The sequence below is a fragment of the Streptopelia decaocto genome (genome assembly GCF_964273445.1).
Source record: "Streptopelia decaocto genome assembly, chromosome: Z".
In the NCBI taxonomy this organism is placed as follows: domain Eukaryota; kingdom Metazoa; phylum Chordata; class Aves; order Columbiformes; family Columbidae; genus Streptopelia; species Streptopelia decaocto.
The window spans coordinates 51,744,180-51,816,268 of record NC_138657.1 but is presented as its reverse complement, the minus strand read 5'-3'; positions in this window follow the sequence as shown (position 1 = coordinate 51,816,268).

Sequence of the window (72,089 nt, the reverse complement as noted above, 5' to 3'; positions counted from 1 at the left end):
TTATTTAAATAACTGGTTTTCACTGAATTCAAGCAGTCAGGATTATCTCATCAGTGGCACTAGCCTAAGCATATGTCATGATTGCATGTGCTCATATTTTCTAGGGATGAAACAAGAGATCTTGTGAGAGAGGCTGACACGGAGGGGGCATTGCCATGAGATTTAAGCAGCCCCTAGGAAGCGCAGCTGACCAGGAGTGCAATGAACAGGGCCAGCAAACAGAGGTGAGGCAGTTAGCTCTGCAGTTCGTGCAGAAGGGTGAGGGGCAAGGAAGGTCTGCCAGCTCAAGAGATTAGTGCAGTTAGTGGTTACCACCCTTGCAGAAGGTGCCTTAACTCTGGTAGCCACTTGGAAAAATGTCCCCTGCATTTGCCATGAAGGAGGCAGCAACACAGACAGAACTGCTGAGGAAACATGCAGCCATCCAAACCTCAGGGTGCAGGGAATGTCATAGTCTCTCACTGGCATGGAATGGTAAAAGAGAGAAAGCTGTGTGAGGTGTGAGCAGATGGATGACCTGCACAGCCTGGTGGTGGAGTTAAGAGAAGAGGTAGAAAGGTTGCAAAGTATCAGGGAGTCAGAGAAAGAAACAGGCTGGTGTGATCAATCTCTGGCTCCCAGGAGGCACAGAAGGCCACCACCAAGTAACCAAGACCAAGAGAGCCCATTACCCTCCCCCAGACTGACTGAAGACAGTAGGTCAAGGAAAAGAGGTGAATGGAAACAAGTCCACACCTGAGGTAGCAAGTGAAATATCTCTTTGACCACCCCACCCTCCCAGGTGTTTCTGTACAACAGGTATGAGGCTCTGGAAGTGGAAGGCCAGTCAATGGCTCATGAAAATGAAGGACCACCTATACCATCTACACCACAAGTGCTCACATAATCTGAAAGGCCTACTCCCCCTATTACGACCACCTCCACAAGAAAGAAAAGAAGGGTTATAGTTGTAGATGACTCCCTTATGGGGTGTACAGAGGGTCTGATATGCCGGATGGACTCTTTTCTTAGGGAGGTCTGCTCTCTTCCTAGGGCCCAGGTTAAGGATGTCGCCAGGAAAATTCCTAGGCTGGTATGGCCATAAGACTACTACCCATTACTGTTTTTTCATGTGGGTTGTGATGAGGCTGTGATCCATAACCCAAAGGCAACTAAAAGGGACTTCAGGGCCTTGGGATTGTTGTTGAGAGAATCCGGTGCACAAGTTATTTTCTCCTCTCTTCTTTCAGTCATGGGCAATGATATTCGAAGAAACAGATGGGTGCACTCCATTAACACATGGCTCCATGCTTCATGTCATGGCCACAGTTTTGGCTTTTTTGATAATGGGATGACCTACATGGCACAGGGTTTCCTGGCATTGGATGGAGTTCATGTTACACATAAGGGGAAGAGTGTGTTTGAACACAAGCTAGCAGGGCTCATTGATAGGGCTTTAAACTAGATATGATGGGGGAGAGGGATGTAATCAGGCTCACCTGTGACATGCTGTGGGGTGAGACAGCAAGCATAGAGGGCTGAGGTGAAACGGGCTCTAGACTGATGAGCTTGGGGGTGAGCCCAAAGTGGTGATGCTCATGCAATCACGTCCAGCTGGGGAACACGCCAGAACAACCAGAGCAGTGACAGATATTCCTTAGCTGCCTCCCAAGATGAGAACCGAAAGGCCAACCACCTCAAGGATACACGCGGCTGTGGTAAATCTTTCTGCACCTCTCATGAGAAACCTGCATGCTTGAGTAATTCCCTGGAATGTCTGAACACCAACGCTCATAGCATGGGGAATAAACAGGAAGAATAAGAGATCTGTGTGCTTACACAGGGCCAAGATTTCATTGCTGTTATGGCAACATGGTGGGACAGCTCAGATGACTGGAATGTTGTGATGGAGGGCTATGTACTTTTTAGGAGAGATGAGCCAGCAAGGCGTGGTGGAGGAGTTGCATTTTATGTGAGAGAGCAACTTGAATGTCTTGACCTCTGCTTAGGGGGAAAGACAAGAGAGTTGAGTCCTTATGAGTAAAAATTATGGGACAAGCTAACAAGGGGGACACTGTTGTGGGTGTTTACTATGGGCCACCTGACCATGAGGAGGAAATTGATGAGGCTTTCTACAGACATAACCTGGAAATAACCTCACGATCACATGCCCTGGTTCTCATGGGAGACATTATTCACCCTGATATCTCTTGTGTGGGCGACACAGCTAAGCATACACAGTCCAGGAGGTTCCTACAGATCACTGATGACAACTTTTTGACACAGATGGTGGAGACACCAACAAGGAGAGGCATGCTGCTGGACCTTATCCTAACAAACCAAGAAGAACTGTTTGGAAATATCATGGTTGGGGGCAGCCTCAGCTGCCTGCAACCATGATATGGTATAGTTCAGGATCCTGTATGGAGGAAGCAGGACAACAAGTAGGACTAAAACCATGGAGTTGAACAGGGCAAACTTTGGCCTCTTCAAGGACCTGCTTGGAAGAATCAAGGAAGGATAGGGGTCTAGAAGGTAGGGGTCTCCAAAGCCAATGGGGTGGATCAAGAAGAGTGTGACCAGCAGGTTGAGGGAGGTTATCCTTCCCCTTTACTCTGCCCTGGTGAGGCCGCATCTGGAGTCCTGTGTCCAGTTCTGGGCTCCCCCATTTAAGAAGTACAAGGGGTTACTAGAGGAAGCCCAGTGGAGGGCTACAAAGATGATGAGGGGCCTGGAGCATTTTACTTACGAGCAGAGACTGAGAGAGCTGGATTTGTTCAGCCTGGAGAAGAGAAGGCTGAGAGGGGATCTTATCAACGTTTATGAATATCTCAAAAGTGGATGTCAAGAGGATGGGACCAGACATCCTTTCAGTTGTGCCCAGCTATAGAATGAGAGGCAACAGGCACAGATTGAAGCATAATAGGTTTCATCTGAATATGCAGAGAAACTTCTTTACTTTGAGGATGCCAGAGCACTGGAACAGGCTGCACAGGGAGGTTGTGGAGTCTCCTTCTCTGGAGACATTCAAAATCCATCTGGACACGTTCCTGTGTGATCTCCTCTGGGTGTACCTGCTTTAGCAGGTGGGTTGGCCTAAATGATCTCCAGAGGTCCCTTCCAACCCCAACCATCCTGTGATTCTGTGAAATTGTATGTAGATGAGAATGCCATTCACGCATGGCCCTCAGGCTCTTGGCAGGAGGCCAATGTGACCACTGATGGTGAAAAATCTGAGTATTCCTCCTGTGGGGGCTGTGAAAAAATTTGGCCTGAGAGGCTTCAGGTTGCTCACTGGTTACAGCACTAATCCTGATTCAGCAAAGGGATGATGAAAAGATAAGGCATTAAATGATAGTGAAAAGACCTTTTAGGTTACATATCTAGCTTCTGCTTTTGGTCTTTATGACGTGTCTGTGATCACATCATTTGACCTTCTTTGTACTGGTGGTCTTACACGTCCTTCAGGTATTTCCTAATAAGGCTTATTTTACAATAGGTTTTTTTTACAGGAAAAGTATAGTTTCTGCATACTTTAGGAAGTAATTGCTAACAATTATTTGACAAGTAGTACAGTTTTATTACAGCCTGCATTTACACGTTTCCTACAAATGTTCAGATGAGCAAATTTTTGTTTACATAATATGAGTGGAAAGAAAGTGTCACAAATACTGGTGTGGATATAGCAGCCTAGCTCATATGAATCGTTCATACTGAAACTTCTTCGTAAAAGTGTCCTCAAAAACTTTCTGTGTGGTCAACCAGCTTGGAATAGGAAAGAATATCATCTTGTTAGGGTAACATCTGCTAAGACAAATGTTTGAGGACATGTGACCACAGAAGATCGTATTTTAGCAGGAGACTTGAAAACATTTGCACAATGTCATCTATAGGCATCGTTCAGAAAAGAAATTGTCAAAACTGGTAATTGACTTTATTTAATATTAAAGTGGTTTGGAGATCCTTTTAATCTGTTTTCAATTAGACTGATATTTAATCAAAACCAATAGTTTCCTTCAATTCTAATTAGTTTCTTTTCCTGATTACCTGTAAAAAAGAAATGAAAGCTGTTGAAGAATTCAATAGTTCTTAAATTTGATTTTGTTATTTGGATTAGTGCTTTTTGATACTTAACCAGTACTATGCAGGTACTTGTCAAAATATGAGAAATAACTATCTAAATGTACAAGGCCTTTACCACCAAATATTTGCAAACTGGTCTAAATGCACAAATAATAAGAATTGAAAGATGGGAAAAGAAAACCAATTACTGTCTTTTATAGAAAATTTTCCCTAGAGATCTGAAAAATAAGACCAGTTATTATAGAAAAGAACTTAAAAAAAAGTATAGCTTTATATGAGATGTACCTTTAAAACCTATTATGTGGCAAGAAAAACAAAAAGTCATGTCAGAAAAGCTTTTAAAGGTTGTAGCACATATTTATTTTTCAGGAAAATTTCCAAAGAATACAGGAAATAGAAATCTTGCTCAGAGTATTTTAATGTATTGAGTTCTCTCTGCCTTGAAAAATCATAGTAGGAATCTCCAGGGACTCCTATAAAGAGGTATTACATCATAAAGCAAACTAAGGATAGTAACCCATGTTATTAAACTGTCAGCATACATTATACTACAATTTATCCACAATCCAACTCAACTTAAAGCCTCACTGTTGGCAGAAAGTTTAAAACATAAGACTACTCTCTAAACATCTAAACCCTAAGGTACTTTGGAAAAAATGTTGTAATAATCGCTCCACTACTCCGTTGCAGTATGTGTGAATTTCATTGGTTTAGTACTGCAAATGCTCAACCATTACAAGGAAGGATTATGAAGGATTACCACTTAAAAGGTTTTATTAGTGATGTTGTAGATTTCTCATTTCACAGCATATTAATAAAGATTTCTTGTAACAGACGTAATGAAAAATAAATCTTAAAACCCAATGCTTAAACCTTATTTAATTTCCACATTAATATTTAACAACAAACCTGGTAAAATGACATTATAAAGTCTACCTTCCCCACTAGAGAAAATAGGCCTATTGCTTTGAATGTTGAAATACTGGAAACTGGTGCTATCGGACAGGAATTATGATAAGTAAGAATTTCAGATCTGCTGATAATGTGGTGAGAGAAGAAATTCCAGCCATATATATTTATCTAAAGCATCATTGTTAGTTTCAATTACAGCAGTAACAACAAATCTTGAGGTTTATTATAGATATTATTCACCTAACATTTATAGTGAGGGTCATGGCATATAAGAGGCAAGTGATACAGAATAGAATCTAATCAAGAAACCACCAAGGAGACATCAGCATAGAAGTTTTGGTATCAAATCTTCTATTCTTCTACCAGACAGGAGTGGTTGGTAATACCAGTGGCAGCAACAGGTTTCATAGAGGCCTTTTTTTTTCTTCGCTGGTGGCCTAGGAGAGAAGACACAGAAAAAGAAACAGGACGGGAACAGATACTAGATTGACTGACTGGGAGTCTTAAGTGGCAACCACTTGACAAACTGTAGGTCTCAGAGGTCTTGAGTTGATGGTGATAGATATTCATGGTGAAGATTTGTAGTAAGGCTATGCTGATACATTAATTATGGTTATTTTTGTCGCTGCATAATCAATACACTGGGAAAACTGTTGCAGAAAAGAGGTCATACAACACCCTACTATGATCAAGAAAAATTAGAAAGTCAACCCTATTGAAATAATTCCTCAGAACTATTTTATTTAGCTTAAATGCATCTTTCCAATAAAAGTTGAAATATCAGAGTCTATAGCAATTAAAAGTCACTAGTGTGAGGTTAGAAGTGGCCAAAAGCATGACTTATGACAGGAATGTGGGAAATTGTAGGAATTAAAACTCTATCTCTATTTCTCCAATGCATTCATAATGCCCAAGTGTCTAAATTCTTCTGGTAAAAAATCAGCAATGAAATAAATAACAACATGGATGTTAACAGTTACCAACATTATTTGTCACTATCAATACTGGTCTTTAAAAATCTAAAGTTTAAACCTCATTCAACTGTCAAAGAGTACATTTTTCTCACTCATAATTACCAACTGTTATTCAAATTATATTACCTAATATTCATTCTAAACCACTATGGTTGCCATTAGATATGTGGTGGGATTTTTTTTGTGGGTGTTGTTGGTTTTGTTGGGTTTTTGTTTGTTTGTTTGTTTTTGGTTTGGTTTGGTTTGGTTTGGTTTTGTGGAAAATAAGCTCAGAGTACATTCTCTTTTCTTGGACATACTCCTTTCCAGCAGTCCTCACAGTAGGAAACTTCGTTAGGAACATGTGAAGATAATTGAGAAACAAAATGTCTACTTTAAAATTTATTTACAGTTTTCTTGAGCTAAACTGTAGTTGAGGAGTTTTTTACTAATGAGAAATTACAGCATGCAAAACACCGCTGCCAAAGAAGGCATCTGTACAGACCCTGTAGTGTGCATCTGAAGACTAGTGTTTCCTGAATTTATAAATATTTGGAGCGGAATGCAGTTCGGCACACTCTTTTCTGGGATCCTTCAGACTTCTGCCCAGGAAGTGATGACTATTTTTTCCTCCATAACTTGTGCTGTAATGAAAGAAACAACTAGCCAGCCCACAAGAGAAGCGGTAAAAGTCAGTAACACCCTTCAACCTCCCTCCTTTCCTGCGTCCAAGGGCCCTTAATAATTTGAAGATCTGATGAGCATCCTTACAGAACACCTCTTCAGTGCTTTAACACCTCATTAGAGTTTTAATGATTAACACCTAAAACTGAATCAAAATAGGATAGCAATATATTGTGAAACTTGGTACTTCTCTGTGCTTGTTTATTTTAATTTTCAGCGGAGAGACTACTTCGTCTCCTCATGTTGTGTCTGTGGGGGAATCTTATTACATGCGGAAATGCAGATGTACGTAGTTCGGGTTTTGAAACAGAAGTCTAAAAGTTAACTGAGCAACAGGGACTCTATAGTCCATGCACCAGGCCCTTGCAATGCTGACTGACTCATCTGGAGGGCAGATGATGGTGTATGCCTTAATACCTTGGTGGAATGTATTGCAGTCTTTCAGGGAAAGTTCCTCAGATCTGGTATTTGGGGCAGTGTTGTGTATTTCATGCAATAACTCTACAATGGACTGAGGAGCATATGGTGGCCAGGAGTCCTGCGTTAAGGATTGCACAGAAACCAGCATTCCTTCTTTCTGCTGTTCAGGACTTGCAGTTAGATGTGAAGCAATGATTCTCCCAAGAAAAGAATGTCACTCTAGCAAAATGTAAAACAAAAAACAAAGCAAAATCCTGTAATGCAAAACACACTGCTTTACAACTCTGCACCAATTTACATGTCTCAGAACATTGCTTAAATGTTAATCAATTATGTTTTATACACCTCAGAGAGGTGAGTGGCTGTCTCTGCTCCTGGCTGCAGTGACAACCCCAACATGCACATCATGGGCTTGCCTGCTTTTCTATATTCTGGATGGAAAGCAGGTTTGCAGAGAAACTCTCCATGGGGAAGAAGACTTTATTGCATGCAGATGCCCTCATTGTACTGTGTGTCTTCCTCTGGAGCTGAGGAAAATTCATCTAATTATCTTCATGCAGGTGTGCAGAAGTTCACCAAAGAGATGTTCTAATGCATGATGACCCTCCTTTTCTACAGGCATTTGGCTAAAAATTTAAGATTGCTCTTCACCTGAAAAAAAAAAAAAAAAAAAAAAAGCTTAAAAGAGCGGAAACTGCTGAATTTGAAATAAGGAAATGAAAGAAGTCTTAAATCATTTGCTCACAGTCACGACTTAGACTTTCGTTTGCCGCTCCTGTGTTTAGAGCTGATGTTCTGTGGCTACTGGAGACAGAAAGACTCACCATGGTGTTCTTGGTTCCCTGTCTCTAGGTTATTGTTGCATCTCAGACAAAGAAATACTAAACAATGCTTGGCATGCTTTGACAATACTTGATTAAAAAATATCACGGTAAATAGCCAAGTGCTTTTGAGAAGCTAAAGAAAAGGAGCATTTCAGGTTTCAGGTTAGTTTTTTACAGTAGTCAGACTACTTTCAGGTAGATTCCTATGTTCCTTTGTAATAGAGGAGGTGTACGCAATTTTCATCATAACTTTGTTTTCTATATTCAAATGCAAAAGCAAAGTTTCACTTTGAAAAAATGTGAAAGGGTATTCTTAATGCCCTGATTTTGTTTCCTCTGTACTGTGGAGAACATTTATCTCAGACATACTTCTGGAGATGCTGCTGTAACTAGCTGTACAGCAACAATACTGAAAACTGCATTAATGGGCTGGAATTATTTCTAATGGCTGGGCTGCAAATACACATTTCTGCTGAAATAAACAGTCATTCAAAGGACCCTGAGATGCTCTTTCTTCACTTTATTCCAAGATGTTTGTGAGTTACTCCTTTATAAGTTACCAACTGTGGTGAGCCTCTAAAAGTTGTGTAGTTAATTTGTCAAGAGAAACTATCTCCCAGCTCCCCTATTTCTATGCTCCATTCACAAGGGGAAGACAGGTCATTTCAATACATTCGTAAAACACTTAGTAGGAATCTAATCCTAGAAGTGATACTCTAATGTGAATATTAAATAATGATGTCAGAAGCATTACTGTAAACAATAATACATACAGTAGCAGATTTGTAAGCATGAGCATTTACAGGCTCTGTAGGAGTCAGGACGATATAGGTAACACCTGGCTATTTTATTTTTTTTTTTTTAACTAAGTGCAATACTTCGCAGAATGAACTTTTGAGCTTTTAACATTTAATCAGTTGTCAAAAAATCAATTCAGGCAAAATGTCATGCCCATCATGAACAAATAATCCCACAGAATTTGTACTGTTCTTTGCCAGCTAATTAAACCAAAAGCCATCTGGGGTACATAACTTGGTATTGTTCAGTTCTGTGGGAGACTAGCACTCAGACATAAAATTAGTGTGGGAGGCATTTCCCACACCCACCTGCTCAACTCGTCAAGGACAAAAAAACCCTTGCAGCTGTGGACATGCTATTTTATATTTCTAAGCTAATATTTCCAAGACTGCATTAACAGTGGCATGTTTCTTTACCCACAGGAAATCAGATGTAGTAGTTGTCTGGACATTTCTATTTGGAACTCCGTTTCTCAATTTCCTTCCATACACAGCTTCTCAGTGGGCTGACTGTATCCATTTGTTAGTAAAGCATCATGGCTGTTCACAAGTTGGTCATAACTTTTAATTAGGTCATAGGTGCCAAATAAGCAATGATTTAAATGCCCAGCCTCAGGCATGACAAAAGCGCTGACTTTCTTCCAGGAAGACCTTGCTATGGTCATAATTCTGCCCTCATTTCTCTTCCCTGTGTATCCACTTACCACTGTCTCATGTGTTCCCCTTCCCTCCTGTCCTATGAATTTCAGAGAACCTATGCAGGCATCTGCATCTGCCATTAGAATTGGCTGCTTGGCAGTTGTGGGAGTACTCTAGGTCTGCATTTTATTTTTCAATGAGCTGTTCAGGCATTTTGAAAAAGATGGAGCTCAGTGATGTCTTATTTACTGGAAAATAGCTCCCTGTGCTTCACAGCAAAGCCTGGGAGAGCTTCAGAAGTGTAAGGTGGCTTGCAGAAATGCCAAGTAGTGAGGAAGAAGCAATGCTGGCAGCATCTACATTGGAGATATCCCTCACTGGCCTAAACCTCTTTTTTTTTTTTGGCAAGCACTTTTCTCTCTTCACTGCTGCTTCTCATTTACTCTGTGGACTCATTACTCTTATAAGCACAAAACAAAAGCTTACTTAATAGAATAAACTGAAAGCTATTTTTGTTATAAAAATTTTTGAAAATTAAAAAAATCAGCAGCTGTTCACATACGGTCTGTGACTGGAACAAAGAACAAGAGCAAGCAGTTAATTCACTGGCATTCAGTATGGATATCCTCAGATCAAATATGCTTTGCTTAAGCTGAATATTTTCAAATATGTTTCCATCATTGTGTAGTAGCAGGACCAACTATGCTGTTAGGCCTTACACAGACAAAAGAAGTCTTCTTTTGCTCCATCAGCTCAGGTGCAAATTAATTCTTCCCAGTGGCATGAGCAGGTCAGTTTCTGCCACTGCTTGTGTAGGTGTTGCTGCTGAGCTGTCTAACAGTCTGGAGAACTTCTGCACTTCTGGCACTACATTTAAGCCTTGCAAAGTCTGGGTTCCCGAGTTAAAGCCATTGAGTCAAAGATAAGGGCTATGCAAGTTAATAATGAAAATATTTGAATATGGGGTAATATGATCCTTAACGGGCTTGTCAAGATCTGGCTCAGTGGAGCAGCATTGAATGAAAAAGCTTTTGCTACTGAAGGCACACCATTTTTTCTCCAGGTTTGAACTCCCTGGGTAGTAACTCAGTACGATATCAGTCAAATGGAAACTTTGATTACTTGCTGATGATTGATGAAGCCAACTGTGGATTTGGGTGAGTTTGAAGTTTATCGATGAAGCCTGTAAAACAGAAAAAAAAAAAGAAAATAGTATGACATGGCAGCAAACAACCAGCAGCAAAAGTGAGAAGAGGCTGCTTGTTTTACAGGAGAAACTGTGCTAGTGGAAGAGAAAGGATGCTGAATCCCTTCAAGATCTTGGACCTAGAGGATACATGAGATTAAACAGGAAAATGAAGCAGAGAAACAGAAAACTTCTGTTTTATGCATCTTTCTTGTTTCATCAAGAGTATTTGTTTTTGAAGTATTGCATAATTTGTGTTTTATTTGCTTTTGCTACGACACATCCTGTGCATCAGAGTGCCCTGTAATGCAGGGCTTTGGGAAGCACAATTTGTTCATGCCACTTGTCATTCTCAGTTTGCCCCATCTTTACCCTGCATTTTGCATCTATGTTTTCTGTCCTTCTGTTGTTTTTCATTCTGAACATTCTAAACCTTACTTCTTCCACTTTAAGTTTTCCTGTGTGCCACTATGTTCAAATTGTGGTTTTAGACTTTCTACCTGGACACAGTCTCAATAATATTACAGTGTTTCTGCTTCTTTAGGTACAATATTAAAGTTCCAATAAGTTTCAGTGGTGCTGGATCAAACCTTGTGGTACTAACATTTAAGATAATGAATGCATTATAATGTGCAGTTGTATTTGTAAAGTGTAACACATGATACTTACACTTCAGACATTTTCAATAGCAATGAAATTACATTTTAAGAAGGCATCTTTGGATCTGTGGTTAGATGATTGTTACAAAAAAATATTATTTTATGAGTAATTAATTCAGCTGAAAAGCTATAAAGAATCTTAGAAACATTTGCTTTCATGTTTTATGCATCTCTCTCTCTCTTTTTTTTTTTAAGCTCATGTCTTCAGTGTAAATGCCAAATAGTTTAGAGGTAGAAAAAGTCAAAATTTAGGACCCAAAATTAACATTTGTTAAATTAGTTACAACTTGCCAGAGACTATTCTAGGAATGTTCTGTATCTCTTCCATTAATTAATTGCCATTTTCTTGTTGAGGGTGAAAACAAAAACAAAATCAAAAATCAGCAACAAAAAAAACAAACCAAACCAAACCAAAACCAAAAAGCTACAGAAAAAAAAAAAAAAAAAAAAGAAAAAAACACCACACCAAAACAAATCAAAACAAAAAATCCCAAACCAAACCCAAACCAAACAAAAACAAAGAAACCCCTAAAAACCAAAAATTGGTTCCCTATAATGACAAGACTCATTTTAGAGCAACTATTCTTCTTTTTAGTTTCCAGGTTCTTCAGCATCAGCTAACTATCAAGCACTATTCCCCAAGCTGTTCATACCACAGTTGAAATAATCAAGAATTCTGGCACATGAACAAGAACACAGTGTTAGTTTTTGCAGCATTTAAAACAAAAGACAAAATCATTGCCAAATAGACAGGGACAAGAGTGTTAGGGAGAGATATGTTATTTCAGACTGAAATATTTTATGACAAGTAATGAAGTAACAACTATACTAAAGAAGTATATAACCTCCCCAAAAATTTGAAACAATTTCCTAAAAATGTGAACATAGACTAAAACATAATAACAGATGGTTATAAGAGCACTGTGATGTTTTTCACAGAACACACCATTAATCAGAGTAGTGCAATGTTAATATATACAATATTAATATTTTCCCCTTTATCATCTTTGTTTACTGACGATCTGGGTGTTAGGTATTATGTTATTCAAAGGTAACACAAGTCAAAATTTTATCTCAAAGTTGTATATTTCAAGATTGGCATCTGACAGTTGTTTAAGAGAAGATTGATTTCTCATATCTGATGTTTTGAGGGATGGACATTAGGTGGTGAACACTAGCACAGTTCAAAACAGATGTGTAAGTCTCTGTGTATTTGCGGTGGTTCTTTTTAAAATTATTTCTGGCTAGCTGAGAAAAAAGTTTAGAATGAAGACTATTTGACATTTTCAAACCTGAAATAACTTTTAAAATGTGTCTATTATTATATGCATGCCAATCAATGACAAAGGTAGCTACAGCGTGTATGTAAGTTTTACACTGTGAAACAGCACAGATGTGCCATAGGGAGAATATGGAGCATTTATATCATCTTAGATAATTGTCACTTATATGCATAAAGCTCTGGAAGAGCTGGTATGTAGCAGCTGTGACACTACTGAAAGTAAGGACACTTGTCAAGTCTGAGGCTGCCCCAGTGTAACATACTATGGAGATGGGTGATATAAAAGTTGTGTCATGTTAATTTAATCTCTGGGTATAGCTATAAGTTGTCCAGAGCGTTCAAAAAACGTTACACAAAGTTGTTAGCAAAATAAATTTTGTGATTGTCCATAATATTGCATTGAGAAAAATAAGAAAAAAATGCTGCTCTGTGGCAACAATCATCAAAAATACCAAATGGTTCTGCCTGTGTGGGGAGAAGGAGTAGGAAGGCTCCATGTGGGAAGAAGGAACAGTACAGCTCTTTTCCACAAATCACTGCCTAAATAATTGCACATGAAACATAATTAGAAAGTAGTTTACAAGTCTATGAGATTACAGTAATGACAAAATATATGCTAATGAAAAACCTTTGAGGAAAATTATGTATCCTATGGCTGTGGGTAGTGCTGTTACAATTTCTTGTCTGATATGACTGGTTTTGTTTCCTCCTCTTCTCTCTGCCCTCCACCATCCCAGACCACGATTTTCCCAGAGCTGCCACATTGATGATCTTATTCAAAGGGGGGTTGATCTAGGTGTAGTGTGAGACTATTTTATCAAAAGCTGAAGTTGCACCTTTTCTTAGCAGCCAGTATTTTCCTGAACTACACAATACATCTTCTCACGTGTACATGGACCTGAACAGCACAGACTGTCCTCCTGTCAGGAGGGGTTTCACACCTTTGTAGGGCTGACTTTCTGTTCAGGTGAGTGGCTGCTTCTGCCATCAGCCAGAAAGCCAGCAAAAACAAGAGGAGAGCAGGTAGGGTAAGTGATGATTTCTCATTGTGAGGGGGAAGGGTAAGGGAATTGTTGCTAGGCAATAGATTTCTGGATGACAGATCATCTCCTTTGCTAAGTGACCAGAGTAATTATTTTTGTGGAGAGCTGGAGACTGTCACTGGCCTGCAAAGAAAGAAATAGATATATAAATATACAAAATATATCTAATCCTTTTCTAAAACTGAAGGGGATGCTGGAATAAGTTACTTGTCACATGTATGCTTTCCTTTGTCTCTCTGTGGAGTTTTCTGGTTTTCTGAACTGGTTACCCTGATGTCAATCAGGTTTGTCAGATCTTTCTCTGAGGTCATCTCCAGCTGCTGCTGAAGCATGTCATCTATGCCACGTTTGTCAGTGCTTCCAGTCAGAGAGGTGGAAAGCCAACAAGCCAGCACTGCTCTTGGACAAGCTGCAGCAGCAGCAGGTGCTCATTGCAGATCAGTAACAGCCACTTAGAACCCCAGCACCCTTGCCAGATTTCTTCCGAGCAGGATTGTGCTGTTCTGTGCTGTGCTGCTGGCTCTAAGGGGCTCTTCCGACCAATACTGAAACAAGAGAGAGAAATAGCTCTGGCCTTTACCGATTGTGCCTGTGCTGCATGAGGAGGCATACAACTACACTCTTAAATTTATTTTGTGGTGTTTCCTTCAGCCATTTGGTCCTGATTTGGATCCTGCAGATGAGCATTTTTTTTGCTTAGTAGTCTTACTCAAGAATCTCCAGGACATGTCCTTTAAACCTTATGGCAAAACCATGTATTTTTTGTTTTCATACTCCATAATGTAGGCAATATTATTTGGGTTGGGAAAAATCCAGAAATAAAAATTCCATACTCTTTCTGATAACGATGGGTTTTGTCACCAGAAGCGATACAGGAACATAATGTAAACCAACATACTTATACATCATCTTAGGGTTGAGTTTAACCCTCTAACTACAACTTATTACAAAACCTTAAGCAACCTAAATATTGCCAGTTTTGTGTTTTATTATGATTCTGAAGCTGAACCCAGGTTCATGGAAGGGGTGGTGTGATTTTATTTTATTTATTTATGTATTTATTTATATATATATATATATATATATAATTTTTTTTTTTTTTTTCCTATAAAGCTGAGAAACCTGGGAGTGATTTTGAGGCTCAGCATTCAAAACCCAGTGAAAATCAGCAATTCTGCTTTCCTCTGTGGGGATATTTTTTCATGCTTCATTTGAAGTTGAAAATCAAAGCAAACCTCAGGCAACAATTTTGGAAAGATCAAATGTGAAGAGAGGGTTTGCATAAATGTCTGTCAAGCAAAACTGCTAATTCTGTTCAGCCTGTGCTTTTGTGTTGCTGTGAGAGGTGCTATTCTCACAGACAGTGCTGAGCTCCATCCCCTGTCTTGCTGGGTCCTGTTAAAGCAGAACATCGGCACTGACAGTCCCAGGTCCTGCTGGAAAGAGCAGGTGACCGAGGAGAGACAGTGAGGCCAGGAAGGGCTGAGTGATCACTGGAGTGTCTGGGAGATGTGCTACTGCAGGACATCAGCCTTGGGGCATCTGTCACAAGGGGTGATCCTTGCAGAGAGGATGGAACAGAGTGGGAGAGAGGCTTCTTTCTCTGGATTGTGGATAATGCTCAGTGTTTTAGGCTGGGGCTGTTTGCAGTTCTCCTTGCCAAGGGAAGGAAATCAATCCTAAAATGTGTGCCTTAAATATAGGTAGATGCAACCCACTGTAATTATCTTCAAAGCATGTAGTTTTTCCTGCTGCATGTTGCTGCTGGTACAGTTCTAGCTAAAAGAGCTTGCCTGAAGCAGCAGCACTTCTTTTTCATCTGCTGCTTTGTTCTCAGGGGGCCATCTGTAGTTTTCAGCCTTGGTGCAAGAAGATCAAATAGCTCTGGCAGCTTTTGTAGCAAGGTAGGATGTCATTTAAATAAAATGATGCACGTGTATGGTGTAAGTCAACCTCCCTGCTGAGAGGGCATAACAAACAATTAAAGAGCAGTTTCCTCTGGGGATGAATGGCTTTCAGAGAGCTATTCCAGTTCGTATGTGAATTATATATGTATTACTAGGGACAAGTGATCTTGTAAAGTGAAACAGCTGAGAAAAGCCTCTGACAACACTGTGGGTAACCACAAGGGAGCTTGGCTGTGTTTGCTGATGAGGAGGAGAATTTTTAGTGGACTTCAGTCAATAAAATGTGTTAAAGAAACTAGAATAGCCACAGGACCTGGTTGAACAGCAGAACATGAACTGATAAAATATAAACTCAATGAGATGAAAATCACTTGTTCAATTTTAGCTTGAAGAGCAGAGCTAGATTACATCCAGTTTACTGCTTGGCATGCTGCTGTCCAAATGGAATATGTGCATGCATATGCACCGAAGGCATCAAGGCCAAAATCCAAAATTAGATGGAATTACATGGAAATATCACAAAATGGGAATGCATCTCCAATTTACTGAGAAAGGGATAAAAATGGGGGATAAGGGAACAAACAGAACAGATAAGCAAACTACTGTATAATCAGGACTTATCTTGTGAAAGCAAAGAAGTAAATTTTCCACAGGTGACTGCAGGAGCCATAATGTGTTGTGGGGTCATGGGCTCATACATATTGTAGAGGATGGGCAAATGAGGTTTTATGCTTATAACAGCTGATGACTGCAGTGAGGTGACTGAGAGAACTCAGTGATACACCTACTGAACTAACAAGCAGCATGAGTCCTCTACAGAAGTTTCTAATGTCTTCTGTTGAAGATTTGTGATATATGTTGCTAGAAGAGATGTACAGAAAAATTAAAAGAAAGGTCACAAAAATATATTTAGAAAATGCAAATTCTTCCAAAGCTTTTCCAAAATGTTCTTTGAAGTTGCATCTTTGGGAACAACAGAGGAAAGGGGACATTTAGTCCAGACTCAAAACTGTAGATGAAAGGAAGTTGAAAAGTGGTTTGACATTTCTGAGAGATGAATAATATTAAGAAACTTGACCCTGTATAAAAGGAAAGTTGCTGCTTCAATGATTGTGGACAAGACTGGAATTTTAAACTGATAAATGGAAACACTTTTTATACACAAATTCAGTGCAATATAATATATTAACGTGTAATTTTTTAGCATATGGAATCAAAAAGACTAAGGGCTTTACAGGAGAGATGTGTTAAATTCACTGACCTAAGCTGAATGGTCTTCTCTGAGAAATACAACTTGCTTGACTAATAATCTTATCCCATTGTGCTTTATCATTATGTAATAGCTAAAAGAGTTTATTGAAAAGATTCCACATTAATTTAATGCTTTGCAGTCCTGGTATTCAAACATTGTATGTTAAACCATTGCCTCAAATTTTATGTATAGTAAATCACTAAGGATCGCCATAGCTACACCATTTATTGCTGATGTATCATAATTAATCGTGATGTTATTTTAAGGTTATTATTTAATCCCGTCTGCCTACCTGAACTCTTGCTGTTCATGGGACTGATCAACACAACATCTCATTGTTACAGTTTTAATACAGAGTGGAACACAGGTAGTAAAAGATAAACACAAATATGTGCAGTCTTAGAGCTGACTTTAAACCCTAATGCTTTCATCTACCAGAGAGAACGGTAGTCTTGCTACTGTTGCCCTTTTGCTGATCTCTTAGAGAAGTTTTATTTTATGGAAAGCCACTTGGCATTACTTGCTTCAATGTGTCTTTCTTTGCTTTCTTCTGATAAGTGCACTCTATGGCTTGCAGCACTTTGAAGTGACAGCAATTCAACTCTTTCACAAGTAATGTTAACTTTTCATTGTTTCCCGTTGTGTTAGCAAGCCCAGGTTTCTGTTGTTTTCTCTGCAGTACTTACACTTACTGTTTAAAGTTTTCTATTGGTAAAAAAATAAGCTGAACTGCTGCTCCCAGAAAATCTAAAAGCATTTTTTTTTTTAATGTAAAGTATATTCTGTATGTTTATTTTTTATTTTTATGTTAATATTTATATTTTTACATATGCAACAATGCCTACAGAATGATTCTCCCTTATGCCTAGTCTGAATTCTTGTGGGGCTTTCGTTTTGACACATTTCTCCAGAGAGGATGCTTCTGTTATTGGTAGAGAAGACTGTGAAATGCTGTCCTAAACAAATAAAAAACCTATTTGTTTGGACTGAAAGACTAGAAGTTGTAAAAAGCTCTACTAGGATTACATTTAATCAGGGGTGTGAACAACATGAAAATATGCAACTTTATTCTTATATGATTCTCACTTAGCTTTGTAGATGTTGTTTGATGTTACAAATCCTTATTCATGAAACTAAGCTGTGTAGAACAATGTATATGTACATGGGGAAGGCTGATTTTAAACACTGTTGAAGATTCATGATATAGGCTCAGAGAAAATATTTTAATATAACATCTCCAAGTATTTTTACACAGACTTTTTGGTTTGTTGTTATCTTGGGAAAACTTCAAACAACCTTCTTCAAAAGGGTAAATTGCTGTTGTGTCACTTAAGAGCCTTTTTACAGATTTGGAGTGAAAAATATTTTTAATTTAAGACGTGAAGTTAGGTTTCTGAGCATGATCTGTGTATAGCAATTTACAATTATTGAAATAGTTCGATTTAACAGGCTGTATCTCTCGAAGAATGAGGAGCACTCACATTACAATGCATAAGCTCACAAGTCAGAACCCGATCACTTCCAAACTGAAGAGCTAATAAAAAATGTGAAGTACTGTAATAATTTCAAATTACTCTATATTGCACATTTCCAGGTCTCTGATCACCTCCAAATTCAAGTGCTTATAAAACTGCTCCAATAATTTTAAATTGCTATGTGCAGAGTGATTTAAAATTGTTAAAGTGCTTCAAAGTTTTTTAATAAGTACTTTAATTTAGAAGTGAGTTGAGCAATGCTCCAGTATACCTTCAAGAGATTATTAAACTGATGTAAAAATTTACCATCTGGAAAGAAAATTAAACTGTTTCTTTAAAAAAAGGAAAAAGGTGGGGGTGGGGAGAGAGAGAGGAGAGGAGAAGGTATAAGAAGTAGCAGTATGGTTGTGGTGGAGAATACAAGGATAAGGCAAAGAAGAATTATACCTCCACACCTCAGAGAGTAGTAGGACACCAGTTTCCTTGCTGTGTGAGAGGTCAGTTAATAGGACTTCCAAACTTATAGCAGCACCCTAAATGAGGACAGGAGACTGTCCTTAAAGTTATAGCAGCACCACACCAAATGTTATGTCAAGATGACAGTGACAGAGGATAGGGATCCTCATGGTTTTGGAAGAGCAGAGCTGACAGACACAGAATCTCTCAGGCTGTTCAACATCTATGTTGATACTGAGCTGGTACACAGATGCAAATTTTTTCCTTAGTGTTCCTAGTGCTGTAAAGTTGTGTGGTACTCTTAAGCTGCAACTGTTTGTGTAAAATAAATGGTTTATTTACTTATTTCTAAAATAACAGTCCTAAGAAGGACATTTCTGCCTGGTAAAATACGCTTTCCATAACTGTGTTTCTTGCTTTTATTCCACCCCAACCCAGCATTTTATTACATTTTACTACTAGAAATGAGGAGCAAATACACACATTCATTAAACACACATTTTTAATTACATTTAAAATGTAATTGCCATTATAGTAGTGAAATTTGGGCTTCAGGTGTTTCCTCAGTTGATGTAACACCCTTTTGTTTTAATAATTTGTCTTGAATTTTGACATATTATTTATTAAAAATAACAACAAAACAAGCGAACAAAACAAAACAAAACAACCAAACAAAACCAAAACAAGAGAGGCCAAACATCAGACCAGCTACTTGTAAACCACCAAACCAGTCATATAGCTATCAGTTTTGTATGAAATATTTATCCAAGTAGAAGCACTTATGTAATAGCCTTAGCTGAATTACCTTGTATGAATATATACTTTTCCTGTGTATATCCTTGTTACCAATTCTCAGAGCTTGGCCCAGACAGACTTTTGACAAGTGCAGCCTGTGTTGAGATATTTTAAATACTCACAGAATAAAATATGCAGAGCTTTCTTTTTGAGGGATATCCAAGAAGAGGGTGGGCTCAGTTGGGCACAATGAGCCAGGAGGAGCTGCCAGGGGTACAGAGAGGACAAGGAGGGTGTTGGCAACCTCGGATCAGAAGGCAGAAAGGGATAAGACAAGCTGCTATTTCTCCTTCTGTTCTCTTTTTCATTTTGCTACTGAAAGAATGGTGCTTTGATGGTGGGGGTGCTTGCTGTGTTTTCAGTACTCGCCTTGACCTTAAATCAATATTGATTGATTTTGTGAAGACCTGAAGTCTCTGACCTCTGGGTGGCTTTGCAAAAGTACAATTAAAAGGTGCTAATGTCTTTCAGTTGCTGAAAACACCGGAAATATATGATGGACAAGCCCAAACACAGCTTGCAACCTCATGTGACATCTTTGGCATTATTTGAAATGCACACTGAGGTGAGTGCCATAAGGCAAGCTTTCTGTATTACAAACTCAGGATACAGAGGTAGGACTGAGGTGTACATTGGAGAGGGAGCAGGCACCACCCTAGAAAACTCAGAGTACTTTCAGAAATAACAAACAAGTACACAGCTCATGAGTGTCAGAGACTAATATATAAACACGCCTTCACAGGCTGAATTTAAATTAGGATAGAGACAAAATTTTAAATGAGATTCTATCTCCTTTATTGTTATGTGGGTCTGGCTTTAGTCTTCAGACATGCAGAAAGATGTTGATTGTCCTTTTTTTCTACAGAAAACAATTCTTTGGAAACAAAAAAAGCCTTTCCGTATGGCTGTGAAATAAAAAGCACTACCCCACTGATTAGTCATATGCGTGGCCTTTAAAGAACTGAACAGAAAGATCAATACCCTGAATTCCTTTTCATCTGCTTGGACCATGAAGCATAGACCTCTTGCTTTGTTTTCTGTGCAAGGAAGGAGGTAAGGGAGTGTTAGCAGGAGGAAAATATTATCTCCCAGTGGTAAATATATTGATGTTACAGGGGCACAGTGCAGCATGGAGAGTAATGAGAAATTTGAACCTTTCCTTTCCCTTCCTTTCCTTTCCCTTCCCTTCCCCAGCATCCCACAGTGAATTACCGGCTACAAAGAGAAAGAACTGTTTAGGGGCTGGCAGCTGAGAGCATTTACAATTAGCTGAATCGATTAACCTTTACAATGCTGTTACTCTATGAGGATTTTTTTCTTCCACACTAGTCCCTTATTGATTAAACACATTCCTTTACAGTAGCACTGATTTGTCTATGGCTTCCCCAGTCATAAAGGCTGCATCCACAATAGCTGCTGCATATTCTTGTGAGGACTTGACACTGGAGACTGACTGACATTACGTAAATAGTCTCCTCATTTGGAATGTCAGGAGTCAAACTACAAAAACAGAAGAAGTAAATCTGCGTTTCAGCTGCTCCTCTAAAGTCTGGGCTGTGCCAAAACAAAGGGGGTTTTTCCTCTTCATTATGTCTCACCTAACATGCACAAGACATTTTCTTGTCTAGCTGGAAAGACTGACAGCTAAATGGAAAAAAATAAGTAAGGGACATTAATTGTAACAACATTCATGGCTTAGGTTATGGTATTTTATTTTGTGTACATCATGTGAGGATATGACAATAACAAGATTTTGCTTTGCAAGTGACGTGTGTTTCTAAATCCCTTTGAAAGCTGATTTTGGTGGTTCTGTGATTGGCAGTGGACTGGCCTTCCTAAGAGAATGGGCTCTGAGAGACCAAGATCTCTTGGAAGATACGTGTGTGGTGCCTTGCAGCCCACAAAGTCGCACAAAACATGCACAAAACTGTTTGGTATTTCTCTCTTATTTTTGGAGAAGGGGTATGTGTGGGATGTTTGTGATCATGAAGTTTAATGACAGCACAGGCTGCTCCACTAAAAATTCATCACATTCTCCCCAGTGTTAGTGTTCAGTGTACCTGGGAAAACTCTCCACTTTAAAAAAGGAAGATTAGAAATTTGATTTCTCTGCAGCTCAAGCTGAGGTTTCTTTTGTAAACACAATTTTGATCTGTTCTGGATCACGCCGAATTACACATTTTGTTCTAATGTTTGCTTTTCAACTCAGGTGTGATCGAACAGGGAATGTCAAACTCATTTCACTGAGGACTGTAAGTAGGTTCACAAATGCCCTTCAAGAAGTAAGAAAACCAGCAGCCTTCATTTGTGTGTAAGAACCATTAAGAATTAGGGTTTTGGCAGAACTTCTATTGCAGCTTTTTGACAGAAAATAAAAATAAAAAATATTGCTGGTAAAAAAAGAAGGCACACAAAACATGAAGTGTCTTAAAGTAAGCATTCTTTTAAACACAGAGGAACTGATTTGAAGAGATCTATGATCTAGTAAATGTTAACATGGAAGATGTAAATGGTATGCATATACAAATAGTCCCTATATTGAGACATACAGTAGCATGGGCATGCAATATATTAAGCATACATCATCAAGTATTTAATGTTTAGTATAAGAGAACTGATGTCATTCCATGGATCAGAGAAACAATGGTGGCACTCAGCCATTTCTTTTCTGAGTAGCTGCTCTGTTTTTAAAAATAAAAAATCGGAGAGCTGCTGTAGCAAATTCTGTAGCATTCACAGCATGAGAAACAAATTAGGAAACAGCAGATGCAGCACAAATTAAGATGTATTTAGCACAACAGCCCTTCAGATGTGTGAAAGTCTTTTGTATATCAGCTTTGCAAGGTTGATGTATTGCACTTTAGACAGCTGATAATGAACCTTTCTAGCAATTAGAGGTGGAAATACTGAGGATTTGAAATTGTGCTGTTCCCAGTGGGGGAAGGGGAAAAAAAATCCAAAACCCTTAGTGAGAAATTGACTGCTTTGTGTGTGTGCACTGGATAAAACAAAGCAAATGTTTCAGTTTATGGCCATGCACATTTTGAATTTCTTGCTTATTTTTTTCCATTTAATGCATAGGTAATTATTATTTTATTTTATGTGTAATTGAATAAATGTGTATTTCTTTGTTTGTGAGTTTCATGGTCACTAGAATGTCTCTTGCTTTATGTGGTGCATTATTTAGTCATCTGATGGGAGGACAGTAATTTCAGTAATGTAGTCCTCAAATAGCAATAACCCTTTCAATGGTTTAAGTAATTTACAGTTTTATTGTATTTTGTTTTTTTCCCTAATGCTTCTGCTACACTTCCTCTTTCTGTCACCCTTTCCACAGCCTAAAACACAGATTAAAAACCCTGGTGGAGGTTTGGCATATGTGAATGTTGTGGGTTTGAAGCCCAAACTCAGTTCTGTGCTTGATCCTCCTAGATGGCGAGTGCTCTCAACTCCAAGGAGTTGTAATAGAAATGGAGAGTACTTAGCTGCTCACATGCCTGAGCCCCCTGGCGAGAACAGCATATTACAGTGTGCTGGGATCTGCCTGCTATATAGATAATAATAGTTTCCATTTATATAGGTCCTTTCACCTGCCTCATCTAAGTGTTCCCGCTCTGGCAGGGGGATTGGACTAGATGATCTTTTGAGGTCTCTTCCAATCCCTAACATTCTGTGATTTTGTGATCTGAGAATCTCAAAATATGCTACAAATTATGAATGTGCCACAGCAGTGACTTTGTTAGGGTTCCACAGAGATTTGAAACTGAGGCAGGAGTTAAAGCTCTTTGTTACTTGTGAATATAAGAATATATCTTTGTGCACCCTCACCAGACTTACTATGATTAGTCTTGCAAAATGCACTGAACACCTTTTCTGTGAACTAACATATCTAGTTAGCATGAATTATGGCTGTTTAAAAATGTCCTTGTGTTGTTGTGTGGGCCTGTTCTATTTTTATTATTAGATGTGTTGTTTGCACTCCCGGCTCTCAGGTGCCATACTGCTTGGAGATGAGTGTCTTCTGAAAACACATCACCAGCATGGGGCATGGGCAGCAGGCAAAGCCCAAGCTCCAGACAGCTGCCTGCATAGTGGTGTCAATGGCAATCACCATTTCCCACAGAAATATCACCAGTTGGTCCCACCATTGATATGAGAAGAACAACAATATTGTGAAAACACTTCAAGGGTCTCAGTCCCTAGGTTGCTATGAATCCATCAGAAGTCTGAGCTCTATTTAGAAGAAATATTCTGACTTCTGCAAAGGGAGCATGGGAGGGACTTCATGAAAAGGGTGTTCTTGCACAATGTAGGGAATGGAGTTGCCAGCATCCTACACTTCATGGTTGTGGGGAAGATGTGAAGGGTCTTGTGCATGAATGACAGGGCTCCTTTCCTGTCTTTTGGCATTGCTTTTGCTTTCATGATTAAGATTTAATTTTAACATTTGTTGTAAGGACTATTTGGATTAAAGCAAAAGGTTCTTCCCTTGAACAACAGTAGAACTATTATCCTGTCTTGGCTTTCAAACCACAGCTTTTGACCTTCATTTCACAGCTGTATTATATTGGTAGTTATTAACAGTGATCACTTGGTATGATAGTTTTAAAATTGGACCAGAATGCCAGCCAAAGCACTCTGATTACATTTAATCAGGAAATGAAGATGATTCTCTCTGGGTAAATGAGTTACCTTTGCATTACTCTAAAGACAAAAAATGAATCAGGTGGGATTCTGTCATTTCCAGCCTCTTCCTTATCTAGGTCCAGAATAATAATGATATCCAATACATAAAAAGCCGTGGTACACAATTATTCCCTGATGCAGACTAAGTATCACTGTGACAGAGGCCAATAAGAGGCTATTTGCTGGATTACAGATAGTACATTTTTTTATACTTACTTTTTTTTTTTTTTAATGTACTCTGCATCATCATCTTAAATTTCGTTTTTTTATTGTGGGGATGTAAGTAAGACATGAGAGTTGATTCTATAACAGCCAATTCAATGTTGGAAGTTTTACCGATAGTAAAGTTCCTAACATAGTAATGACTATTATTGAATCTTAGCAAGTATGTACATATGTAAAATGGATCATGCTTGTGATGGGCAAATTTTCTATACACAAAATAGGAAAATGTATGTTTGTTTGTTTGTTTGTTTTTCCATAATTCTGCTTTACTGTATCTTGTGAATACTTTCAAGAGTGCAAAGATCATTGTTGATAAACAAAAGGACAGGATTGTCAATAAATTGCTGTAGGAAATACAGAGTTATATGCATGATGGCTGCAGTGATACAGTTTCTACCAGAGCACTAGGTTAAGTAATAAGTATTCTGCTTTTGCTATTTTATCCTTCTTGTTATGAGACGGGGCTATAGGATAGATTATGGACTTGTGAAATTGCTAAAACTCTTGAGAAAGTATCAAGTAAATATAAATTTATAAGCCAAGGTTTTTTCAGCAGTTTATCTTCCACTCAACCTCAGAGAGAGGCATAATGAAAACTTGTTTGCATTTTTCCCTCTTTTACATCTATTCTATCAGTGTAGGAACATTTTTCTTTTTGTTATTACCAGTATCAACTGTCAAAACACATGAATAATTTTAATCAAAATATGGCAAGCTTTAATTTGAGGAGTTTGCATATTTATATTATGTCTGCAATAGAGAAAGTAGAGAAAGTATGTCTGTGTGCAGTGTGATCAACAACATACTTACTGATATAAATTGCCAAAAGAAGGCCCACCCTGTAATATTTCTAATGTATAGAGTCTTTCCTACTTAGAAAATGATAAGCCTTTCAAAGGGCCAGTGCTTCCTGTGAAGAAAACTCAACAGCCCATCCTCTCATCCTGATGAAAATGCAGACACTTAACACACTTTTTCCTCCACAATTGCAAATAGCTAATCATAATTAGGAACCCTGCTGTTGGGAAAACTGCTCACTCTGGCAGTAAAAAAAAAAACAACCCACTGAAGTTGTAATTTTCCTTTCTTGTATTCTCCAAATCTTTCTGAAGCACTTATTCAATTCCTACTAAGTGTGTGCACAGTTTGCTTGAAAGTAACACATGGACTCCTGCAGAAACAACTCTTCCATTGACCCTTCAGTGTTCCCACCCCAACAGTTTTTCTGCTTTTTTACTGTAAATGAGGTGTTAATTGTGTATTATTCATCATGCATTCATTCTTTCCTTCTTCTAGGCTTTGGCACAAGACTGGTGCTTGCATTTATTTCACTGATATCTTTCTGGTTTCCTCATATAATGCCCTAATTTGTTGTGCTTACCTGAAAATAATGTCACTGCGAGCAGAATGTTCTAGTTAAAAATATTTCAGCATTGAAGAAATAATGATTAAGATGTTTAAGAAGGATTAATGGTCATTGGAAAGATAATAATGGTTTGAAGCGTAGCCAAGGACTGTTCACCCCAGCTGGGCTGTAAGGCTTATTAAATGCCCCATACGGTTCCAGTATCGATATAAATACAACCATTTAAAAAATATTTCCATTCAATATTTTCCTCATTTTGTTATAGTTAGCTGCACTTTGGTTCGTAAACTGTATCCAAGATTCTTACCTTATCTTAAAAACTATGCAGGTTGTATATGAGTTTCATATTTTAGAGAACTAAAAGTTAGTACTTATCTCGAGAAGATAGGATGTGCTGAGAAGGTACTTTTACTATCATCCAAGAATTTATATAATTTTGTGGAGAGTGCGCATGTGCTGTGATGAAAGGTGAAAAGTACACTAGTGATGAAGACTACTTACTTCATCCTGAAGACCCCCAGAACGACCACCAGAGGACACTGCGCATGCTTAGGGTAGTTCCAAGGTGTTGCAACTGATATTGTGAAATAATTGTGTAACCTAATGAATATGCAGTATACACGTTGTAACTCTAATGAATATGTATGTAACCAAACTGTATAAATGTAGTAGAGTTCAAATCAGTGGTCGAAGCCAGCTTTGGGTGCGAACCCCTGGTTTCCCAGCGCTGAAATAAAGCACCGCATATAACTACGCCCGTGGTTATGTGTCCTGATTGCTAACAATTTCACGTATTTTCAGCTATAAGCCATGGAAACCTGTTTTGTCCTGTTTTGTTTTAGAGAACTGTGCCCCGCATAGTTGTCTATTAAATTGTGTATCTCCAATCAACCTTGAAGTGTGTGAGCTCTGAGCTGGATGTACACCTGAACTCTTTTATTTGAGGACATATTTGCCTCTGTTTGAATCAGTGCAGTAAGATTTATGTCGAAGTCCTCATTTGCATTTAGACAAATGTGGAGATGTAAGCAAGATGCAAGTGCCAGCTTGACTTATTTTTGTGTTCACCATAAACAATGTTCATTCTTTAGCAGGGTGAGGAGTCTGAAGGGTACCTTTTGCTTTTTTTTATTGCCATCTGCATTTCTGTGACATTCTCTTATATTTGATTGGCATGCCATTAGCTTTACACAATTTAAAAGAAATTCCTGCAGTATTTCCTGTGCATCCAAATAATTGAAAGACATGTCATGCAACAGCTTCTTTTAATGACATGCATCACCATTCAGTACTATTGTAATGACATCTCTGTCATTATAAGATGTCTAAACCAATATCTGTGCTTTTCCAGTATTGCCCTGAACTGTAGTGTACAGAACCAAGGGGTTTTAAATCATCTGAACCTTAGTGCTCCCTGACAGAAGACTTATTTTTTATTTGTAATTAAATTTAATAGAATCCTTCAAAAACAAGCCAGGTTGTATATTATTAAATTGTGTTATATATTTAAATTGCATCATTAAAGTATATTTTTTTATGCCAGCCCCAAGGAGTTAAGGTGAAACCAGGAAAAGCTTTTAGTTTTGTTATTTTACTTCATGAGATTCCAGTATTAAGATTTTATGTGGGCTTCAGGAAAGCATGCCCAAAAATTTCCAGCTGTTTGGCAGAGAGAGTTGTGGTTTTGTGTTGTATTGTCTGGCTGCTAACATATATTTATGATTTCTGCTTTCCAAATTTTTACTACTGAGCTCAAGTGTCTATTTTTGGCTGCAGATAATTGACAGAGGGGAGCAACGTAAGTGTACACACTGTATAATGTGTATACATACACACAATCTCACACATACAAAAGACAGACAGACAGAGACGGATGGATACTCACTATACTTTCCACAAAAAAGGAAGATTAAAAGTGACACTGCATACAAATTCCCAGGAGAAGAATTCTATGATGAATGTTCTTGATACTTTAGTGGATGAAACTTATCTTAAAACCTGTAAAGGAAAAAGAGTTCTTGCTTCAATAACAGATTTCATGGACTGATATTTGTCTTATAGATTTATTAATGTTCTAGGTTAGAATTTCTATTTTAAGAGAGAAAAAAATAGGAGTCATTTACAAATGTACCATAATTTGACTTTATTTTTAATTTTTAAGGAACTTATTGGTTGATTTTAGATTCTATGCATGCCCAACATTTTACAAAAGCAATTTTGCAAAATACTTCAGGTTCTTAAGAAAAAACCCTTGGAATTTAGGGACTTGAAAAGATTCTCCTTAAAAAACTGAAAAGATTCAGATTTTGGTTTTTTAGGTTTGAGCTCATTGGGTTTTTTCTATGTGCTGTTTGCCAAATAGAGCATTCCTTTAGAAATTCTTTGTTTGTTAAGAGACTTTGTCCTGGGGAAAGAATGATCAGAAGTAAATTGGAAACAATACCACTAAAATTATTATCTGTTGGTTACAATGCATCTCTTGTTCTGTGTTGTACTTCTCAAGGCAAAGTGAAGGAATTAACAAAATACTCTGCTAAAACTCTCTTATGTGACAGGAAGCTGCTTGAATGTATCATGGCATTTTCTAACCTCTCCTCCATTTAATATCTGCAATTGGTATCCAAGTATGTTTTCTATTAAAGCTTAGGAAGTTGAGCAAAATACTATTTCTGATTAACTCTCTGCAACACCATGACAAGCAGTTTTGTGTCTTCCCATCTCATATGCACTGAGCAGTGCTGCTTATTGGTTTGCTATGGGACTCCAAAATCTCTGGTGAATGTCACAGGTACAGATCCTTTAGTATTAGCTTTTGCATTAACATCATGGATTTAGTTAAAACAAGTGTAAAAATTAATGTAGACAGACAGCTCCCTGTTGGTTACAAATATGAGGGCATACAAGACTGTAATTTATTCCTTCTGTTGCTCATTGTAGTTTATGCACACCAGTCGCCTTACATTCTGTTTATTTACCTAAGCATTTTGTAACAAAATGCTGATTTTGGAGAGGTTTTTTTATGTTTTAAGATAAGACACTTTCAATTTCATGGAATTAGATTTTTAGAAGACTGAATATTAGTATACTCAAAGCAAAGAACAAAAGCCAACATATACCCTGTGAGTTCCTGCTTAATTTATTTATTCATTTTAAGTGAGTTCCATGGTCTGAAGGCCAGAATTGTGTCTTCCACTTGTAAATGTATATACATGTATTTGCCACTTTTCCCCCATTTTCTAAGGAAGCTGGCTAAAATCTGAGGTCTAAGGACCATTTTTAGCTATCTGGCATAAACAGATGTAACTGATATTTTCAACAAGGCCAACCTCATTGATGTTATTCTGAAAATACACCGATGTTATCAAGCGGTTTAAGTCTCTTTAGATTTTAAGAAAATTCTGTTGTGATCTTCTTGTTTTTGCTTTCACTCTGCCCGTAAACATTTTCAAAATGGGCCCCAAATGAAATAAAACAGTTCAAGTTTGACTCAGTCTGGAATGAGAACATTCAGGGAAAATTGGTTATAGAATTCACAGTCTGCTTGCGGACAAATTGTATCACAGCAGCATTGGGATGGACTTCTTTCAGCTTTGAAGATAGAGGGTCAAGGGTTTTTCAGGTAGAGGCAGCTGCCTGCTGGCAGGACATTCAATGTGCTTTGTGTACTGTTTCTTTAATGCAAAATCGTGATCTATTTCTGGAAGAGAGAAAAAATTCAGAATTCTCATCCTAGCAAACTGCCTTCTTCCCTGCACTGTCAAGAGAAGCATCTTCCCTGTGTTTACTCTCTCTGCTTGCAAGACTCTTGCATCCTTTATGGCATAAAACAGCACATTCAGTTTTTTAGGACAGTCAGCTAGACATGTGGCTGCAATTAAATTTGGTCTCTCATTTCTTGGGTGAGAGTTTGGTAGTTACAGCAATTACAGAAAAAGCTGAGTGTGGGAGGAAACATTAGTTTTATTTTCACAAAATGCTGGCAGTTAAGAGTTGTGCTTTGGGCTGAACTTTGCTGTAAGTGAGGGGGAGGGTGTATTCTGCAAGGCTCATAAACAGAGGGACATCCAATTTGTGAGTCCAAAAGGGTATTAAAGAAGAAAAACGTGCTGAAAATCTCTGCTTAATTGTAAGTGGACTGTGGGGCACTCTGCTTAATTGCAGAGCAGGAGGGAAGGGTGCCCACAAAAGAAAACACTTGACAGGGACACCAGCACGTCAAGCACTGTCAAGTGACTAGAGGAGGCCACATAATTGTGAGAATGTGTTTGCTCAGAACATTCAATAAGAGTGGGCTTGGAGCCTGGAACCATGGTTTAGTAAAAACTCTGCTCCTGGCTACTGCATCTTCCCTGCTCTGGTGGGTGGTGGCAAGGAGTAAGAGCAGAGGGGATATTAGTGTCCCCAGCTCTCACCTTACTAGGTTTCTAAGTTTGACTTCCAGTAAAACATATATTAAGAACTTACTCTTGTATGCCTAAACAGTTGTGAATCTGACAGCTAGCTTTTCGATCAGCTTTTTAACAGAATTTTATGTCCTGAATAAGATGTTACAAGGAAGAGAAGAAATGAGCATTAAAGGCTATTGGTAGTTCATATTCCCCTTCTAATTTGCTTCTGTGGTATACCTTATGTGCACAATATAAAGAAAGTATTTAAAAGAGATGTTGATAAACTGGAAGAAATTTGAAGGCAGCAAGTATGATGTGAAAGTGCTTGGAGAACTGACATTTCTAGAAAGAGAGAAAGAACAAAAAATGTGCTTCTCAGGGAGGAAAAACAAATTAAGGACCGTCACATGGCTGCTGGTGAGGAGGGGCAGAATCCCTCAATACCGTGCCAGAATGTAAAAATCTGCACTGGAAATGTACTTTCCGTAAGACAAAGTGTGAGAAAGCCAGCTAAAATCTGTAGTAATCTTCTGAGGGTAACATGGAAGCACCATAGTTGCTGATACTGAAAAAATAGGCTAGACAGATAAAATATTTGAGGAAATTCCGTAGGAACAATCCAAAACCAAATAAATTACAACTCTATTTCAAATTTTTTGTCTATGATTAAATAATATTTTTAGCATGGTGAATAGAAAGCTGTAAAAAACATGTGTGAGGCTCCTTAATTTACTTTTTTAGTGCCTCAGAACTGTGTCTAAACAATGGAACCCTAAAAGAAGTGATGGTAATAAATACTGAAATATCAATTCACAAAAACAAACAAAAAATGAAAACAAAACCTCCCAACAACAACAAAAAAAATCTAAAGGGCCCATTCAGTGTAATTGGGATTCTGGTGTTTCATTTCAGAATAACAAGAGAAAGAAGTATCTTGAAATTCAGCTCTAGTAGGGTATGTTATTTCCATAGAAAATAGGTTACTACAAGTATAGCACACCAGCACCATTTCCCCTTCAAGTAATTTTCAATACTGAGGGAGACTTTGGCAGTTTAAAAAGTTGGAACATTAATCCATTAGCATATTTTTTCCGAAGAGTTTTGCACAAGCAAAAGAAAAGATTTCCCGGACAGCCAAATTCATTATAATAAACGCATGATTTTTTAAAATTATTTTTAAATGATTTTGATGTGTTTTAATACTTCATTTATATTTTGGTTTACTATGTCATGACAGTGATATGACAGGAAAAGTTTTTGCTTGGAATGACTGTTCAGAACTTCATGCAGATGAAGAAAGCCAAGTGAAGAAAAGGTCACTGTGAACTTTTCCTTGCAATGATGAAATATTCCAGGTAGTATGTTTGTAACATCAGGTGCAAATATGTGTGTTTTCTCCATCTTGCTTGTATTTGTGTTCATCCTGATGTTCACTGATAAGCTCATCTCCTATATTGATGATAATAGGCTGACCAATAGAACATATTGTTCTGTGAAGAGCATGGACTTAAAATCATAGAATCATAGAATCATTTCAGTTGGAAGAGACCCTCACGATCATCGAATCCAACCATAACCTAACTCTAGCACTAAACCATGTCCCTAAGAACCTTGTCTAAACACCTTTTACACACCTCCAGGGATGATGACTCCACCACTTCCATGGGCAGCCTGCTCCAATGCCTGACAACCCTTTCTGTGAAGAATTTTTTCCTGCTATCCAATCTAAACCTCCCCTGGTGCAACTTGAGGCCATTTCCTCTTGTCCTATCACTTGTTGTTTGGGAGAAGAGACCAGCACCCTCCCTGACACAACCTCCTTGCAGGTATTTGTAGACAGCAATAAGGTCTCTCCTCAAACTCCATCTCCGTAGGACTCATGCTCAAGTTTTTCTCATTGTTGCTTATAGTTCTTCATCAGGACCAGGTGAAACCAAAACACTGCAGACCTGTGCATAGAGATACTCTGTTGCAGATGTGCCATCGCCCTCTAGTCACAATGCATAAACTGTTAAGGCAAACAATGTCCCAGAAAGTAGTAACTAAATTCTTGTATGTCATCACTCTCAAGCATGCTTTCTAGTAGAGGTTGTATGCCTTGGACTGCTACGTTCTTGAATAGTTTGCAGTCATTCCATATAGTAGAGACCTCAAGGGTTGGCACTCAGTGACTGAAGATTCATTTACTCTTCTGATACCTGTCATAAGAATTAGTTCTTCATATCATCACTGACTTCTCATTTTATGAATACACTTGAGCATATTAATGTCTGTCAACTCTTAGATTAGGTACATGTTGGTTCAAAGGTAGATCAAAATGAAAGTTTGCCTGAATGCAAAAGAATTCTATTGCTGAGAAAAGAGTAGCAAGATGGGAGAAACTAACTAGTTAAATTAGTTGGGCCACCACATATGTTTGTCTTTTTGATGGTGAAATGGGGAATAATCAGCTATTTCTAATGTACTTCATCAGCATGTGTTTCTGCATGCATGCAGTGTTCAGTAAGGGAAACAGAAGTGCATCAGCAGATGAACAAGCTCCAATTTAATTTTCTCACATTTATTACCTTAAAAAAAAAAAAAAAAGAAAAATGCCTCTGTCCTTTTTGATACTGTAAGTGTTTGACAAACAACAGTTTCTGTGGAGCTAGCTGGAAAAGTTGAACTAATACATTCCAAATTTTAACTGTTTTAATCTTGCAAGGGGAAATCACATACATGCATTAAAGCTAGTCCAGTCTGCAGAAAGTAAAATTTCTGTACCTTACAATTCTAAATGACGTACACAGTGCAAGCTACACCCTACATATATTCAAGAACTTGAAGACAAATTGTATTATTTTTGCCTGAAGAAATGTGGAATGATCCTTTAAATAAAAAAAATGCTTACATTGCATTAACTCTGCGACACAACATTGCATCAATTCTGGGAAAAAACTTCTCATCTACTCTGGGAAAAAACATCACAAAAGAGGCTTTTTATCTAATATGTAGAACCTGACACCTGAGAGGAGAGGCAGCATTCTTTAAGATGTGTTCAGACTTTTCTGACATTCCTATTAGTAGAATTTTAAAACATGTTTTCAACTGTGATTTAAAGCAAAAAACAGCTAGAGTATGTGCTTAAGTCAGTAATCTACCTATATGCAAACAGTGGTCTCATATTTCTAATTCATCTCAGAGCAGCAGAATTACAAACCCAAAATATTTACATAAATCTGAAGTGGTTCATAGAATCACAGAATGGTTTGCACTGGGACCTTCAATGACCATCCAGTCCAATCCCTCTGCCATGGGCAAGGACGTCTTTCATCAGATCAGGTTCAAAGCATCATCCAACCTGATCTTGAACATTTCCAATGATCAGGCATCCACAGCTTCTCTTCGCAATCTCTTCCATTGTTTCACCATCCTCTTTGTAAAAAAATTCTCCCTTATATCCAATCTAAACCTACCCTCTTTAGTTTAAAACCATTGCAGCTTGTCCTGTCACTACAAGTCTTGGTAAAAAGTCTCTCTCTAACTTTTTTATAAGCCCCCTTTACATAATAAAAGGTTGCGATGAGGTCTCCTCACAGAACCCTCTCTTCTCCAGGCTTAACAAGCCCAATTCTCTCAGCCTTTCTTTATAGGAGAGATGTTCCAGCCTTCTCAACATTCTTGTGGCCTTCTTTCAGACTCATTCTAGCAGGTCTGTATCTTTCTTGTGCTGGAGGCCCCAGATCTGGATGCAGTACTGGAGGTGAAGTCTCACCAGAGTGGAGCAGAGAGGCGGAATCACCTCCCTTGACCTGGTGGTCACGCTTCTCTCTGTGCAGGCCAGGGTATGACTTGTTTTCTGGGCTGCAAGGACTCATTGCCATCTCATGTCCAATTTTTCATCCAGCAGTACTCTGAAGTACTTCTTCGCTGGGCTGCTCTCATTCCCTTCATCCTCCAGCGTGCATTGATACCAGGGGTTGCCTTGACCCAGGTGCAGAACCTTGCATTGGCCTTATTGAACTTAATGAGGTCCACACAGGCACACTCTTCAAGCATGTCAAGGTCCCTCTGAATGGCATCTCTTCCCTCTAGTGAATGAACTGCACTGCTGAGCTTCATGTCATTTGCAAACTTGCTGAGAGAGCACTTAATCTCACTGTCTGAGTTGCTGATGTAGATATTAAATTGTACTGGTGCCAGTAGGAAGCCTTGAAGGACACCACTCTTTACTGAACTACCAGCCAATTCCCTATGTACCCAAAAGTCTGTCTGTTAAAACCATATCTCTTCATTTAAGCAGCAAGAATTTTGTGGCGGAGTGTACCAAAGGCCTTACAGAAGCATAAGTATATGACATTTGTAGTTCTTCCCTGGTCCACTGGTGCAGTTAGTCCATGATAGAAGGTCACTAGAGTAGTCAGTTTAGTATTTAAGTCCAATGTGGCCTACACTAATTACAAACTTAAGGTGAACAATATTGCTATTTAGACATCTGTCATAAACCTCTGTACCAGAGTGTACTGGGTTTCAATGCCAAGGTTTTGGTAGAGGGGAGGATAAAAGGGTGGCTTCAGTAAGAATCTGCTAGAAGCTTCCCTGATGTCTGACAGAGCCAATGCCAGATGGCTTCAAGACAGACCCAGCGCTGGCCAAGGCTGAGCCCATCTGCAATGGTGGAAATGCCTCTGGGATAACTTTTTTAAGAAGGGAAAAAAACCTTCAGTGGAACAATGGCAGCTGGAGGACAGGAGTGAGAATATGTGAGAGAAACAGCCCTGCAGACATGAAGGTCAGTGAAGGAGGAGGGGGAGAAGGTGCTGCACATGCCAGAGTAGAGATACCCCTGAAGCCCCTGGTACAGACCATGGTGAGGCCAGCTATTCCCTCACAGGCCATGAAGGTCCACGGTGGAGCAGAAGTCCACCTGCAGCCCATGAAAGACCCCATTCTAGCACAGGTAGATGCCTGAAGAGCACTGTAACCCTATCAGAAGCCTGTGCTGGAACAGGCTTCTGGCACAACCTTTAGCATCATGGAGAGAGGAACCCACGTTGAAGCAGTCTGTTCCTGAAGGACTGCACCCCATAGAAAGTACCCACACTGGAACAGTTCAAGAAGAACTTCAGCCCATCAGAGGGACTCACATTGGAGAGTGTCATGGAGAACTGTCTCCCATGGGAGGGACCCCACACTAGAGCAGAGGAAGACTGTGAGGAGTACGGAGCAGAAGAGACAATGTGAACTGACCACAAGCCCCATTCCCCATCACCCTGTGTCACTCAGAGGGAGAAGGCAGAGGAAATCAGAAGCGAAGTTGAGTCTAGAAAGAAGAGAGGGGCAGGGTGAAGGTGTTGTAGGGTTTGGTTTTATTTCTCATTACCCTACTCTCATTTGACTGGCAACAAATTAAATTAATTTCCCCAAGTCAGTAATTGGAGAGTGATCACGCCCTGTCCTTATCTCAACCCATGAACCTTTCATTACATTTTTTCTCTCCCCTGTCCAGCTGAGGAGGGGAGTGATAGACCAGCTTGGTGGGCACCTGGTGTTCAGTCAGAATCAACCTACCACACAGAGTAACAGAAGTGAGATGTGTTTTGTTACTGAGGAATCCATGTATAGCAGTGAATGCCATTTTAAAAGATATCCTTTGTGTTATCTGCAGGCCTATATTATGCAGGAACCTGACATATTCATTCCTGATGGGGTGGGGTGCTTCTTCTGTGTGTTTTTTTTACTCTCCGTGCCTAGGAATGGCATGGAAATGATGACACTTGTTCAGAAGCAGTTCTGATTCGCTGTTGTTCTGCATGTGGTTTGGGGTTGACTTAGAATGAAATACAGGCACAAAACTGGTGAATAAAAAGGACAGAAAAATGCCAAGGAAGTATCACTTAAAATCAAAAATTATCTCTGTTGTTTCAATCTTTGAAGCTTACAAAAAGTAAGAGAAAACTTCAAAATATTTTGTAGGTCATACAATAAACATAAAAACTATAAAAACTATCCCGCTTTCTCTGCCTTTTTTTTTTTTTTTCTTTTTTCCCCACTTCTAGACATTTAGTAATTCTATGAACCATTTCGGAATTTCTTCTCTGAAGAAAGCTGGGGACAGTAGTGGTTACCATAGTGGTTTCAGAGTGTTGTGTTCCGTTTTGCACAAAATTTTCCCTTTATGCTCATCTCCACCAGAGACTCTGAGTTTCTATGTAAGTTCAGACTAAGAAAATGTACTTCATAATTCATATTTCTTAATTAGAGAGGAGAAACATTAGTCTAGTTACAGATATTCATTAATGTGTGAAGTTTTTTTTAATTTCCCCCCCATTTCTGGTCTTGTCACATGCTTCATTTTCCTGAAATCTGAAGTATTGTAAATCACTTTTTTCATATTTTTCCTGAATGAGAAAAAAAAATAACTTGTGTTATAGACATCTACATTTTTCTAAAAATACAAAACCTAGTTTTAGATTTGATGCCATGGTCATAAATCACATACAATAACATTGTAAATGAGATAACTGTAACATTATATTCTCTGGGCAAGGTTAATAGATTCAGTGCAATTCTAGCAAGAAATTGTAGCTGACATTTCCCCATTTCTTTCAGAAAAGCCTTTATAAATCCTCAACTTGTAAATTGGACTGGATTAAGTCCCACTGGAGAAAATCCTAGATTTAGTGTTTTTAATTTCCTAAGTTACTGAGTAGGAACCAACTTTATAACTATAGTCAAATACGACTAGGGTACTCTATCAGGTTTCTTTGTTATTCCCAGCCAACCCCTTTCCTAATAAAAGAAATCTAACAATATTGCCAGCAAATGTGAATTTACAATGTGCCCCAAACTATCTGCAAAAGTGGCCTGATTTTTTTTTTTTGTGATTCCTGGAAATGCCTTAATATGAGACCTTCTTTCTCCATTTTGCGGCTGTTTCTATAGAATAGTATTTATTTATATAATAGAATATATGTGTTGGAAAATTCTCCAGTCTCTTACTTTTCAATGAACATGACTCAAAATGTACTAATGACCGTGAAGATCTCCTGGTTAACTTGGTCACTAAAGCACTGGGACACTGTGCTTTCTGTAGAACTTTTAAGGTCTTCTAAATGGAAGACAGTATCTAGAGCTAAAATATGCAGACAGCTTTTACAAGTGACTTGGTAGGATAATACAGAGGTGTCATAACTTCCAGAAGGCTACCATCATGATTTAAGAAATCCCTTCCTCCTCCCTAGACAACCAAAGTATTTTGATGATGCAACCTCATCTTCAGGGAGTTTATTGCTCTGTAGTAGTGTGGTCTCTTCCACTCACGTTGTATAGCTGTGTGTCCTTCTTAGGTCCTGCATCCTATTGCTTTGTACGTTTATGTTACTTGTGATGGTGGAACAGAGATATTTCTAGGCAAAACCATAAAGTCATCATAATTAATCATTCAAAATATTAGATGGAATTTCATATGTTGTTAATATTAATTTAATTTTTAGCTTCAGATTAGCTTTCAGTTCTGGGGCACCTGCTACACATTTCAGGAGACCTAATTTTCCTGACTACATTTGCTCTTTTATAAGCACTCTGCTTCATCACAGGGAAATATTTAAAGCTATCTGCATTTTTAACACAAAGGTAACATGTCCTTTGGAGATATTTCACATACAAGGATTAATAATTTACATATGTTGCTATAGCAACTATATATCAAAGTATAATGAGTCTAGACTGTGCTATTAATGCTGTTTGAAACGAAAATAAAATGTAAATATCAAGGTTTTGATTCAAGCTGCACAGAATAATTTACTAAATGTTAAAACAGTAGTATTTTTGTTTCACCAGGACTCTGTGCTTTTAGAATGAATTTTTAAGCTTCATATTATACCCATCATTTTTCCTGTGTGAGTTAATATGTTATGCTTTCTGACTTTTTCCATAGGTGTCCCTTATATGCCTATTTAAAGTAATTGCTTCTATAGCATCAGGAAAAATATTCATTAGTATAATGATAAACTATTTCCTAATCAATGGCAGACACATGTTGTTTTCATTTCCCTATGGGACAAATGGGTACAAAATGTCCTTGAAAATGAATTGTCTACCTTCATCACTTTATTAATTTTAGAGAGAGAAAGAGAGAAAGAGAGAGTGAGAGAAAAGGAAGGAAGGAAGGAAGGAAGGAAGGAAGGAAGGAAGGAAGGAAGGAAGGAAGGAAGGAAGGAAGGAAGGAAGGAAGGAAGGGAGGGAGGGAGAGAGGGAGGAAGGAAGGGAGGGAGGGAGGAAGGGAGGAAGGAAGGGAGGAAGGAAGGGAGGAAGGGAGGAAGGGAGGGAGGAAGGGAGGGAGGAAGGGACGAAGGGAGGGAGGGAGGAAGGGAGGGAGGAAGGGAGGAAGGGAGGAAGGGAGGAAGGGAGGAAGGAAGGGAGGAAGGGAGGAAGGGAGGGAGGAAGGGAGGGAGGAAGGGAGGAAGGGAGGAAGGGAGGAAGGGAGGAAGGGAGGAAGGGAGGAAGGGAGGAAGGAAGGAAGGAAGGAAGGAAGGAAGGAAGGAAGGGAGGAAGGAAGGGAGGGAGGGAGGGAGGGAGGAAGGGAGGGAGGGAGGGAGGGAGGGAGGGAGGGAGGGAGGGAGGAAGGGAGGAAGGGAGGAAGGGAGGAAGGGAGGAAGGAAGGAAGGAAGGAAGGAAGGAAGGAAGGAAGGAAGGAAGGAAGGAAGGAAGGAAGGAAGGAAGGAAGGAAGGAAGGAAGGAAGGAAGGAAGGAAGACTAAAATGAAATCTGTGTCTTTGGAGGCCCCCTATAATCTCAAGTGATGGTGATGGCTCAGTCTAAGAGATGGACTTACTGGGGAACAATCTGATATGCTGTGCACCACTTCCCTCTTGCAGTTCACTAGGTCCTTTTTTGTGTCTACAAAATGAAAAGGAAATTGTTTTAAAATCTGCTCCTCATTCATTTATATTATTTGTGAAGAGTATAACAGACAGTATTGGTTATAGTTAAATAGGTCAAAATCAAGGAAAAGTCTGTCATGGATTTTGGGTGCTACGTGGTGATTTGTTGATCATCAAGGTGTGAAATGGTTTCCATGTAAGAGCTACAATTCCTGATTTTAGAAAAATCCCTGCCCAGGAAGTGCAAGAGAGCAGATGAGATTATGACATAATGTCCGTTCATGAGTGACATGGAAAAAGTGAATGAAGAATGACTACTTGTTCTCACAGTATGAAAATAAGGGGACATCATGTGAAATAGCAGACAGTACATTGAAAATAAAAAGGGGAGATTGTTTTTCAGGGGAAGGGAAGGGAAGGGAAGGGAAAAAGGGAGGGAAGGGGGAGGGAGAGGGAAGGGAAGGGAAGGGAAGGGGGAGGGAGAGGGAAGGGAAGGGAAGGGAAGGGAAGGGAAGGGAAGGGAAGGGAAGGGAAGGGAAGGGAAGGGAAGGGAAGGGAAGGGAAGGGAAGGGAAGGGAAGGGAAGGGAAGGGAAGGGAAGGGAAGGGAAGGGAAGGGAAGGGAAGGGAAGGGAAGGGAAGGGAAGGGAAGGGAAGGGAAGGGAAGGGAAGGGAAGGGAAGGGAAGGGAAGGGGGAGGGAGAGGGGAGGGGGAGGGAGAGGGGAGGGGGAGGGAGAGGAGCTTGTGTCTGGTATCTTTGATCTCTGTAAAGTGCAGAACAGAGTCCATACTGCTATAGCAATGAGAGTCTAAGGACTTCTCTCAGTAACAGAGAAATACTGGATGCAATATCCTGTGTCCTGAAGACCTCATCAGTGTAACATCTGGAAAAAGAAACAACTAACTTGTGCAAAACCTATTTAGCATGTTTCTTCTCCTGCAAAAGGAGATTAGCCAAATTTCAATTGGAATTCATAAAGAGTGGTGAAAACTGGATGTTTTTGAACAGCTCATTCATAGTACATCTGTTAGCAATAGAAAGTTAGACCCACTTTCCTCTTATATGATGAGATTCACAAGGTGGAAAAGGTGAGAGCTCCATGGAGCACAGCATCTTTATGTAGATAAGATGAGAAGACATATAGCTTAGTACTTTGCCTTGGCTTCTCATTACATTAGTCTTTTGTTCTGGCTTGAGAAAAATGTGATTGAAATTCTGAGGCTGAAAAATGAGACTCCAGTTAAAAAGGTGTGTCCTTTTAGGGTTTGAATTCTTTTAAGTCAAAGTTGCTTGAATGTATTGGTCAAAGCTTTAGGATAAAAGACATTTCCATTTGAAAGCAGTTTGGCTTATGATCTGGAGTCAAATTTCAGTTCAATTCACTGCTCAAAAATAATTTCAGGCAGTCCACTTTGTTGTTCTTAGTGAAACACATGGGGTCAGTTTAGGTCAGTGTAAAGGCATAGGTGTACATGGGAATACAGTGAGTTTCCATAGCTAATGCTCTGCCTGATTTACAGGAAGGTTGAGAGCTTCTGTCTTCCAAGATCCAAGTGTCATCTATCAGAAATGGTAAATAAATCTGTAGAGAAAATAACTTTCAAATTTTTCAGTTTTTTTCTTTAAGATAAATATCTCCGCAGTAGATTTTCTTTAAATTATTTAAGATTTTTTTTATTTTTTCTTCCACATATTTCATTTTTTCCAGGCCTGGAAGGCTTTGAGTACTGCACATTAGACATATCTTCCTTCACTGGAGTTCTGCTTTTAGTAATTAACTAGCTAAATAAATAAAAATCATCTGCTGTTTGTGAGCATGATCCATGGTGAACATCTAAAGTTTTAAATATTTAATACTGTTCTGCTTACAACATATTCTATATTCCTCTTCCTTCCCATCAGTGAACACTAGACTGCATTGAGAAAATGCTGAGAGCACTGGACTTGTTCAGCCTTGAGAAAAAAAGGCTTACGGGAGACCTCATTACCATGTTCCAGTATTTAAAGGGTGGCTACAAGGAAGATGGAAACTTTTACAAGGAGTCACATGGAAAACATAAGAGGCAACAGGTACAAGTTACTCCTGGAGAAATTCCAATAGGACACAAGAGGAAAATTTTTCATAGTGAGAACAATGAGACATAGGAATAATCTCCCCAGAGAAGTGGTGGATTCCCCAGCATTGGACAGAGTGCTCGGCCATCTTGTCTAGACTGTGCTTTTGCCAAGAAAGTTTCTGTGGTTCTATGATCTCTGTTCTTGTTTTAGGCTATCATTATCTTCAAATAAACTGATATAAAAATAACAATAATAAAAAGTTTTGAGAAATTAAATCCTCAAGTAAGCTTCTATTCTATGTTGGAATTATTAATCATTACTTATTTGTATAAGAATTTTAAGAGGTATGTTAACAGTTGTTTGGAGGACACCTACTACACTCAGGTATGCAGCTAGTTCACTTCTTTAAAATTTAACAAGGTTTTCTCCTTGCATCGATTGATCTATTAGTGATCTGAAATGATGATTAAAAGTTTAGGAGAAGAACTTAAGAAAACATAAGAGATGCATAAAACCCGTGGAAGTAGGCAAAAGCTTCCATGAGTCCAGTTAGGCTAAATGTGCAAGCAGACGTAAGGAAAGGGAAGCTTAAACTGTAGGTAGTTCTGGTTTTTGGAGGGAGAAAGGGGAAACAAGAATGAGAGCTCTTCATGTCTCTGTCTTATGGCACAAGGATTTTTTAGAATAACTATGGAATGAAGAGTGAATACCTTTTAGATGTAATTGCCATCCACCAGTACTTGTGAACAATCCTCACTTTTAAATTAATCCCCAGAGAATTCAGTTTAGAAAGAATTAGTTTGTCCTTGTTAAATGTTTGACTCTGCCCATTTACAGAAGTGTATTATTGAAAAAGAGAATACTATCTGTGTACACATGTGAATATAGAGATTAAAAGAAAAAAAAAAAAAAAAAAAAGAAGGGCTGGGAAAAAAAGAAACAACAAATTAAAAGCCCTAGACTGCCCATATAGCTTAAAACACAGAAGACACTTCCTTCAGATGACATGTCAGTTTTTAAGAGTAGCTAAGGAAAAAGTATTTTCTCTGCATTTTCCAAAGCTATGTGGGCAGATACTCTGACCTTGAAAAGACAGATACAGGAGTTACCATGTAAATATATCCCAGATAATCAAGAGATGAGGTAAGCAGTTTCTGGCTAGGCAGAAAGGGTTTGGGCAGAGGTTGTAGTGGTGTTTCTCTACTGGAATGAAGCCTATTGATGGAGCTAATACCAGTATCAGACTTCAAAAACTCAGCTGCCAGGCACCATACAGCTTCTAGCTGTCAATTAGGTGAATGAATTTTACGTATTTCCTGGGAATACAGCTCTTCCATGCTTTTACCTGTTTGTGCTGGGGAATTTGGGTATTTACTGAATCCTTCTGTTTCAGTGATAGGAACAGGGCTGTGACACTAGTGACAGGTCTCTGGTGTCTATCTCCCTTCCAGGAGTTATTACAATACACTGCACTCCATCATCTACCAGCAGAACAGAGTGTCCTCATTTACAGATGTTTCAAAGTCATTCTAAGAATTGCTTGGATCTGTTGGATGATAGCCACACAAGGAAAATATCTTGATATTAAATTCCTACCTGTGAATCCAAACGTCAAATGCTATGTTCTTCAATAAACAGGGGACTCAACTATAATATATCTGGCTTCTGCAAGGGTTTGGCTGCCAAAAAAAGATAGCCTCGTTTTCACCCAATCCTTACTGAATCTATAAGGTGCAGCTGGTGTTTGAGGCACAAAAGGAAAATTCCTAGAGGTGAGAAGAACTGAAGGTTGAGATTGTGGCAATGCTGTTTGGATTTTGAAGCAATTACCATCTAAGCATATTTTGGAATGATTAGACAATATAATTGGGGAGGGGGGTGTGTGTGTGTGTGCTTATTTTTCTTTCACTTTTCTTAAAGCTGTATTACCGATTTAACAGATGTTTTTGCTTTTTTTCTCTGCCACATTAGCAGGGCAAGACACCCAGATATTCCATCTCACTGCAGCATACTCACTTGTGTAGCATAGTTAATGGGCAAACTTCCTATTTCCACTAGGAAAGAAAGCAGTCTCTTCAGGGCAAGAGAGCATGTCACAGTATAATAATTTAATACCAAAAATAGCTCCAGAGGTTGAGAAGAATAATCTGACATACCTTAGATATTTCTCTTATACTACTCCTTTATCAATTAAGTGTCTGTAAGTTAGTTATCTAAGTGAGAAAAGGATGAATCCTATGCTGTGTGTTTGTGGCAACAGTTATCACAGTTGTGTCAAAAAGGATCCCAAGAAACAGAGCTTTAAGAAGGTGTGCCTATGAAAAAACACCAAAAAGTGCAAGGCATTTCTTTAATGGGAAATTGGGTCAATACTCAGGGATCTTCTTTCCATTAGCAAAAAGAATAGATGGTAGAGTTTTGATTTTTATTCTTTTTAATGCAAATCTATACATTTCTGTGTAGTCCTGTGTCTGTAATTGCAAAAGGAGCATCCTGAAGGCAGTTGCCTTCCTCAAAATTCTGAGGAATTTCTTTCTAGCAAGATGAGATTCTGTTAAATTGCAGAAAGGGGATATGGATTACATTTCAAGAAAAAAAAAAAAAAACAAACAACAATAAAAACAGTGGAGGGCTTTAGCTGGAATGGTTGTGCAAATCTGTATGAATCAAGAACAACAGAATGAAGAATTTATAACAAGTCCTGGATCAAGGCAGGAGAATAGACTAGATGACCTTGATGGTCTCTTCTATACATACATAGCAATCACGTTTTAGAAGATTTACTAAGGCTATTGATATTTGATCTAGAAAGGTATAGTTATTAGATTATATATAATTATAGGTCAATTTAAGTTAAAAATAATCTCTAGAGGTCGTCTCATCCAAACTTCTGTTTCCAAGTTAGACAAGGTTGTTTAGGGAGCTGTCGATGAATTTAAATATCTTCATAATTTCTCTGGTAGCCTGTTCCAGTGCTTAACCTCTCTCATGGGAAAAACCTTTTTCTTTATATTCATTTAGCCTGTTAGTCCTGCTCTGGCTAGTAACACCACTGCCTCTCATTATTTTTCATGCCTGAGAAGAGTCTGGCTCTATCTTCTCTAGATTGCCCTTTTCGTAGTTGAAGACTGAGATGATATATCTTCTTAGACTTCTCCAGGGTAAGCAAACCCAGCTGCCTCCATTTCTCCTTGAATGAAACTTGCTGGGGTGATAATAAGTGTGTTTGCTCCTGAGAACTCTGTGACTATAAATAAAATCTCTTCAGCTTTCAGTAAGGGCAAGAGATAACTGGGTACCTTTGACAGCTATTCTCTGTGACCTTGTCTTTTAATGACTTTCTTTGAATGCTTAACCAAGGAAAAGGAACAGTTTTTTTGGGTGTGTGGTACTAGGAATGAAAAGTAATTAAAAAAAAAGCACTGTGGGTGGAAGAATAAAGCAATTAAAAGCTATGTTGGACCTGTTACTCTCTGGAAATGCAAAAGGCAATTGAAAGAAGACTCCTGAAGGAAATTTTGTACAGTGCTTGTCCTATATCTGCAAGCAACATGAGCTAGTAAAATGGAAGATAATCTGTAGGTTGTCACCTTTAACTGTTTGCCTTATTTAGATCTGTGCAGTATGTGATATATTCAGCAGTTTGGAATTAAACAGGGAAAGCACAGTAATTCAGAGGACTGAGAGGATTACTGAACACTATGTGGTGATAGTACATGGTCTCAGGGACTACAAAACATGGTTGATGAGGGAGAAGAGCCAAATTGCAGAGGGTGAGGGGCTGAGTTTCTGATTTAAAAAAAACCCAAACAACATGGTTGATAGCTGCAGTGTTGGGCAGGAAAAGTAGAAGCTTGGAGGACAATAATGAACAAAGCAAAATGGATCTATTGGGCGAAGGAAATCTTAGTCCCAAGTATTCAGACTAACCCTTGGAGGTAACTAAAAATCCAAAACAGCATAAACACAAAGGAAAACAGAGATGCAAAGAGCAAAAAAGTTCACTACTGTGTGAGTGAGATAAAAAAGTGAGCTTCTTTCTTACGAATTTAAAGTTGTAACCCCTGGTATTATCATAATGTATCTTCTCTTTCTAAGGAGGGGAGGAAGTCCAAAAGAGGGAATTGTCTTGGAAGAAGTTTGAGAATGGTTACCAGAAGTAAAAAAGCTCTCAGAAGAGTACATGCTGGAGTGATAAGGGCTCAATTGTCCTGAGATTTGGCATCTGAAACATTTGACCTGAAGATGACCCAAAAGCTATTAGGTAAAGAGATGCTGGCCAGACATTTTTTGTCATAGAACCGACTAAAGAATCCTGAAACTTGATTCTTTGGGTGCTGTTGAAAAACATAAACCACATAATTTTATCACAGGGACAGAAAATAGTTAAGCACAATGTCAAAATTAAAACATTTTTGTTTATCAGATGAGACCTGTGCATGTTTGTCTTTCCATTGGCAGATTGTCACTTTTGCATGAGATCAAAAGAGCACATAGTGAATGCTATAGCCAGGTGGTTCTGAGAAGTTTATTGTGTTATCTGAGATACTCTCACCATGTTGACGTTTATTACTTTCTGAGCTTGGGTGTGGCATTCTTAGCCCAGTTACTATGGGCATGGCCAGGTTCTGGAAGAATCAATGGAGGGTTTCTTCTAGTCTCTTGTCCAGAATATAGCAGCATTGCTCTGACAAATTCATATTCTGAGGCTAGGATCAACTATGCATGACCCCTCCAAATAGGATCAATAGCATTGCCTACAATTTATTACTTCTGTAGCCTAAAACTTTTGTTCCTTCACTTAGGCATTGCCTGTAAAGTGGATGTATGATTTTTACTTCCATTTGTCTTTTTGTTGGTTTGATAAAGCTTGCCTTTGACTGCTGGGGACCTGTAGGGGACTGCAGCTGAGCTTTGTATGTTCTTTCTGAAATCAACACTTTATTTGCTTATAAGTTTAGCACTGAAAACCTCTTTCCAAAAGGCCACACATCTGAGGGCTGTTATTAAAGTAGCCTAATCCCATGTATTTTAAGTGGATTGTTGCGCCATATGCTATTTTATTTTAATGCTTCAGTTTGTTTGGTGTGTTTAGGTAGAAGGAGTCACCCACTAAAGATATATCTCTTACACCTCCTGCAGCTCCCCTTTTTTGCTTTTGTCCATAGCATACCATACACTACATTGTCTAGTGTATCTCGTCCATTATTTTTTTATTATGCTTGAATTCTCCGTAATAAATCCTGCTCTCAAATTCATATTCTGAGGCTTCTTCCACTGGCAGTGATTCATCAATGTATCCAAGATCATAATTTAGACTACTGTGTGCAGAGAGATCTAAGAGAGCCACATCTGTCCTTCAGGAAATATTTCATTGGTGCAAAATGTTAGCAGTGAGGTACATTGTTGTCTACTCACTAAGGTCTACTGTGATTAGCAGGAGATGGAGACTGTCCTAGAAGCATGCATTAGCATTAGAACAGTCCTTTTGTGAACGTGCAGAGAGGTCAATAAGTACATGAATATAAATTAGCTTGGTGGACTAGTGTAGTCATTAGCTGGGTCGAGTGTTCCTATTCCATATAATTGTTTGGTGCACCTGAATTAATTTGAATGTTTAAATCCTGCATATTAATTCCGTGCTGCAGGATATAAAGCTTTAGACTAATCCCTTTAATACTCTTCAGTATAAACACCTTAATCAAGCAACAGCTTTATAATTAGTTCTACTTTCAGACTGAATATAATTTATTCCTTTTATTGCTCATAACTTATTCCAACTTTTAATCTCAATGATTAAACAGACTTCAGAATGTAAGCTTAAATGGTCTCTAATAGAAACCAAGATAGCTGCAAGACACAGTATTGTAAAAATACAAATTCTACAGAAAAAATCTTCTGTCCCATTTTTGTTTTCTGAGACATTACTAAGAGTATGCCTTCATTTGCCTTTTAAAGATAAGATTAAAATCATAGTGTTAAAATCATAGCAATGAGTGCAGGAGCTAGATTTACTTATGTATTTATTTATTTTTAAGTGTGGTTCAAATAAAATTACGTGTATTTGTTATTGTATGTTAGGAAAAAAAAAAAGCTGACATGATTATATCCTCTACATACAGTCAAACTCCTGGTAAGTAAATAGTGATTTAGGTTTTCAAGATGGGCTGATCTATTCTCCTTTTTATCTGTTTTTCCAATGAACATCTGGAAGAACAAATTGTCTTCACAATAAGCACATTTTGATGGTCAGGTTACATTGTTTGGAGGGTAGTTTTTTAAAACGGGTCTTGAATTTATATTTAAATTAAATACATTAAGTCAGTTGTTTGTGTTAATTACATACAGACCGGTTGATTATTAAAGCCACACTTCCTCAGCTTTGGTAAAGCTAGAAGAGAGCAACCTTATGAAGCATTGTTAAATATTAATGGATATGCTTTTAATAATCAACCAAAACACATTTGTTATATACTTAGTGTCTTAATAAATCTAAGTGAAATGCATGTTGAAACATTGTATATAGAGGAGTTTTTTCAAATTAGTCTGTTGTAAATATTGTTCGAAAAATAGTAGTTGCAGTCTTTTTTTCTTCCTCCCCACTTCTTCCTGGCTTATTAGTAATTTATTTTGTGCTCCATATTTGCTTCCTGACATGAAGAAAACTTCTTTCCTATTCAGCCATTGTGGTTCAAAGCATAACATATAGTGCATGTGTCTTGTTTCCCCCACCTGATATGTTGATGATTCCATACAAAAGCTAAAAAGCAAACTTTCTTTATCTTGATTGCACATGTATATTTCATTTAAGTGATACTAAAATAATTATATTATTTAAGGAAAACTGTCACTGAAAAATTAACATTAAAATGTATGTAATGGGATTTGTTTGAAAGGAAATTGTATTCCATTTTTGTTGCTGGCCCAGCAGTTGATTCAGTTTGTCTATATGTCCATATTCCACATGGACATTTCCATATGGACACTGATTCAATTTGTCCATATAGATACACTCCTCTCAATTCAGTGACAATGCCCACACTAAAACACTTGTACACTGCAGAAGACCCTCTTTATCAGCACGTCATCTTGCCATGTCAGAGGCGCAGTGAGGGAACAGTGACATATGCCAGGAAGTGTTGAAGTTCAGACAGACAGGGAGAAAGACTGTGGGACACATGGTGAATCCCTGTCACACTGTTGGTGGGCTCAGCCCCAGAAGTTCTGCCCAGGGGCATGGATGGCTGGCCTACCTGGCATGGTGTTTGTTCTGCCTTGAACTTCTGAAAATATCTGTGTATAGTCAATTGTGGAGTCTCTTGGATGAAATGTTAACTGTAGAATAAAATCTGTCTTAACTTCTACATAACAACCATTACACTCCCCAAAATATGATTTCTGTAACTGTTTTGTCATTCATCTGACTATCAGTTGAAATTGATTCTTATATAAAATTCATTCTTAGATAAAAATTCCCCACACAAAAATAGCAACCTTTATTCTCAGTGAGAAAAGTTTCCAAAGAAAAGGAGGAAGGCTGAGGAGCTATGTCAGCAGTGGACATGAAGCAGTAAAGGGTGCCAGCAGTGGCAAGGTAATAAGAACTGTTACCTCTCCTTTCTGGAGACTGAGAATATGCTCTAGCCCCCATTCCCATGTGCTTTTCCTCTCAAAGTCCATGAGTGCAGGCTTGGTGTATGTATGTGTGTGTGTGTGTATGATTTCTGCTGCTCCTGATGAGCCAGAGTGCATGTCTGTGCATGGTACATGATTGTCCTCACACATCTATATTCTGAACTGGAACATCTATGTCTACTAGAAATACCCAGCATACATAGGAGAACAGACATCCAGCTATGGCATATGGCTATGCCACTATTAAACTAGGTGTTTAAACCAGAGCTTCTTCCCTGTGGTGAAAACCTAAATTTACATCATGTCTTTCAAATGCTTTCTTCTCTTTATCACCCCTCCCCAACTGTGAGGCATTTGAATAAGAGTGAATTGACCACTGATCCAGACTAAGGGAGTTAAATTTAAATTGTATTGTCTGTGAAAGGTATTGGAATCAAAATAACAGAGACTGGTGTGGAGGATATTTGATTAGGAGGATTCAATATGTCTTTCCCATTTACCAATCTAGTCTTTTCACAATAACCTTCATTTTCCTAAATGTTGGCAAAAATACTTAGACGTTTCTTTCACCTATTTTATCCTTTCCATACAGTACTGAATATAAAATGAGGTTAAAAGGGGAACATTTCCTAATATTCTACTTTTGCCTTGTTTGATTTTCTCATTGGTGTGGTATTATCTAGTCAAAGAGACTTCCTCCAGCAGCCTTTTGGGAAGTGCTCTTTGTTAAAGAGTAAAGTCTTTTATTTCATTCTACCAAGGAAACGAACCAATTTGATCTGATCCTTTTATCCTAGAGAAAGGGCACAACTTCTTTATTTTCAAGGTTGTGCTTTTTTTCCAACTGTAAAACATACTCCACTATTGAAGCCATAATTATATGCACTTGTCAATCAATCTTAACCTACTACTACTGTATGGTTATGGCATTTTATCTAAAAAGTGGAAGTTTAAAGACTTTGATGAAAATGAAAGGTACACATACTAGACAGTATTATACACACTATTGGATTGCTAGAGAGGTAGGTGTAGGAGGCAGGAATGTAGCAATATTTGATTTTTCACAGGCATTAAGTAATTATTTAGGGATATCTGCAAAATATTTAACATGTGACATTTTTCTTCTCTTTTTGTTCCTCTAACAAACACCTGCAAGATGCCATTTATAAAGTGCTTATATAGTGCATACACTGCATCGCACTAGGAAATTAAATCTAAATTTTTTTAACTATAAGAAATAAGGAAAATAATGACATTTATCTTATTCTTGTAAGAGGGAAATCTTCCATAACGCAGAAGGACTATGTGTTCATGGTTTAGGATTTTAAAACTGGAAACAAAACCACATCATTAATTAGTATATCATCAGCAAGAAATTAGGGTATAAGAATTCTGTTCTTTAGCTTAGTCAGCTCTCAGTCTCCCAGGAGAGTGGAGAGGTGTGCTAAAGCAAAAATAGCAGTGAAACAAATCCATGTAAACTAGACAATGGAAGCATATTGTACAGTCTTATTTGTAAAACCGGGAAGGGGTTTCTGTAAGTACCAGTGGAGCTTTAAGAGGACCATGAAGGACAGGATGTGGTGTGATTATCATCACTTCTGCGTCATGTTCTGTGTTGTTAACAATGGTAGTGGAGAGGAGGGTCCTGATTATTCCATTAGTTTAAGTAACACATTGAGGGATAACCAAGAGTAGACTCCTAGCCACAACCTTAGATCCCTTATTCTTTTTTTTTTCACTGTTTCTCCTGTATACATGTTTTTGTTTGTTTGATTGATTGATTGATTGATTGTTTGTTTTAAATCAGTCAAACCCTGAAGTCATTACAGAGTCTTTACTGAATTGTGAATCACAGAATGTTAGGGATTGGAAGGGACCTGGAAAGATCATCTACTCCAGTCCCCCTGCCGGAGCAGGAACACTCAGCTGAGGTTACACAGGAAAGTGTCCAGGCAGGTTTTGAATGTCTCCAGAGAAGGAGACTCCACAACCTCCCTGGGCAGCCTGTTCCAGTGCTCTGTCACTCTCACTGTGAAGAAATTTCTTCTCATATTTAAATGAAACCTCCTATGTTCCAGTTTGCACCCATTACCCCTTGTGTCATCGTTGCTTGTCACTGAGAAGAGCCTGGCTCCATCCTCGTGCCACTCACCCTTTACATATTTATAAACATTAATTAGGTCACCCCTCAGTCTCCTCTTCTCCAAGCTAAAGAGACCCAGCTCCCTCAGCCTTTCCTTATAAGGGGGATGCTGCACTCTATCATCTTCGTGGCTCTGCGCTGGACTCTCTCAAGCAGTTCCCTGTCCTTCTTGAACTGAGGGGCCCAGAACTGGACACAATATTCCAGATGCGGCCTCACCAGGGCAGAGTAGAGGGGAAGGAGAACCTCTCTTGACCTACTAACCACCCCACTTCTGATACACCCCAGGATGCCATTGGCATTCCTGGCCACAGGGACACAGTGCTGGCTCATGGTCATCCTGCTGTTCACCAGAACCCCCAGGTCCCTTTCCCCTACCCTGCTCTCCAATAGGTCATTCCCCAACTTATACTGGTACCTGGGGTTGTTCTTGCCCAGATGCAAGACTCTACACTTTTCCTTGTTATATTTCATTGAATTTTTCCCCACCCAACTCTCCAGCCTGTCCAGGTCTCGCTGGATGGCAAGCACAGCCTTCTGGCGTGTCAGCCACTCCTCCCAGCTTGGTGTCATCAGCAAACTTGCTGACAGCGCACTCTATTCCATTATCCAAGTTGCTGATGAATATATTGAATAGTACTGGTCCCAGTATCGACCCTTGAGGGACTCTACTAGATACAGGCCTCCAACTAGACTCCACGTTTCCTCAGTTTAGCTGTGAGGACGCTGTGGGAGACTGTGTCAAATGCTTTACTGATATCAAGATAGACCACATCGACTACTTTACCATCACCTATCGACCTGGTTATGTCGTCATAAAAGGCTATGAGGTTGGTTAAGCATGACTTCTCCTTACTGAAGCCATATTGACTGTCCCTAGTGACCTTTTTATCTTTGATATGCTTTGAGACAGCACCAAGCATAAGTTGTTCCATCATCTTTCCAGAGAAGGAGGTGAGGCTGGTCTATAGTTACCTGGGTCCTCCTTCTTGCCCTTTTTGAAGACTGGAGTGACATTTGCTTTCTTCCAGTCCTCAGTCACCTCTCCTGTTTCCCACGACTTAGCAAAGATGATGGAGAGTGGCCTAGTGGCCTAGGAAATCTGTATTATTTGTGTTCTCCTTGCTTGTTCGTTGTGAGGACCACAAGAACCTGAATTCACTAAGTGTGTATCTGACCATCCTTTACCCTGGTTAGTTAAGGGGAATCTAAGCTTGCTGGAGGACTGTCCTGTTGGTACTCTCTCTCTGGGTGTTCCATCTGGGATTCTTGCATGATGGAAAGCTGTTAAATTCTTCCTCGTCTCTTATTATTAGCATCATCATTGCTAGAACCAAGTATCTAAAGTAACTGAAGAGCAAAAGTCCACATTGTTGCCTCAGGGCTGACGGGGAGGCTGTGGGAAGATCTGTGGAGTCAAACAGTAGGATCTGCGGACAAGATGGAAACAGTGGCTTCGGGACTCTACCATGAGGTCACTGGCAGAACCAGCAAACTCCCATTTTTATATGATGCAGTTTAGATTGCATGTCAACACATCAAAATTTTGACTGTCTTTAATGGAGAAAATGTTATTAATCATATTTTATAGGTGGGGAAGGGAAAGGAAATATTACTTCCAGATTTTAATTTCCATGGACAGTACTGCTAGTTCAGAAGCTTGGCCTGCAATCACTTGGAAAACTTGACAGAATGGGATGCTGAACAGTTAATCACTATACCTTCTTCTTTTCTGCTGCCTCAGGCTTTTTGTGTGTTTCAAGAATTATTCCCAGCCTTCTGCTTGGATCAACCTCTCACTGCCCAAGTGCGTAGTTTCCTTCCTAAGGTCCGGGTTTCTAAATTTTCCAATTCAAACAATCACACATTTTTGTTCTCAGGGTCCTTCTCTTCACACTACATGCATTCTGCAGTAATAGAGACATCCTGAATACAGTTCGTCAGAGGGAAGAATAAGACTTCAGACTTTTCTGAAGTCTGTAACATTTTCCTTAACAGACCATGTTGCCTGACAATTTTCTTTACTTTGCAGGTCTCACAATATTTTTCCCAGTAAGAAGATCTGGACAAATAGTATAGGAGAGATAATTATAAAAGGAACACAATTAAAGTATTGTCTTTATGCGATTTATAGTAATGCCTTGATGCCTAATGCCTCCATTAGGATTAAAACACATTTTTTTTCCCTGTGTACTTTTTATTACTATGAGGGCAAAGATTTTTTGGATTGTTTGGATTTAGATGCTCTCAAATCTAAAGCATTAGTGTTTGGTTATAGGTTCTCCTTTTCCCTGTGTTATATCCCTCACTCCAAAATGGAGAAAGGTTATTCTAAGTGAAAATTTAAACAAAGAGTTAAAAAGCATAGAACATAATGTTCCTTTACTCACTCTTTTGAACTTAAAAGTACCAAACATGAATGGACACATGCCCGAGAAGTGGAAGAAAGCCAGTGTCACTCCAGTCTTCAAAAAGAGCAAGAAGGATTACCCAGGAAACTACTGGCCAGTCAGCTTCACCTCCATCCCTGGAAAGGTGGTTAAATGACTTATGTGGAGGAAAAGAAGTTTATCAGGAGTAGTCAGCTTGGGTTCACAAAAGGGAAATGATGTTTGGCCAATTTGATAGCCTTCTACAGTGGTATGTTTGGAGGGGTAGACAAGGGAAGAGCGGTGGACACTGTCAACCTTGACTTCAACAAGGCTTTTGACAATGTTTCTCACAACCTCCTCATAGGCAAGCTCAGAAGGTGCGGGCTGGATGAATGCATGGTGAGATGGATCGAAAACTGGCTGAATGGCAGAGCTCAGAGGGTTGTGATCAATGGTACAGAGTCTGGTTGGAGGCCTGTAGCTAGTAGGATTCCTTGGGGGTCAGTATTCGGTCAAGTCTTGTTCAACCTGTTCATCAGTGACCTGGATGAGGAGACTGAGTGCACCCTCAGCAAGTTTGCTCATGATACCAGACTGGTTGATACACCAGAAGGCTGTGCTGCCATTCAGTGAGACCTGGACAGGCTGGAGGACTGGGTGGAGAAGAACCTAATGAAGTTCAACAAGGGCAAGTATAGGGTCCTGCACATGGGGAGGAATAACCCCAGGCACCAGTACAGGTTAGGTGTTAACCTGCTGGAAAGCAGCACTTCAAAGAATGGCTTGGGAGCTCTGCTCGACAGCAAATTGACCATGAGTCGGCAATGTGCCCTTGTGGTCAAGAAGGCCAATGGTATCCTGCGGTACATTAGGACAAGTGTGACCAGCAGGTCAAGAGAGGTTATCCTCTCCCTCTACTCTGCCCTGGTGAGGCCACATCTGGAGTTCTGTGTCCAGTTCTGGGCTCTCCTGTTTAAGAAGGACAAGAAACTACTGGAGAGAGTCCAGCAGCAGGCTACAAAGATGATGAGGGACCTGGAGCATCTTTCTTTTGAAGAGGAACTGAGAGAGCTGGACCTGTTCAGCCTGGAGAAGAGAAGGCTGAGAGGGAGGCTTATCAATGTTTATAAATATCTCAAGGGTGGATGTCAAGAGGATGGGACCAGATTCTTTTCAGTGGTGCCTAACGCTATGATGAGAGGCAACAGTCACAGACTGAAGCATAGCAAGTTGCATCTGAATATAAGGAGAAACTTCTTCACTTTGAGGATGCCAGAGCACTGGAACAGGCTGCCCAGAAAGGCTGTGGAGTCTCCTTCTCTGGACACGTTCAAAATGTGACTGGACATATTCCTGAGGAATCTACTCTGGGTGTACCTGCTTTAGCAGGTGGGTTGGACTAGATGATCTCCAGAGGTCCCTTCCAACCCCAACCATTCTGTGATTCTGTGATGTGTACAAATAGAAACATTAAAATTTAGATGCATTCACAAAAAGACCTAAGCAATTGATAGTGGAAAATAATAATTAGAGCAGACCTGATCTTAAACTCCTTTTTTTTTTTCTTAAGCTTTTGGGTGGGGAGTCTGAGGCAATATGTGAATATGCCACTTTAACAGGCATGTTGACTGTATCTTTTTCTCTTCTTACCTTTTCTTAAAATTCAGCATTAGAATGGCAGTGGCATAAAATGAATCTTCTCATTGAAGTACTCTCAAAAGCAGATCTATAAAGGTCCTTGGCTTTTAGCTTAGTTTTAACCTAATAAAAAAATTAACATTTCTTCACACAGCTTAAACTTTCTGTTTAAAAAAAAAAGATGATTTTTATAACACACATATTCACTGCTACCCATACAAACCATTTAATTATATTTCAGTGTAAATAAATGATGAATTTAAAGTACAAATAGAAGAACTTGCTATCTGATTTCCGAAGAGACCAAGTTCTGGTCCCACTGAAATGAGTAGTAAGATCCACATTTAGGGAAAAATATTCCCTAAATTGTGAAACCAAACAAATAAACAACAACAACAACAAACCCTGAAACACCATGTTTGTTTGTTTGTTTGTTTTTTCTGAGCTGAAGAATTTGCTGTTTGTGTCTGAGTGGTAAAGTGACACAGACTTAATTACACAAGATGTTTTGTTGGAAGGTTATCAGATCTATCGTGCTGATGGGGGTGTTAAGATGGAGATGGAAGGCAAGGGAGCAGAGAGTGGTGTTTTCAGCCCATTCTGAAAACTTGCCTGTTCCTGAGACGTGAGACTAGAATGGAGCCTTTCTCTGAGAATGCCTCCTGATGAGCATGACTTTTCCTTCTGGATCTCTCTGGTGGAGAAGGCACAGCAGAAACCTGAACTAGAGTTTCTCATATTCCGTGCAGACAAACTTCTAAAGTTACTTTTATAGCTCCTTGGCTTAAAAGTCTCAGGACAGTTCAATGCAGTCCTATTTTTTTGTGAAAACCTTTCAAAGAACTTGGGTTTGTTTCAAAAAACAAATGAAACATGACGAAAACTCTAAAAATGCTGCAGGATGAAGTCAGGATCCTCTCAGCATTACTTGAAATGATATTTTGGGTATTTTCTGAGATCTAAGTTAAGAAGCAAGAAGATTTCAAATTAGGAAAAAAATTAAATATGGTTAATCCCTTACCATATGTCTCTGTGGCCTAGTTACACTTGACTTTGGTGTGTAAGATGGGCCTAATCTTTACTTTCATCCTAGTTCAGCTGTTGAATCTCAAGACTACTAGCATTCAAGCAGGCATTTGGACCAAACTTTCTGCCTGTCTCAAACTGTGTTGACTATATTTTACAACAAAAGGGCAAAATTTCTCTTGTCTTTAAACCTCTCTTTCCCACAAGAAATAATCCTAAAAAATATGTATGTTTAATGAAACAGAATTTCAAGGTTGCTTTTTTACAGCACCGTTTTGGTGTTCACTGAATTCAGCAGAATAGGATTGCTTTTCTATCTCTTTTACTTATGGAAAGCCTTGGTTGATCCTTTAGCACAGCATCATTTGCTGCTTTTCAGCTCCCAGGCAACAGTAAACTCTCATCATAATTACAGAGCTTCCTGCAGACAGATTGGCCTAATCCCAGTGCTCCATCAATTTAGCAATCTATTCCAATCAGGACTTGATGGATTTGCTAGGCCATCTGTAGCCAAGCGAGACAGATTCAAGACAGGTCAAAAACTGGAAGACTTTCAGAAAATCTTTCTGCTGTTACACAAAACCAATCACGCTAACAAGAAAGAAAAAAGGATGGGAAAAAACAAAACAAAACAAACCAACCAACCAAACAAAACCAACATGGAAACTTCTCTCCTGCCATCAGTACTTTAGAAAATAATTCTGTTGTAACTGTATTACTAATGATTGTGACTGGGAAGACTAAATAAAGCCATTTATATGAGAGTTTATGAGCTGAGAGAGAAAGACAAATCTATATACAAACAGTGTCAAACTCAGGTCAATACTTTTGGCTGAAAAAATGTGGAGGAGATGAACAAAAATCTGACATATTTTTTAGGAGATGTTTCATTTCAAAATACCACCAATAAAATAACTTGCTCTTCAAATAAAAAAGGACATTTTTTTCAGGCACAAAACATTTCATTTCAGAGGGAAAGATATAGAAAACCAGTGTTTTCAGTCACAGGGAGATGATTCTTGCCTTGTCCTTTTTTGTATTTCAAGCAAAACATTCCACAATAGCTTGCTACACAAAATCAACATTAACAGCCAGCTGCATGCATACACATTCATGTACATTTAATTTCTAGCATCTGCCTCTTAAGTCTAGCCTTGGCTTTGAAAAATGTTATCTTTCAGTGCACTACCCTGCCCATGCAGTTTTGTTGGATTTACTGGGAGTTTTAGGTCAACAGGTCTGTTTGCAAGATCACACCTAACTGTATTGCAATCATCAGCATCTAAGAGTGTAGTACCCTTTATGTGTAATGAATGGTGAATTAAAGAGACTTCTGAAAGTCAGAGACCGTGATTATTCTTTTGGAGTAGATTAGAAGTAACAGAAGCAACAGAACTTTTTTTTGTTTGTTTGTTTTGTTTGTTTGTTTGTTTGTTTTTTCTTCATTTAAGGGTAAACAATTTTGGTGCAAAAAGTAAAAACAAATGTTTTTATGTTTTGAGAGAAAGAAAATTATTGAATATTTAAACGTCACAGATCCTCTTTCATTTTTTGGTATGCTCTTTGGCTCACATTGCTCCATCTTATTTAATGGTGTGTGAAAATGTTTAGATATACTCTAAATAATTACAGTGAAAAAAGTTAATAAAACCATTATACCTTTTATGATGAATGGGAAAATTATGTGAGAAAAAATAATGTTTTCATATCAACTTAAAGCTGTTACAATTTTTGTACACTCCTTGGATACAGCTTATCTTTCAACAGTTCTCCTTAACTACGAGAAATAAATGAAATCTCCCTAATCTTTCCAGCCTTCTTTGCCATAGGGCTAAACTGTTAATCTGAAAGTTTATCTAGGGATTCAAAGAGCAGGCTTATGAATTATTTTAAAATAATGTTTACTACTGGACATAGAAACTCAATGTTTTCTATTCTCTTTCTGCTGTTGTAAATCAAGGAAAATATTTCAGCAATATGTTTAGTGCATACTTTTTTCTTTTTTTTTTTTTTTTTAATGAGCAAGGGAGTGAACCTTTGTTTCTCCTAAACTTTTAAGAGCGTAATTAATATGATCTGGGGAGCTTTTAGTAAAAATGAGTACTTAGAGCAAACAATGGCAGCAATTGTGAAACGTGATTTGTATTAGCATGGTCCTTCTGAGCATTTCCTCTCAAATCCCTTGCAACATAACCACATCAAACTATAATACAGTCCTTGGGTTCTTTCTTAGCCTGAAGCTTTTTTAGTATGTTTTCTGGTTTATCTCAAGTTTCACAATCTAATCACTGCTATGCATGGCTGAATTCCCCATTGAGCATTAATAACATCCTAAAACAGAGTGTGAAAAAAGTCAAAGAAAATGATTGTCTTTAATAAATATAAAAGGTATCTTTTCCTTCTCTAGTTTTAAGTTCAAGGTTGCCTCCACATAAATATATTCAAAGACTGAGAAACACACAATAACAGGTCGGTTATATGGTTTGTTAAACACAAAATAGAGCAGTACAGCACTACCTCTGTTTCTGTCATGACTGAAAAAGTAATAACATGTTTAGAAAAGAACATGCTTTAATGAAGATACTTCTGATGCAGGGAAGGGAAGGAAAGGAAAGAAATTCTTCTATCTAGGCTGTCATAGCAGACTGCATGAACACATTCATGGTCATTTGATGCAGGTTGCAAGGGGTGAAAATAGTCAAGATCTAGTTAATTTTACAAGCTTACTGCAAGTGGAAATTTATCCTCTGTTAGACCCAGACCATTATGTTCACTGAACTTCACTCCACAAAGATCGTGTCCCCCCTGAAAATATTCTGTGGGAATTCTGGTTTGTGTTTCTTTATTCAGAGTGACATTTGAGATAACTTGCACTCAGCTTGGATCCAGCTTCCTGGGGAACTGGAGAAGCTTTTGGAGAATGCAAGAGAGGAAAGGAAAAAAGGAGAATCTATTATAGTTAAAAATCACAGACTTATACATCACAATAATCATTCTTCATTGTCATGACAGTGTAAGGTAACTCTAAAATATGCACCAGGGCCTCCATCATGCACAATACAAATTTCCATTGTGTTCCATGAGAACCCAGAGCAGCAAAAATATTAACATACATTTTTTAAATGTATTGCTAATAGTGTAAAAATACACACCATTATCTGCAAATTAGTCTGTGTTCAGTACATTCTTTGTGACTTTTTAAACTATTTGGACAGCAGAAACACCATAGTCTGGAAAATGTCAAGAGCAAGAAGGTCTTCTTAAGAGGAGTGTGACAAGAAAGGACAGCTGATAGCAATGGTGTATCAGAAACTTAGAAGGTTTATGTCTTAGCAAAGATGTTTCCTACTGTCTTTTCTCACTTGTCAACACTTCCTTCTGTACCCTCAGGCAGAGTAACTGATCTGAGCTTAAATATGTTGGTGAGTTGGGCAAATAGTTTGAAATCAAAGGAATAAGGGTGTTTTACATGAGAGGAGTTATTCTGTCTTCTTGTCCATTTTAAAAGGCTAGTGCAGGAAGGAGGCTGTTTGAGTTGTTAAATATAAGTGGAGTGCAAAGCAAAAGCACGTTTATTGAATTATCAGCTGTGTGTAAACTTTCCACTGAGTGCTGGTGAAAAATCTTTACTCCCCGTATACAGCTATTGACAGTTGTTTGAAAACACGCATATGAGTATGAGCACATCTTGTATTTTCTACTTGTTGGACATTTATTTTAAACTCCTTTTAAAATATCTTAAGTTTGACTTAGGGTAATTTTCAATTTTCACATTTCATAATCTTAATAGATCTGTGGAACTTTTAAAAATTTTGTAAAAAACACAAAGGGAAAAATCAAAAGTAGAGTTTTTGACATGAGGTGTGAAACATGCCATTTTGAGTCAAAACTACGTATACTATGTGTCACAAGTATTAAATTGCCTTTTGTCCTCTTATTTACATTCTACTCTGACTGTCCAGCCTAATAGAAAAGCAAATCTTGCCTTTCTTTTTGATGCTGCAATGAGTTGAGAACTTCAATGCAATTCCTGGGGAGAAGGAATGCAGTGAAAGTGAATGAAGATCATCATATATGCTTGATAAATGAGGATGGAAGAAAAAATAGGAGAAGGTGGTTTAAGGAAAGCAAGTGCTTTCCTCCTTTTTATGAGCCATTCTTGGGCTGTAGATTGTGGTTGATGGGTTTGGGGCCTGAGAGAAAGTGCCAGGGAAGCTCATTGTTTGGTTGAACCAGGGTGTAGCATCCTTCCAGTCTGAAAAGCAGTTCTTGGGGCTGATACACATCATATTCTTCATTGAGGAAGTGTATGATGTGTAAAAATCCAAAGGTGTTCTTAAAGTCAAAATACAGAGAGTCATTGGGGTGGGGACAGAAGAAAGGTAGATGTTGCATGTAATTTGGAAAAGCAAAGGTATCCCCTTTTTTCTCTCTTTCTCCTTCCCCACCACCAAGCTGAAAATGTCCTTCTTTCTTTGTCTGAGCTTTGCATGTAGCTACTAAATCCTAGTGTCTTTTCCCATAAGCACAGACTCACTTCACTCAGTAAACATCCTTTTCAATGTCTTCATGAGATATTGGAGTAAAAAAAAAAGCTCATTTACTGAGACACTTTCTATTTATTTAGAAAACATAATAGTAAAAAAAAAAAAAAAAAAAAAAAAAAAAGTTGCTGGGAATAGAGAGGATTTTCCTAGAAAATATTTATTAAAGAAACAGTCAATGATTTGAGATAAAGTATGTAACGAAAGTTTCTGAAGATTGCATGACCATTCATGAAATGACATGCTGGAAGAATTACTTAAACGATTTGTGTTTAAAACCCTGGACAGTTACCTTTAATCTAAGAGAAAGCTTATTCTGCTGAAAAATAAATGCTTGTTAAGAGAGCTGTGATCTCAAGGACAGTGAGAACCAGGTATTAGAATTTTCTTCCTCCCGTGGTGTTAAAACTGAATAGCTCCCTTCAGTGAGGAAAAGGGAAGCTATTGGATTTGTGAAGTAAAACAGTGGTCTCAGTATGCAAAGGTATTAGAATGACTATTTTACTTCCTTAAGGCACAATTTATGACAGAACAAGACAATGAATAATATGTTCATCTATAAAATTAACAAGGTGTAATTAAATTGGCTAATGAGGCATACATTACATACACTTTACAAAAAATATATGATTTATCTTTAAAATTGTGCTTCCACAAGTTATTTTTTTCTTGGGACCACAAATGAATCTATGTTCTTCTTCCAAATGTCATCCATTGTTAGACATCACCATGGAGAAAACTGGCATGAATAGTTGACTATCTCTGAGCATTTCAAGACATTTGTAGGGATTTATTTCATCAGAAGCACAAAATTTGATTTGAAGACAGGCCCACATATTTTTAAGTAAATCACTTATTTGGATTACTTTGTACATGTACAAGTTGAGTAGGGCAATTGTGAAAAATCTAATCTCATCTGTACATGATCAGGGGATCACTCTAGCCCTGTGGTAGTGACAAGACGTGTTGATACTGGAGTCTAAAGTGACATGTAGCTTCAAAATACTATAGAGAAGAACCTAGCTTCATATATAACTTTATGTTGTTTCAATGTTTTTCTAAAATAAGCTAGGTAGAACAATTGCATTTTTATCCTAGGTGTGTTTCTTTTAATAGGAATCTAATTTTCTACACAAAGGTTAACGGAGGATTTATGCATGTAATAATCTCAGGATGAATTCTTACGTATGGGTGATCTATGAAATGATCTTCGCAAGCAGAAGTATTCATTAAGCTTAGGCATTAAACTTACACTAAATCTTTGAGATGCATGGATAAATATATATATATATAAAACATACTTTTAAATATTAATATTTATGTATTAGACACACCAGTAAGGTCTGAGAAGCCTTTCAGTATATTTATCTGGGATTAGACTGACATATTCCATTAAAGTTACCAGAAGAATAAAACACTTTAACAGCCAAATTCTCTCTTTTTTTTTTTTCCAAATATATCTACCAAACGTCTCTTTGTCTGAGCCTGTACTGTGTAAGGTTGCTTAAATTAATTTACACCACTCTTGTGATTTCTTGCTGTGGGTCTTAGTTACTTAGTTCACCTACGTATAAAAAAATGGCTGAAAATATAAAATGTCTGAGGACTACTCTTAATGATGTTGTACAATTTCTGATTTTCCTGCTTGTTTTTCCTATAGATTTTTTAAAATGATGTTTATTGCTTTTCCTGCATAAAGTATTTTGGTTTTGTCAGAGTGGAAGAGATAAATCAGAACAACATAAGTATGCCTGTACATAATTCCTAACTAATTACCTTCATCTGAAAAAAACCCCACCAAACTGTACAGCTTGTTTTGTATAATTGGGTAGGTGGCTGGAGAACATGTGTTTTTTTGAAAGCTGTCAGACGCAAGCACAAATGTGCATGAATATATTTCAGGACAAAATCCAGAGCAGGATTTGTGAACACAGATTCAGTTTTCCCTCAGTCGTGATTCATGTAAAGCATTTTCTTTAACTATGTGTGCCTGGGTATTCTGAGAGCGCTGAACAACACTATTTATGCTTAACCATTGCACGTAAGAATCACCTCCAATATACAGCATGGATTGTAAGAGCACATCTATCCTCTGGATGTGACAGCTGCACACCCAAAAATCACATCCATATGCTGGCACAGCTTAGGTTTAGGGCACGGCAGCTTCGACAGAGCTATGTTTGGTGATGGCTGCATAAGGCTTTCACCAAGTTCTGACCTTTTCATTATCAAAATATAGGTGATGATTGTATTTCTGTTTGAGTAGTTCTATTTGAATTCTAATACAGGTTTGGTGATCGAAATATACATTTTTGTTTGTTTGTTTGACAGCATACTTAGAATGTTTTATGCAAAATCTTAAGTTAGGTAGCAACCTGATTTTTCAATGTAAGTTTTATTAATGAAAGAAGCCTGTTTTGGTTGTTTTAACAATAATTTTAAAAAACATAAGTAACTGATAGATTTCTACTCAAGCACCTCATATTTCCAGTGTGAAACAAGGCAGGAACTCTATCAAGTGTGATCCCTCTGGTGCTGGGGACAGGGGAGAGAGGTTTTCAGATTAGTAATTCCCTGTACTTGCTTTGTATCTTAACTTTTCATAAGATTCTCATTACTGACAAACATCAGCACTGAGCAAGTGCTCTAATCACATTTAACATCTGCTGTACATTCAGTTGCATATAGAATTTAGCAGCCCTAGAGAAATAGAGGATGTTAGATTTTTTCTTCATACACTCATTATTGACATTTGGCTTGAGCTACAGTATAAAATCCGTGCTGAGTGTGGGTCTGTTGGTGTTAGCTCAGTCTCTCATGAATTGTAAACATGACTTGAATAAGAGGGTAGTAAAGTATAAGCCGTGTGTTCAGAAATGATTTGCATAACAGCCATCTGAAACAGCAAGACTCCCATGCAGGCAGCATGGACAGAGCAAAGTACATTGTAAGCTACTACACTCATTGTTATTGCTAAATGGTTGTAATTAATTTAGAAGAATGTGGAGCCTATTGGATAATTCAGTATATCATGACAGTAGTGGCTACCCATGACTGAACTTGCATATCCAATGTATTACTATATAATTGTCCTTTTTTCTTGTAATAAAATCAAATGTCACATTATTTATGAAGATGTTTTAGCAGAGGCACTGCTGGAAAACCTTGTTTGTGTAAAAAATAATACTTCCCTTGAAAAAAGTCATTTGTCTATATAAAATATACGTTATATCTGAGATTCTACAGCTGTCCAAAAAGAACAAAAAACTTGTAACATAACATTCTTTTGTAAGTTTCCATTCTTGCTGCTTCTGCATATGATCTGTAGGTTATAAGTATCTAAGCAAGGACTACATCATTAAAGGCTCTTTGAGATTTGCAACTAAAAGAGAAATAAAACTTAACATTCAGATGCAAATACCGAGTTTCTTCTGACATGATACAGGAAATTTCAACTGAGTCTCTGTGCTTGGATACATACGTACACTGTGATATTGGTATGTGTAGCAAACTACATTTTGCTTTCTTGCTCAGTGTACCTTGTTTAATGAGGTATGGCTAATGATTATCTGTGCAGGTCTATGCCTTGAATTTAAATTGAGCAAGAAGAATGGTCATTTCCTAATGATTCCATTAATGCTATTTTAAATTAAAGAGATTATTTTATTCAGGTATGAAAATGCTCAAAGAAGTATTGTGATTCAAATCTACCACTATCCTATAAAAAAAGCTGAAAAGGTAATTATATGTATTAAAGGTGACAAAGATAGATGACATTAGCTTAGTTTTTGCTTGACAGCATTTTCCCACAACATATGTTCAGTGCTATCAGGGCTATTACAGAGAGCACTGACTAATCAGGAGACAGACTCACAAACAGTGACTGCAACACATGGTGGCCCCTCAGTGTTAAAAAGGACCATTGCAGTCATTTGTAAACATGGTCAGATAATGTCAGTATTTATAATTTTGGTTGTTTCAGTCACAGTCATCAAACCCACAGATTTTTGCTCTCTACTTCAATGGTTTGGAAAGGAAAAGATCTTGTCAGTTAGCAGTGTCCACTACCTCATAGAAGTGAGGGAAAATTCTGACAGCTTTTTAGTGTGCTTAATCTTGATTAAGTGTATTAAAAGAATTACTCTTAAGAGTAATCAGTAACTTTGGTTTTAATGACAAGCTGATGTTAATTATAGCTAGCTATTTTAAGCCATGTTTACACCAAATCTCTTCTTTAATAAATGCTGCATCTATGTGAAGAAGTCAAGTAAGTCTGATTGTGAGGAGAAGCAGCTGAAGTTCTATATGACTGATGTAGCCAGTCATAAGTGCTCTGCTGACCTAATTTAACAGCTGCTTAGAGAAGACATTTGTAAATGGACTTGTGATTGGATCTACAGCAGCCACATGCAGTGAACACTATCTTTTATTATGAGAGATTTCTGTGGTATGTGCACAACCTGTTAGAATCGGTGATAACACTATTTAGTAGAAAAGCCAAAAGCTTATATTTGTCATGGCAGAGACTGATCAGCATTTTTTAACAATCTTGTAGTCATCTCTTTCCAAAAAGTTAATCTGAGGGTAGCAAGGTCTATCGGATTTGCAAGACAAAACTGTGAAGTTATTTTGCATTTTTGATACCAATGCATTCCACAGAAAATGCCCACCATTCTTTTCTCTGCCTTAGTTTTCCATTAACTTTCCTTAAAATGTTCCATAACAGGTCAGTTTGTTGCTCACTTCCCAAGCACAAGTTGCCATGGGACTTATTTTTCTAGTTTCACATTCCCTGATGTATACAGTACAGACAGAAAACTAAAAACATCATCAGCCATTTAGACAGTATCTTTGTCAACTAACATCTCTTTCTGGTGCCAACAGTGTTTAAGAGGTATTTGGACACTGACCTTAATAAAATACTTTAACTCGGTCAGCCCTGAACTGTTCAGGCAGTTGGACTAGATGATCATTGTAGGTCCATTCCAACTGAAATTGTTCAGTTCTATTCTGTTCTCTTTTTACTGTGTTTTATTATCTAACAAGTAGTAATTCTGTCATCACGTATACCTTAGACTGCGACATAGAAAAGCTATGCTGTAATTTGTGATAAAACTTTGCATGGGAATATTTTAAAACACTACTTACATTTGTAGTGTCTGATGATCAATGATCTTTCATAAGCCTGGATCTAGAGACTTTTCTGAAAATTGTTTTAAATATTCATTAAAAAATCACAAAAATATTTCAAAAGAAAGGTAAGTACAGACTGATATTGCAGTCATGTTTTTTTATTAATTTAATCTATGGAGAAGGTTTTCTTATGGCCAGTCCAAGGCTCTCGAGTCCCTCACTATCCTGCTGTGCCCCACTGAGAAGAGATCAGCTCGAACTCCCCAACAGTCTCTCACAGGCACTGGGGGCTGCAGTTCTGTGCCCCCGGAGATACCCCTGTCCAGGCTGAACCAGCCCTGGTTCTCTAGCCTCTCCTCACAGGGTAGATGCTCCAGGCCTGGCCACCTCATTAGCCCTCTGTTGAGCTCACTTTGGTTTATGAATCCTTTCTCTGTACTCAGGAGTTCGAAACTGGACACAGTGTCTAGGTGATTGTATTGAACATTTTAGAACAAGTTCCAGAACTTTGTTAGCCAAAAGATAATCCTAAATATTACAGAAGGATCTACCCTGTCACCCAGACTAATGGACAGGTGCTTTGAATGTAACCTGTGTTAGTGATAACCTATTGTCTGTATTCTTGGGATTTGGGTGAAAGTGGAGAGTTTTGTCAAAGAAATGCAACTGAATGTTTGAGTCCATGTGAGATGGATCCCTGAGAAGCAGAGGCAAGTTGGGAAATTGCTCTGAAGGAAAGAGGTATATACTTCTCCAGATTTCCAAAACAAGAAAGTAACTTTAATCTGAGCTCATTTGCCTTTGAATACCACATTTCTGCATAATTCTAATGGGAGGTGTGATTTAGCGGTGAAAGGATGTTGTTTTATGCCAAAATTGTGTAACTTGTACTGTTCAGCAGAATTGTCCCACTGGACTGGTAAAAAATTGAACTGTAATGTATCTTCTGACTTTAATTTTTGTTTGTTTGTTTGTTTATAGGTTAGTTTGTTGTTTAGTTTTGGGTTTTTTTTTTGTCATTTTTTAAACTCCTTTGGCCTATGAAAAACAAGCATATACTCAAGATACGCAGCATACACCAATGCATGCAGCATTGGCAACAAATAGGAGGAGCTGGAATCCACTGTGCTTCTAGAAAACCATCAACCATTAGTGGCCATTACTGAAACTTGATGGGACAGATCCCATGACTGGCATGTAGCTATCTATGGCTACAGGCTGTTCAGAAGGGACAGGCAAGGAAGGAAGGGTGGAGGGGTTGCCTTCTGCATCAAGAGATAGATAGAGTGTGAAGAGCTGTTTCTGCAGAATAGCCATGAGCAGGCTGAAAGCTTATGGATAAGAATTAGAGACTGAAGTAAGGGAAACCTTGTGGTTGCTATCTACAGCCTGCCCAGTCAGGGGGAGAATATTGATGAAGCCTCCTTGCTCCAGCTACATGAGGCATCACACTCACAGGTTCTAGTCCTGCTGGAATACTTCAACCACTCCAACTCCTGTTGGAAAAGTAGCACAGTAAGCCGTAGGAAATCCAAGAGACTTTTGAAGTACATTGAGGATAACTTCTTAAGCCAGCTAATAGACAGCCTTACCAGTGGGAATGCAATACTGGACCTGATGGCTACCAATACAATTGATGTCAAGTGATGTCAACACTGGAGGCAGCCTGGGCTGCAATGATCATGTGCTCATGGAGTTCACAGTCCTGAGGGATGTGGGACAGATGAAGAATAAAGTCAGGACCCTGAATTTTAGGAAATCAACTTCCAGCTCTTCAAGGAGTTAGTCAATAAAGCCTTCACTTTAACATGATTTCAGTAGTTTTTTGATGGATGTGATATACTGTCTATAATGTAGAAGCAATTTCATATAACTTTAAAAATGATTAATAATATTGTTTAGTGAAACTTTCTAAGGAAACCTTTTCCTGCCGGCAAATAGTTGGAAAAGAGGCTAGTAGCATCAATCAATTTAGGTTTACTCAAAGTGTAACTGCAATACTCTGTAGGGCTCATTGGTATCATTCAGCTTTGAGTCTTTTTCAGCATTAGCATCTGCACACTTACACTTGGTGCTGTCTCAATCACTACAATGATTTCTTCTAGAAAAATATATGGTTTTATTATGAAATGACATAGAACTAGGTAGAATTTTAGGTTCCTGTCATGTCCATCTAGAGAAACATGTAGAAAATTTAACGTAATGCTTCTACAGAGTGCAAAATTTCTTCAATTTCTTCTCCAGTGCTACTGCAATGAAGCAAAAAAATCAATATGTGGATTTAGTCCTGGTTTTGGTCTGGCACTTGGTGTCTTCCTACCACTATTATTAACATAAAGAAAAAGCCTTCATGGCATCACTAGTAGTTTTGCTTACATATGGAATGTGGGATAGCCCTGCCCTGTCACTAGGAATATTGGTACACCAATAGAGATTTAAACCCCATGGTTACATTAATTTGAAACACTAGTTGAAGCCATTTGGATAGGAAACTGGCCAAATCCTGCTTATATTTAACGATACCATACAAAACATGAGTGGAAGCAAATTCGTTGCTTAGTAAACGGAGGAAATGTGTCACTGTGGGAAATGACCTTTATTCTTATTTACAGACTTCTAAGTTATAATAAATAACTTGAGATATTGTGCAAAATTTCTTAATAGCAGAAAATAGAATTCATACATACTTTCAACAAGTAAAGAAGCTTCCTATTTCACGTCATTTTTAGCTTCTTCGTTTTCTCCTTTTGGTTTTTCTTATAAGTGAGTATTATTACAAATCCCACTTCTTCCAGATTTCTAGAGCTGTTGTTAGCAAGACATGGTCATGGTGCGGGAGGGTGTTGGGAGTTTTGTTCTAGTCATGAGCGATGTGAAGTAACCCAACTGATTTTTACTAGTCCCTTTAAAAGGCTTTCCATTTCCTCCCAGTTTAAAAGATTTTCCTTTCTTTCACACCAGAAAATACAGTCTTTATTCTTAAGATGACTCAGCTCTGACCAAGGACTTTGCAAATGCCAGCCTGAAAAATATCTCAGTTCAATTCCTTCATGGGGCGATAAATACCACCAATGCTTAGGGGGGTCACCACAGAGAACTGTAGAGCTATTCCAAATAGATAATTATTTTTTTATTTACCATTCTAGATTTTCAGAGTTTATCTCTGAATAAATTTCCTTGTTGTCATAAAACTTTCTGAATTGTGAATACGAGGGTTCATTAAAATGGAAAAAATGAAAAGTATATGGTTTCTGGGAGGTTTTATTATTTTTTTAAACTGATTTGTCATTACATTATAGCAAAATGGGAGTTGCAATAGGATAACCCAGCAAATTAAGTATATAATTAAATTTCAGTATTTTGTTAGCTTTAATCTCATTTATATTAAAGTGAACTATTGACACAAAAGTGAAAATGAGAAGAACGTATGTAAATGACATCAATCTGATATTCCAGCAGCGTTACATATCTCATTAATTACACTACAGTATTCACAGCACTGACTCACTAACTGTAAATATGCCTGTAAATGTTTACCTTAATTTGTATTACTATCCAAAAAAAGCTTTATCTTAAAGGTATATAAAAATATTGATTTTAAACTCTAAGTTTAATTGGCTGTTTCGCAATAACATTATCTAACATGCAAGGAATCACTTGCATCACCCCTTGTCATTCCTAGGCTGTTATTCTTGTAAGAATAAAGAATGTAAATCTGAAGATCAATTACATTTTGGCTATGACCAGACAATTATTGAGCAATTACCTCTTTTATGAATTATTTATTTTACCCTTGGTAACAGTGCAAAGAAAATTCTTATGCTATACACATATGATCACAATTGATAAGGGATTTATGATACTAATAACAAATCCATTTTTGCACTTGCCCTGCTGGGAGGATACTTCGCAGTATAAAGCATCATGTGTAATATATGTCATGTATGTGAAGGATAAAGTTCTGGTACAGTGTTTTACTGTTCTGTTCAGTAGGTTAAAAATTATTAGCTGATTTTCTAGCTACTGTTGACTGTGGGTTTTGTTTCTTCTATCTCTCTAGATGTGAGAATGTTGTACTCGCTTTTCTGCTTAAAACAGGAAAGTTGCATAGGAAAATCTCATGACAGCCAAAGAAGATATATGTTTACATATATATATGACTATACCTCACTATGCGTGTCTCAGTCTGTAATGTATTGCACAGGTAATAAATAATTTTCTCAAAATCAAGGAATCAACAAGCAATACCGACTAGCAGTCATTGCTCTGGGCAGGTAGACAAGATTTTGTTCCTTGTTCTCACTCCAACTAGCCATTTTCTCAGTCTTTGCTATTCTTTTCTTACACATATTCTTGTCTCACATGTAAGCTCCTCAGGGCACATACCATGTGTCTGTATGCTTTGATATAAGCTAATAGTTATAATTTCATTTGACATTTATTACAACAAAGGAAGTAGCAATGTATTTAGAAGAAAAGTACATGTTAGTATGTCACAGTAGTGCCTGATAAAACTGATTGAGATTCTAATCACACTATTAACCTCAATTCTTTTTCATGTAGGTTTTACCAGTTGCACTGCAGAGGCAATATTGCTGGTTTTATTAAACTGAGCAGGTATGTTGATTGTTTGAATGAGAAAGATAAATAGGATTTTTCTCCTGAGAAGAAATACTTGAGCCTTCATTATATTACAATGTAGAAACACTGTTACATAGCTGCATGAGGCTTAAGATCAGTGATTCACCTGTTCTGACTTTTTGTCTAAGGTCAGATAAGCCATCAGATTTCTTCCAGTTATCCAAGAACATTTGTATGTCTAATGTATATTTTATAAACAAAATGCTACTAGTGACTTTAGGCTCCCACTTTTTCTGGTTAAGTCATACATCAATCCCATTAGCAGGAGCTATAAGCCAAGGCAGGTCAAAGTTCAGTTTTCAGGAAAAATAAATTACTCCAAACGTGATTTTAAAATGGTTTTACTGAACTGTTAAACACGACGTACTACAAATAAATGAAAAATAGTTCAATATAAATACCATATGAGATAAACATATAATTAATAAATTCAACAGGAATGGGGGAAAAAAAAAAAATGTTGATATTCTCCCAAAATTCAAGTTGTTAAGGAACACTAATGGTGGTCAGGAAACTAGGACTAAGGGTTGACCTACATATCAGGCATTAGGCTATAGGGAAATGAGTGTTTCATTGTACCAGCAAGAGAAAACTTCTACATAAACACGAGATGAGAGAAAGTTCATTATTGTAATTGTGCTAAACAGAAATACTGAATTTATTTTCTCAATTGTAAGCTGTCTGACTCTAAACTTCAGACTTTTTTTTTTTTTAATATCCTGTGGTTATTTCATCTGGTACAATTTTATCCTGTGCTTAGGTCCTGATGTGCAAGTCAAAACTGCCCCTTTGACAGACTATCTATGACCAAAGGAAAAACAACCATTTCCTCTTATTCTTGTTTTGTTGTAATTTCTTTTTGGCTGTTTGAAGCTACTAGTTTTAAAAAGCAAAGCCCTTCTTATAAAATTATAAACGTATCAAAATACAGTTACGTCTTTCCACAAAAAGATCTGGAATAGTGTATTAATGTATTTTCTAGCTTTTCCGCCCTATTTGCCTTCTAGTAAATGCGAAATATACATATTGTATGTATACATATACATGTATATATCTCTTATTTTTCTCCTGGTCAGCTCTGTTTTAAGCTCTGATTCTCTAATCCAGTGGTACAGATTCATCACCAGTGAAGTGAGACAAGAGCTACTTATGTCTGAGTAAACATACTCCTGTATCACTTTGTATTTTATCTTTGCCATTTCTTGTTGCTTACTCAGCAATTCTTTGTAAAGCTGCTTGGGGCGTCTGATCACCACCCACTGCTGTTGTTTCCCCATGCCTGCAAATCAGAAGAGCATGCCAGTAGGTCTTTAATATCAGCAAACTTCTAGAAATACTACAGGGTGTTTCAAAAAGATGGACCCAATTTCAAAGCAGTATTATTTCAAATTGGGTCGATCTTTTTGAACACCCTGTATATATTGTTTTGAAATGTTATGGGGACCAGGCACAACGTGACTCTCTGAGAAGACTGAAGAAGAGACTGGATGGGCACATGTGACTTCACTGCTTGTTGAAGCACTGTGCTTGATGCTTCTGGGGTAGAGAAGTAGTTTGTATAAGCTGTATTCTTGCAGCAGGGCTTCCTTGAGGGACTGAAAGGTTCTGCCATTTTACGCATTTCAGAAAATGATGTGGGGTGAATATCTAAGCACGTGGCTTGGTCTAGGATTCCCAGAGCAATGGGTCAGCTCAGAACATGTGTTCTTTTTCTCCAGGCAAACTGAGCACTCTCCAGGGCAGGTGCTGTCATGTAACTGGGTTCTTCATGCTTTTTTTCAGTTCACATTTTGAAAGTTTTCTTATTCCCTGCAAGCTGTCTTCAAACTCTTCTGCACTTGTTTTAGTCCTCTGCTCCTGAATAAATTGCAGCTGAATTCTGACATTGATTTCTACATTCCTGGTCCCAGAGACTTGACATAATTTAGTGGTGTTATTTAGCTAGAAGGCTTTTCCTAAGCTTCCACAGCCTCTCTGTACTCATTTATCTGCTTTCAGAATCTCTCTTGTATTTCTGTGCTT